The sequence below is a fragment of the Lactuca virosa genome, chromosome 3, assembly GCF_052849685.1.
Source record: "Lactuca virosa cultivar CGN04683 chromosome 3, Lactuca_virosa_CGN04683_v6, whole genome shotgun sequence".
NCBI lineage: Eukaryota > Viridiplantae > Streptophyta > Magnoliopsida > Asterales > Asteraceae > Lactuca > Lactuca virosa.
Genome location: NC_136428.1, coordinates 303,045,598 through 303,117,686, shown reverse-complemented (window position 1 = coordinate 303,117,686; position 72,089 = coordinate 303,045,598).

Genomic DNA, 72,089 nt, shown 5'->3' with positions numbered 1-72,089 from the left:
TTGCCAGGAGAGAGAAAAATCATCATGATAATGACGCGGTCACTAAAACGTCACCTGAAAAAGCGCGATGTGACAGGTTGGTTACTCCCAGGTATACGTCAGCACGCGTGGGTAGCTCGACCGTTCAAATTGACGCGCCCAAATTCTTATCCTCAATCATCGTTTGAAATTCAGTTTCGCTCCAAGATGTAGAATTGCCCCTGTTTCGCCAAAAAAATAAACACAACTCGAACCAACAGCAACCAGAATGTTGGAAAATTAAAATTTTCGTGCAATAGAGTGACAAAAGATAAAGAAATAAAGCAAATGTGTATTGGATGTGAGTGATGTCTATTAGAAGACATAAAGCAGGGGATTCCGGGCAAGAATCGCTTCCTTCAAAGTCAAGAGAGACTTGAAGTGCTTGTGTAGGTTCCCGTGAAATAACGATCAAATGTTTGTAGAGAAACATTGAAAGGCTTCTTTTTAAGTCATAGGCTTAAGGTGGCTTATCTTCAACCGAACGTCGACTCTTAACATAAGACCGAACATTGGAAGAAGTACTTGTGAGACCGGTGTGGTCTGTTGAACAAGTAGGTAGGATATATTTTATAGTGACTAAAGAAGATATAGAAACCTCAAAAACAAAAAGAAACTGGATCTTTATGGGAAGAAAAAGCCTTGGTGTTAGACAAATTCATAAAAGATCACTCAAAAATAAAAATGAGATTTCATTAGGTAACCAGTAAGATCTTGAATATTAAAATTCACCGTTAATTCGTTGTTGGTGTTGGATTATGGGTTTCACTCAGTACGTGGTATCCGTATCTAAGATCATGAACACATATTTTGTGCAACCATAAACCTCAGTGGTAAAGACTGAGAGTCTCAAGGGTTACAGTGATGAACCGAAAGTTGATGGAGAAAGTAAGGAGGGTGGCTAAAGAACCGAAAGTACCTTCTGCTATATAGATGTGACAAAGCAGAAAAACTCTTAACTCATATGAGAAGAGTAAGGTAGCTCTAGACTGAGTTGATTTTAAGAGCCTGATTGGGAAGAAACGATAAGTAGAGATCGAATCATTAAGGCCCTGCTTAAAGTTGTAGAGGCATTGGTCAACATGCAGCAGCATGCTTCTAGGTACCCTTAACTAGTTCTTATTTAAATGATTATACCTTCCTTAGCTCCAAACTCTGTTATACTGGTATACTTGGGACCTATGTAAAAGAACAAGCAAACAAACACACCACAAAACCAAAACAAACAAACAAAAACAAGAAAAATATTTTTAAGGATTGAGTTTTTCTGAAAAATAATAAAAACAGAAAAAGAAAATATTTTTGGATTTTTGAAGTTTTCTGAAAAATAATAAAAACAGAAAAAGAAAATATTTTTGGATTTTTGAAGATTTTCTGAAAAATAATAAAAACAGAAAAAGAAAATAAAGTTGCATAAAACACACTTTGAACAAAATTTACAACCGAAACCTTATCTTAAAGAAATGAAGCGAAATAGACCGAGCGGTCGGTTCACTTCGGTTCCTTAAAATTCCAGAGCCGAAATAGACCGAGCGGTCGGTTCATTTCACTTCTCGAAAATTATGAAGCCGAAATAGAACGAGCGGTCGGTTCATTTCGGTTCCTCAAAATTCCAGAGCCGAAATAGACCGATCGGTCGGTTCATTTCGGTTCCCGAAAATTATGGAGCCGAAATAGACCGAGCGTTCGCTCCATTTCACTTGTCTAATTTTTAGGTGTTGAATTAAGGATTCGGTACTGACTCTGCTTCCATCATCCCCAAGCCTTGCAGAATTTTATTGAAACTCGCTTCAGGTAAGGCTTTAGTGAATATGTCGGCCAATTGATCAGAGGATCGAACAAAATGCACTTCCACGTTCCAATCTTCTACGTGATCCTTGATGAAATGATATCTAAGTGCAATGTGCTTAGTTTTTGAGTGTTGTACTGGATTGTGACATATCCTTATTGCACTTTCTGAGTCACAATAGAGAGGAATCTTCTTCATACTTAGCCCGTAATCTCTTAGTTTGACTTTGAATCCAAATGACTTGAGAAGTACAAGATGCTGCAGCAATATACTCAGCTTCGGCTGTTGGAAGTGACACGCAGGTTTGCTTCTTGGACTGCCAGCTAACCAGTTTCCCGTCAAGAAATTGGCATCCACCTGTAGTGCTCTTTCGATCCAGACCACATCCTCCAAGATCAGCATCAGAAAAGGCTTGAATGAAGAAACCAGATCTAGCAGGATACCAGAGACCGAGAGATGAGGTTCGCTTCAGGTAACGGAAAATATTTTTCACCGCCACCATGTGAGGTTCTCTTGGATTAGCTTGAAACCTGGCACAATAACAAATAGAAAACATAATGTCCGGTCTACTAGCTGTTAGATACATAAGGGACCCTATCATTTGTCGATAAAGTGTTATATCAACAGCAGGTTTTTCCAGAGAAGGTGTTAACTTGGTGCCAAATGCCATAGGAACCTTCACTTTTGAGTCTCCTGTCATGCCAAATTTTGTTAACAGGGTCTTTGTGTACGCCTCCTGGTTGATAAAGATACCTTCTGGTCCCTGTCTAATATTCAAACCAAGGAAAAAATTAATCGGACCCATTGCGCTCATTTCAAATTTAGTCTCCATCAACTTCCTGAATTCAGCTATTAAGCTAGGATTCGTGGAGCCGAAGATGATGTCATCGACATAAATTTGAACTATCATTAGATGTTCGCCTTCTTTCTTTCGGAAGAAGGTTGGGTCGACCGAACCTTGCTTAAATTTTGACATTTTCAGAAAGCGAGTTAAAGTTTCACACCAGGCTCTCGGTGCTTGCTTCAAACCATATACCGCTTTATCCAGCACATAACAATGATCAGGGAATTTCTCATTCACAAACCCGGGAGGTTGCTCAACATACACTGTTTCTTCTAGTTCCCCATTCAAGAAAGCGCATTTGACATCCATTTGGAAAACTTTGAAGTTTTTATGAGCAGCATATGCCAGGAAGATTCTCACTGATTCCAACCTAGCTACTGGAGCAAAGGTTTCCTTATAATCTATCCCTTCCTCTTGGTAATAACCTTTCACCACCAACCGAGCCTTGTTGCGAATGACATTCCCTTCTTTATCTAATTTATTTCTGAAGACCCATTTTAAGCCCACCACTGAAGCATCCTTTGGGGTAGGAATCAGCCTCCAAACACGGTTGCGTTCAAACTCATAGAGCTCATCTTGCTTTGTTTGAACCCAGTCAGAATGATCAAGTGCAACATTAACTGTTTTCGGCTCGACCTTGGATATGAATGAATTAAACATACAGAATTCAACTTTAGAGAATAATGCAGTTTGTTTCGCTTTCAACTGTGAGCGAGTGAGTACTTTTTTAGATGATTCTCCAATAATTTGAGCTTTGGGATGGTCCTTGGTCCATTTGACTAACGGAGGATAATTTGGGTCATATGCTGGATCCAATTCAGCATTCACTTCCTCTTCAAGTTCTGATTGATCACCCTCGCCTTCGTCAGTTGCATTCTCTTTCTCCCCCTCGACTGGCGAAGTGTAACCTGTGGCATCATCAGAATTTGCATCCTCTGTGGGAGTAGGATTCTCCCCCTTGATTGGACAACTATTGAGTGGGTTTGGAGCAATATGTTCACCCTCGCTTGGACCTTTAGGAGTTGGGGATAGAATAGGACTCTCCCCCTCGAAAGACATTTCAGTTGTCTTTGGTACTGAAGAACTCTCCCCCTTGGATATTGAGCCGTTGATGGGAGAGTCAGTTGAGGATTGAACACCTATAGTTTTAGGAGGTTCACTTTCCATTTCTTTGGCAGCTTCATCTATGATCTTCTTGAGATTATCAATTTTGTTATCTGTTGCTTTTGCCTCAGAGTGTGCCGCTTTCTCTGGTTCATCAAATAACCGAATGTATTCTTCAAATAAGTTCGATATTGGAACCGAGACTTGTCCAGATTCAGGAAATATTTCACTTAAGTCATTTTCACTCCTTTGCACTTTCTTCATGTAATTATCGTCAAAGGTGACGTAATATGTTTCTTCAATTCGTTTGGAGCGTTTGTTCAACACTCTGTAAGCTTTAGAAGAGAGTGAATATCCTAGAAAAATTCCTTCATCTGCTTTGACGTCAAACTTGTTTCGGTTCTCCTTTGAATTAAAGATGAAGCACCTTGAACCGAACACATGGAAAAATTTGACGTTCGGCTTCCGATTGTTTATTATCTCGTATGGAGTGATCGAGAATCTCTTGTTGAGCAAAGATCGGTTCTGAGTGTAGCACGCGGCTGCAACTGCATCAGCCCAGAAGTATAACGGAAGAGAAGCGAAACTGAGCATGGTTCTGGCTGCTTCACACAAAGAACGGTTTCGTCTTTCAACAATCCCATTCTGTTGTGGTGTATAAGGAGCTAAAAAATTGTGAGTTATCCCCTTGTCAGCCAGAAAGTCCTCAAAATCGTTATTCTTGAATTCCAGACCGTTGTCACTTCTGATATTCCTCACCGTCTTTATCAGCTGCACTTCCACTTGTTTGATAAATGTCTTCAACTTGGGAGTTGCATCTGATTTCTGTTTAAGAAAGAAAACCCAGGTGAAGCGTGAAAAATCATCTACAATCACAAGTATGTACTTACTACCACCGATGCTCTCGATAGCCGAAGGTCCACATAAGTCAATGTGCAATAGTTCAAGAGCTTCAACAATCTTTGTATTAATTCGTGTAGGGTGGCTCTTTCTGCTTTGTTTGCCCATCTCACACGCTGCACACAGATGTTCCTTGTCAAACTTGAGAAGAGGGAGGCCTCGAACATGATCACCAAGCACCAACTTATTAATGTCTTTGAATTTCAGGTGCGATAGTCGTCGATGCCACAACCAGCTTTCATCAGTGTTCGCCTTTGACAGCAGACATATTGATGGTTTTCCTCGTATTGGGTTGAGATTTAAAGGATACATTTCTCCTTTGCGTTCAGACTTTAGCAGAACCTTTTTCGTTTGCTTTTCTATTATCTCAGACCCCTCATCATCAAATGATACTTTCAGACCTGTTCCCACAACTAATTGTGACACGCTGATGAGGTTATGCTACAATCCTTCCACATACGCCGCTTTTCGAATCGAGAAATCTCCATTGGTAATCATACCATATCCCTTGATTGTTCCATAGGAGTTATTTCCATACTTTACACACCCACCATCTTTTAGGGACCGAAACTCCCTCAGCTCTTCCTTCCTCCCTGCCATGTGACGCGAGCAGCCACTGTCTATATACCATTCATCATCGAACTGCACGTCACTGATTACCTGCAAATTTAAGCAGATTTAGGAACCCAAAGTTTCTTGGGTCCTGGTGAGTCTTTCACAGAAAAAGGAATTACAGTAGAAATATCAACCAAATATGTTCTTTTTACGAGAGTGGTTTGATCTTTTCTTTTAATGGTGTACACCTTGATTTTAGTTTTATCTTGTTTCGGTTTTGGTGTATAAGTTTGTGTGTTGTTAGATGGTTTAGGAATATTCTTTTGAATCCTAGGGTTAGCTGACTTTTTCTTATTATTGAACTCAGAATCAAGCTTTCCCTTGCCTTTGATATCCTTCATTGAAGTTAATTTTCTTTGGGAGTTAGAAGGACCGAAACTAGACTTAGGACTGAGACTCGACTTTCGGTTCTGAGTGCTATTGTTGGGACCGAAAGTAGGCTTTTGGTTGTTAGCCTTGGCGGTTGGACCGAAACTTGTCTTTCGGTTCTCTAAGTCCATGTGGGGACCGAAACTTGTCTTTCGGTTCGGTACGCTAGTTTGGGAGCCGAAAGTAGACTTTCGGTTCTGAGATTTGGAATAGTAGGAATTTGGGCTGAAGTTTTCTTTTCCTTTCAGTTTAACCTTTCCTCTATCCGTTGATTCTTTCTTAGGAGGTACGTAGTTGGGATTTTGGGATTCCCAGTGTCGTTTTCGCTCATTCAGATTTTTTGCGTATCTTTGATTTCTTAAGCGTTTCTGTTCAGCTAACTCCTTCTGTGATTTGTGGATATTGAAGCTGGCCTTTGGCTTCTCCTTTTGACTTTCGGTTGTATTTGCTGGAGCAGTTGCTTCTGTCATCGGTTCTTCAGGGATTTCCTTAGTTCCACTGGTGCTTGGTTTGTCAAAACTTGAGGATTTGTTGATGGGTTCAGCAACATATCTTCCTTTAACCCTCCATGAAGTTTGCTCAGATAAGCCTACGGTTTCGTCTGCGTTGTCGATAGGGGCAGACCAGAAGTAATCGTCACATCCTTCAGCATTGTCTTTGTCAACCAAGATCTTTAATTCTGCCGTTTGTTTAGCAGTGACCCCTGTAACTGCATATACCTGATTCGGTACAGTTTGAACCTTTTGATAGACCATAGCTTTTTCCTTGAGTTTCTGTGGCTTTTCTTTCGACAAGCGAGCGAATTCAACCGAATTTTCAGAAATAAGGGGTTTCTCATTCTCGGTTTCACTCTTCATGAACTCAGAGCAATCAACTTCGTCTTCGACTGAGATTTCGCTCATCTCACTTTCCTCATCAAATTCAGACGTATTTTCTAAGTTCATTTTATTTTCTGAAATCAATTTTGCGTTAGACGAGTCAAATGATTTAATAGTTTCAGACTTTATTTTTAACCTATCATTTTCATCTAAAAGATCTTTGAGCATACAATTATGTTCCTTAGAGTCAATGAAAGTTTCTATTTTGTCCAGTCCGATTTTGTAATGAATTGACGTTTCTTCTGAGGACACTACTGATTCACATTCTGCTATGACCTCATCCTCCTTAAATTCAAGGAAGGGTAACATCATCTTATGAATCTTCTTTCCTATCTCACAACTTAAATGTAGTTGAGCAATATTAAAGTATAAACGCTTAGCAATTAAACAAAAAACATTCATTTGTTTTAAAAACTTTAAATTGTCTCTTTGTAAATAAATACTTTCATCCCTAGCCCTAATTAACTCCGCCTCCTTCAGCTCAATCCACATCCTTCTCTCCTCACTTTTTGAAGACACCCTGCTGAGTTGGTCAGTTAGGTTAGAATTCGCTAAGCGAGTTTGCATGAGACTACCACTTAAGTTAGAAAATTTAAATTTTAATTCATTTAATTCTTCTTCGTAATTTGTTATTGGAACTTTAAGTGATTCAAGGATGGATTGTACCTTTTTGATCAACCGATCGCAGTCGTTGATCTTCTCACTCACAGGCTTGGCTGCAAAACACTTGTCCTTAGTCAGGTTCGTTTCCTCATTTGCACTTTCGGTTGATGAACCAGCTGTGACAATTAAACACTTTCCAGCCGAACCTACTTCCTTTGCCACATAAGCCTTTCCATGAGTGGGCTTTCTCATCTCTTCATCTTCAGAATCGGTTGACCAAACTTCGAGGCCACCGAACTCATCTTCACCTGCATTCTCCTGCACAATCAGGGCATTCATAGAGCTGTTAGTTGCCTTCTTTTTCTTGATCTCTTCCAACTTGCGCATGTAGTACGTCTCATCATCTTCACCATCTCTTTTCTCAGCCATTTTCCTTAGCATGCAGTCTTTGGCAAAGTGGTTCTTGCCGTGACAGTAGTTGCAGTCGAAACCAGAGTCTCCTGCAAGTTTGCTCTCCTTCTTGTCTTCATCCTTTTGAGAAGAGACTTTCGCTTCGTCCTTCACCTTCTCAGAACTGTAACTTCCCTGCCAGTTTCGGTTCTTGTTGACAGGAAATTTTCTTCTTGCAAACTTCTTTGGGTTGGTGACCATCATAGCATACTCCTCGCTTGTAAGGTCACACTCAGACATATCAGATTCTTCTTCTTCTTCTGCAATGCTTTTTGCTTTTGAGACAAGGGCCAGCGATCCCACACCCGAAACTACTTTCGCTTCTTTGGTTACTACACTTTCATGGGACTTAAGTATTCCCACAAGTTTCGCCAGTGAGTAAGATTTAAATTGTTCATGCGCTTTCACGGTTGAAACCACAGCCATCCATTCTGGTCTCAGACCGTTCATGAAGGTCACCTTCTGCTCGATCAACTTTCTTTCTATTCCATGCTTGATCATCTTACTTAGGAGATGATTGAACCAATCGAAGGTTTATATGAGTTTTTCTTCTGGTTTCTGTTCGAAAACTCCAAATTCTGACAGCAGCAAGGTTTGAATGGAGTGTTCCAGATCTTCATCAGTTGAATAAAGTTCTTTCAACCTATCCCAGATTTCTTTGGCCGTCGTGCATGATCCAACCAATCGAAAAGTGTCAGATTCCAAGGCGAATCTGATCATTCTCATGGCCTTCACGTTACACAGCAACTTGTCTTTCTCATCCTGTGGCATCTTCTCTACATCCGCCACCAGCTTGTTATATTCCTTTTGGGACTTAACTGCCGTGTTCGTTCCTGAATGAACAAACGGCCCAAGTGTGATAGCTTCCCAGATGAGATAGCCATTATCTTCAGATCCAACCACGTAGTCTTCAAAGTGATGCGCCCATACTTCATAGTCTTGAGTTTAGAGAATGGGTATCCTGGTTGTTGATCCAATGCTGTTTGAGATGTTGATGGGATTTGTTTGCGAATCTTCGTGAGACATGGTGAGCTGCTAGAATCAAACCTGTAAACTTGATATTAGGGTTTTATCTGAAACAGAGTTGACGTCGATACGAAGAAGACGACTTCTATTTATACGATAAAAGCGAAAACCCTAAAGAATTCTGAATACAGAAGGAATGTGTATTGATCACACAGTCTCCTGCTCTGATACCAATTGTTAGAACAAATCCGAGATGACGAATGCGGAATATCAAGAACAATCAGAATCAATCACCACAATATGCAAGTAATTTGATAAAGGTTTTTCTTGTATTGATTATGAGATGAACGTACAGAGAAAACCCTAATCTGGTCAAAAGCTTACACCAAAAGTAAACCTAATGATTATTTATAGGGAACAATAAATATCTACCATAAATATAAAATAAATGCCTAATATAAAACCAATGTCTTAGTAGAGCTCGATTAAGAACTTCTACTGTAAAGGCACCGTAGGGAATCATAAAATGATTAACCCTAAAAAGGCTTCCCTAAATAACCAAATATGCCATATCAGTTTCAATATCTCAAATACTCAACAATTGAAGTCGAAATTGGCTCGTAAAATCAAATCTCGATGGGGTATTGGGCATTTCATGGGTACCTGATTTCGATCTAATGTTATCGGAATTTGGACGCCTTCTAAATGGAAATCGCATTCGGAATCAGTACATCAAAACAAAATCGAAGTCGGAACTTAATTCTTCACTCGGAATGACCCATCAATCGGAACGAGATTGAATGTTCTTATGTATCTGTTCGCTTTTGCAGGTCAAACTATAAAAGTCAAAATTTAGGATCGAACAGATTAGGAGCGAAAGGTAAGAGAATCGGGTTCGCACTTATTTCCCATATGTAAAAGTGATTTTGGATTCGCCTCTCACAATCAATCTTATGCTCGGAACGAAAGTAAAAATGCGAGATGGTTGGATTTATGTTCTTCAAGATACGCAAACGAGTTTTATCAGACGTCTAATTGGAGAAGAAGACTAAAAGTTTCATCTTCGGTCCCTGCAACTTCAGCGTTTTGACCGTTCTAGTCCTCAAATGTTTACAATCTTTACCGTTTCTACCCCACTTTGGAAGATGCCATTTATTTCATCGTTAAAGTGAAGAAAATGGGTTATATTTTCAAATTTCGCCCCCTAACTTTCAGACCTTCACAGATTTTACCCCATATCCAAAATTCTTTTCAATCTTTTGGGATTTTACCACTTTTACCCCTTCTTTCCAAAATATTTTTGTTTATAATCTTTTCTTTGGTCTTATTCTTTTCAAACCCTTCTAAATAATTGCTTCTTTTCTATTCTTTTGTCTAAATTTAAAAATCGAAAAAATACAAAATTATTTTTTTTTGTTATTTTTCCGGTTTTAATTTTTGAAGATTGGGTTTATTCTAAAGGGATTTATTTCATCAAATCTGATGGGTTTTGAAGATTGTTAGTGATTCTTCTTAACTTTTTGGATTCTCTCCATGGTATTTGTTGAAGATTCAAGGGGGAGTGATGATTATTCAAGGGGGAGTTCGTATTTGGAAGATTTATTCTATTTCTCTTGCTTTGAAGGCTCCATGTACTGATGATTCTCACAATTTAGGGGGAGAAATGCCAAGATCGGAAATCGTGATCTTCATCAGTTTCAACATCTAGGGGGAGATTGTTGAGTATTTGAGATATTGAAACTGATATGGCATATTTGGTTATTTAGGGAATCCTTTTTAGGGTTAATCATTTTATGATTCCCTACGGTGCCTTTACAGTAGAAGTTCTTAATCGAGCTCTGCTAAGACATTGGTTTTATATTAGGAATTTATTTTATATTTATGGTAGATATTTATTGTTCCCTATAAATAATCATTAGGTTTACTTTTGGTGTAAGCTTTTGACCAGATTAGGGTTTTCTCTGTACGTTCATCTCATAATCAATACAAGAAAAACCTTTATCAGATTACTTGCATATTGTGGTGATTGATTCTGATTGTTCTTGATATTCCGCATTCGTCATCTCGGATTTATTCCTAACACCTGAGCCTGCTATAAACCAAAATTTCACACCCCCGAAGAGGATAAACATACCCCGAGGCCAAAGGAACATAAAACATACAGAACTTGATGGTAGCTGACACATTCCTTGAACTTTAACTGTCACCACTTGAATCTTTCGGAGAATCTCCGCTGAAAGATGAACTCATTGACCAATGGTCTAGGACACATTGACACTTAATCCAGAGAACCAAAAACCACCCGGAACTGAACATACCCGTCTCTGGAAATGATTTACCGATCAACATCTGCCCAACTAATCTGAAAACAGCAAACCAAACAACGAACTAAAAAATCCCTCAATGACTGACACTCAGCCTGAGAATCCCAGTTCTCCCCCAATTAGAGCTCAAACCACTGCCCACTGGTGTTGAAACCAAATCATAACTCAATCATCTCAACGAGGTACGACCATACCCGACCCTGAAATGAATAATACACACAAAATGATCCTCCAGATATGGCTCAAATGAATCCCAAGAGAATCCTAAATTTCAACTGAAGACCTTTGAAATACCCAATTATAACCACTCAACATTAAGGGATTAACACGAAAGCGTAAGATATTACCAACTTACGATCCAAAACGTACCCTCCTTGCCTGCAATCCCAACCAACGATCTAAAAACTGCCCCGCTATAACCTGAGAATACGGACCCTTGAACACATCACAAAGCATCCATAACACATCAATCCACCCGTACACACCTGCGCTGACATACTGCCGCCAAACTCCGCGACCAACAGACCCTGCTGGGTTTACATCCAATTTCTGAAATCACAAGTTTGCTCACTCCTTCTCCGAACTCGAAAAACTGAAAAGGGCATGATCCCAAATGGGCCCAAACCCAAAATGACACAACAAGGCCCAAATACCCCAAATGGGCCCAAACTCATCATGGGCCTAACCCGAGAAGGCGCAATATATTAGAAGGCTCAAAATAACCAATGGTCAACCCTGGTCAAACATCTGGTCAATGGTCCACGGACAACAAGTCAACAAAACAAGAAATGCCAAACAGGCTGAGTACGCTACGCGTACTCTGCTGGTTTGCCCAACCTACACCCTTTGGGGCTAGTACGCGCAGCGTACCAGATGGGTAGGCCCATCATAGTCCCCTAAATCCCATTCTTCTCCATTAAGCACTTAACCACTTAAGTAATTGCATCAAATTTCAGATTTGATTCCTATGGATGACTTATTACGTAAAGTTGAAAACTTACTTGCATACATGTCTTAATGGGGCTCTAGATCTCAAAAGAGCTTAATGAAATGTCTTAACACATGCATGGGTCCAAATAAACCATAAAGATCACTTTTTATGCCTTTGGGACACCTAAAACGTCCAGATCTAGTGTCCAACTCTTGGGGCAAGCTCAAACTCATAAATACAAACCAAATGGATCAAAATGTGTCATAAACCACCCCAAGCAAGATCTAACCAAAGAGATGACAAGACGAGAGCTTTTTACGTTCAATAGGTTGCAAAAGAAGAGAAACTTTTGGATCTATAAGCCCCACTCCAAAGGATGATTCTTCAACAAGCTCCAATCTCTTCAAGATGCACAAAACACTCCAAGATTCCTGACAAAGGCTTAAGAACTCCAAGATGGTGGCTAAGGGTCGAACATTAGGGTTTAGGAGGCTTGGAGGCTGATAAGGGTCAAGGCTCAAGAAGAAAAGTTGCTTAAATAGGGGTAAAACCCTAAAAATGAGGGTTTGAGGCTAAAGTGAGCACGCCCCGCATACGCCTTAGTATGCTCGACGTACTCGAGGATCACCCGGGACCCACTTAACTAGTACGCCCCGTGTACATGACGAGTACGCCCCGCGTACTCATTGAACCCTTTAAAACCCTAAAACCTCATTTGGCCCTAACTCCTTCGATGTAAGTCCATTTCCGACGAACTTTATATCCACGTAAAGGTGACGAGAAGCCCTACACTTCTAACAACTCACCTTATCCTTAAAACTTCTCGAACGAAAACCCAAAATTCATAAAGGACCTAACTAACAAATTACGATTATGCCTTTGGGCTCCGAAACACCATCGAACACTCAGACCACTTAGAATTTAACACCCTCATCCAAAAAAGGCCAAATCCTTTCTTCCCCAAGGCCCTAAGCCTTATGATAATTGATGATCGGGCCACAACCCCGAATAATGAAGCGATTTGAAACCGGGTATTACAAAATAACTTACTTTTCTCGAATTATTCACATAAAATACTTTTTACGGTCAATAAATTTTGAGAAAACTTTAGGAAAACCCAAACACTGATTAAATAAATTTTATGAAATTGCATGCATTTCTATGGCCGTTTTATGTTTATTTCAATTTTATTTTTTGCTGAAGAGAAATAAATAGTAAAATGAAGTTATGTGTGTCAAAAACCATATTTGATAATTTTCACACCTTCTGGACATCATAGAAACTCCATGCAAAAATTTAAAGATTTTTCCATGACAATTTCTTATATTTCCCAAATTTAATGAATTTTAAAGTGCTAAATTGATGAAAAATAGCCACGCTTATTCAAAAATTTTAAAACTTCATCCGAATATCTTATATTACATATTAATTTTAAATAAAAATTTTACTAAATTTTCTTTACTTTTTAGTAAATTTTCATGAATTAATGCTTATTTATGAGAATAAATCATGGAAAAATAGTAAACTTTTTCTACAAATCACAAGAAATTATCATAACATTGTGTATTACAGTTTAACTACAAATAAAAAGTTTGGGCAATTTCCTAAACTGTTTAATTTTTATTTCCATTTCTGCTAGAATAAATACACAAAAATCATAAAATCAGGTTAAACTATTTAAAAACCAATTTCGATATTTTTTCATTTTTTATATTTTAAATAACAATTGTACAAATATTTTGAAGAATTATCTAATCTTTTTACTGTTTATGCTCTTTTTCTTACATTTAATACATATAAATCATGAAAACCGGACTCTACTATCTGAAAACCACTTTTGATATTTTTCACAGCTTATACATATTGTACATCAGTGATATAAAAAGTTTGGAGAATTTTCTTAACTGTTTACTATTTTTCATGAATTTGTGGTAATTTGAGGAATTAAATAAAGGAAAAATAATTAAACTTATCAAAAATTCAAGAAAAATTTTCTAGAAGACCTTCCCTGTATTTGGAATAAAAATATAAAGTTTAAAGATTTTTGGAAACTATTTGATAATATTTGGGATTTTACTTAGTTAAAACACCATCGAAAGTATTAAAATGTTTTACAATTAATAATACAAAATCTGAAAATACCACCAAAAATTATCTTTAAACCACATGAGTTATAAAATTCCAACATTTCAGAAAAATTTGTTACCAAGTAATTAAAATCCAATTCTTAGAATAAAATTTGGCATTTCTCTATATGTAGAATTTAGTATATTAGTGTTAGATTTTTGACAAAGAAACTCACCGGAGTGTATTGTTATCATAGGATCCCGGTAGTAAGGCGTGTTGGTGTATCCCAAGACATCTGTAACATCCTAATTTTCAAGACCAAAAATTTCATTTTGATATAACAATTTAGAAAAACATTTATAGGAAACATCATCGAGTCATATCATTTCATAAAACCATAGTCACATGTCTCAAAACCATATCATAAAATAGTAATAGTGTCAGAGTACAATCCCAAGAATCTCATAATGCGGAAATCCTGTATGTGTTCGATGCGCTGCTACCGTGCCAGCTCCTTCCCCTTTGAAGAAGAGGTACCTAAAAACAAAATTGAAAACTGTAAGCATAAAGCTTAGTGAGTTCCCCCATCATACCACATACCATACAACATCATAGTGTCAGGCATATCTGGGTGCCCGATCTACCCCTTCGGTCTCTTTCAACCGGTAACTGCCTAGCATATCTGGGTGCTGGCCTACCCCTTCGGTATCTTTCAACCGGTTACGAGGACTATTTCACCCCTACTACTACGACATAATAACCTAGCATACATACATTTATCATAGATTGCCTAGCATATTCGGGGTGTTGGCCTCCCCTTCAGTATCTTTCAACCGGTAACTCGGGACTATTGCACCCCCTACCACTACTATACTATGACAAAACAAACTAGCACATAAAGCATTGTGTCACACCAGACAATTATCACGAAGACAATCATCTAACAAACATCTCCTACTAGTGGGCCGACATTGTGGCCTTAGACTCGCTTCTACTGGAAGGTAACTCACCTCGATGTCGTGCAATAAATGAACAGTCCTCGGTGCTGGGATCAACTCTCCTCAAACTCCTACACATAACAACCTTCCTTAATTACCATTTCCTACTCGTAACCCCTTTCAAGGGTCAACTCAAGTTAAAGTCAAAGTCGAAGTCAACGCCTTGGTCAAAGTCAACATCCTCGTTGACTCAACTCGCCAAGGTGATCCCTCAACTCGTCGAGTTCCATAATTCAGAGAAACTCGAATTCGCGATCGAACTCGTCGAGTTACCGTCTAACTCGCCGAGTTTCTCCATATGATACAATCGGGACTTTCCACTTGAAGTCGTCGAGTCCTTCCTTGGACTCGTCGAGTTCTCCTTCATACAATTCGGAACATTTTCACATTGACTCGTCGAGTTCATCCTTGAACTCGTCGAGTCCTGCTTCATATCAGTTGGGACATTGTCTTGAACTCTCCGAGTTCATCCTGGAACTCGTCGAGTTATTGATCTTCAAGTCCATATTCACGTCCATCTTGTTGAGTCCACTTCTAGACTCAGCCAGATTGCTCAGAAACAGAAAAGGGTTGGGAACCATGACCAGAATCGCCGATTCCTATGAACGACTCGCCGAGTCCCCCAAAGTCCAAGTCTATACGGTCGATTTTAATAGGGCTTATTGCATCCAAAGCATATATCTGGCCTCCTAAGGTCGATATAACACTTAATGTTTAAAACTTTACGTGCATGCATGGGAGTTATGAAGCCAAATATCAAAACTAAGCCATAAAGGAGTCCTAATGCATGGGATAGGGCCATAGCTCAATAAAGGTGGCAACTTTGAGCTTCCTGAGCTCAAATGTTCCCAGATATGAAGTCATCACTCTCATATTCATTCAAAATCCCGAAAGTGACTTAGAAATGTCCCAAAAATGACAAGATGCAAGCCCTAAAGAAGATCTAAGTGATGGAAAGCCAAGGTTGAAGCTTTTTACCTCAAACAAGCTGGAAATGCAACCAAGACTCTGGATCTACTGCCTCCTCCTTGGACCTCCAAGCCTTTCCTTCCTTCTCCAAGCTTCAAATCACTAAAATGGCACAAAATAGCTCAAGAACACTCACAAGCTGATTAGTGTTTCGAGAATAGGGTCTGAGGGTGATGGAGGCTGGAGTGGAGGCCATATAAGTTTTTTAAATAGGGTACAAACCCTAAAATTTAGGGTTTCATTTCGACAGATCTACTCGTCGAGTCGAGGCTTCTGACTCGTCGAGTAGACTCTTCCACCCGCATCCAAGATTAGCCCCTACTCGACGAGTTTGGGTCCTCCAAGTCACCGAGTCCCAGTATAAAAATGTAAAACTCATATTTAAAATTACGTACCGGGAACTGGGCGTTACAAATCTCCCCCACTTATTTTAGACTTCGTCCTCGAAGTCGGCTGCTACATCCAGAAAAAGCTTGGGGTAGTGCTCCCTCATATCGTCCTCCAGCTCCCAAGTCCATTCTGAGCCCTTGTGATGCTGCCGTTGCACCTTCACCAGCTCGACCCTCTTGTTCCTCAGATCCTTCGACTTCCGGTCGAGGATAGCTACTGGTCGCTTGATGTAGTTCAGACTGTCATCCACATGAATATCCTCTAGAGGCACCACTGCAGAGTCGTCTACCAGGCACTTCCACAACTGGAAGACGTGAAAGGTACTGTGAATCTGACTAAGCTGGGCTGGCAGATCCAGCCTATACGCCACCTTGCCCACCCGAGCTACAACCCTGAAAGGGCCAATGTACCTAGGGACCAACTTGCCTCGCCTCCTAAACAATGTGACACCTTCAGGAGAACCATATCCCCAACCTGGAACTCCAGGTCCGAAAGGGGCTTGCCGGCATAACTTTTCTGCCGACTTTGAGCAGTCTGAAGCCTGCTCCGAACCTGTTGGATCCTCTCCGTCGTCTTGAGTACCATTTCGGTACTCCCTATGACCCTCTGCCTGTCACACCCCCAAACCAAGGATGGCGGAAACGTCCGGGGGTGGAGGACTTCATGTATAGTATCATAACAGCAATTGTAATAGTAATTCAAGCAAACACAACCAACATATATATAATTAAAAAAATTTACATCATTGTATGAATTACATGTTTACGAATCAATTACAATATGTTGATAAAATATGAAATAGTAGACGCCTTAGCGTCCCATCCTCAAAAGCACTTGATTACCTGTTTAATGATTTCCTGAGAATACAAGTTGTTTGAAAAAGTGTCAACACAAAGGTTGGTGAGTTCATAAGCTTTTGTTTGGTATTATTAAAAGCCTTTCGTTTGTAAAAGTAGTATTTGTGTTAGAAAAATCCAATATTTTCCTTAATGTGTAAATGTAGTCTTAAAACCCAAAGACCGAAATGTACAAGTAATTTGTCATATTTATAGTAAAACAATGCAAGTTTAAATCGACATAAACTCGTTAAATTTTAATGAAGTTCCCGTAAATTCCAATGTTTGTTAATACTTTATGTGAGTTTATTATAACCATACTATGACCAAGGTTGCCTAAAACGACGTTCTTCAGGCTTCGGAAATGTTATGACATTTGTCACCCCAGACCTATCGGTCTAACTGTTGCATGCAGTTTAGGTGTGGGTTTGTCAAACCCAATATAGATCTATACACAAGTATCACGCTCTCCCTCAAGGAGACTCTGGTTACAATACAGGACTTAATGGTAATTTGAAGTAAATGTCTCACAAAGTCATTAACGGAATTACGTGTTATGAAAATTTGGTACCGTATGGCCGTACCTTGCTTAATGAAAATATCCTTTGTATAAATGTACCCTTTTTAAATGTATGTGTTATGTAATGTATCATAAACTATACCTATTATAGTTTATCAACCAAGGGTAGTACGTGGTAATGTACGCAAACTATATTCAAAATAGTTTATTTAATGTTTGAATGTATCTATTGTACTTTGATTATAATCACTTGTTATTCTTTGTATTTTATATGACCAAATCCATTTGTAAACTGATGTGTGTCTAAATATTAAGACAAAATGTCATATATTGCAGTAACATATAATCACATAAAGATATACACCTTGCTCAACATGTTACAAGGTGATATGAAATTAACAGCAACTTTTCGTTAAAAACAATTTCTGTTACCGTTCTTAGAAAATTTATAGAAAAATCATCAAAGCTCTAAATCCAAATCCGCAAATTTTGAGAGTTTGGAATATGAGTCTAGTTTGTTCGTAAATTTTATCATGATTTTTAGTGATCTCTAACAGAGGTGAAAATGTTCATAATCACAGACTGGTCCGGGTTTGCCTCTGAAATGACAGGCAGTTTTGTAAAAATCACCATAAATTGTAAAAAAATCATATGGAGATGTGCAAGTAGCCATTTTAAAGCTAAGAGTTTGAACTACTTGCACCTGAAACAGTTTTGAAAACTAAAATATTTAAGTTGACCAAAACAGTCCGTGATTAACGTCCATCTTTTCTGATGTAATCTGTTAGAAAAAGTTTAATTGTGTTCTTGATGATTTTACTTGTATTCCCCCCTTAAAACTTAAGAAAAACATGTAAGTGTACGGGTATGAACTCACCTTATGTGGTTTCAGTAGATGAAAGTGAGAGAGAGGAAGTGTTCAACTCAAGAACACTAAGAAGATGTCTTGATGATTCAAGAATCTAACACCGAATAAGATGGAACTTGTGTAAGATATCAATGATTTGAGTAGAATGGAGTTTAATAATTATGTGAATGATGAAGATACTTACTAATTGAAGAAAGAAATCCCTGGAGAAAGCCTTGAAGTTCTTGAAGTTAAGAGAAAAGATGAGAGAATTTTGGAGAGTGTTCTTGGTTGCTAAGTGTAGAATGAAAGAGTTTTATGGAGAATGAGGAGAGAGGATCAATCCTCCAGCTCTTAGAACGTGGGAAGAGCTGGAGATTGGCTGTAAAGGTCCACTAAGGAGACAAGGGGTAGTAGGAAAGAGTGGCTAATCATAGAGTGAGGTGGTAGTGGTTTGCTTTTGCCATAAATTAAGGAAAAGCAAATATTCCCTCAATAATTAGTTCAATCACCAATTCTTTTAATATATTTTATAAAAACCCTGGAGATTTATATATTTTGGGGCCTTAGTTTATAAAATAAAGTTTTGGGTGAAAATCCCACGTTAAAATAATGAAAAACGGAGTTAAAACGAAGTCGTAGTCGAAAAACCGGTAAATCGCTTCGGACTTCGGACCCTCGGACCTTCGCTTCGGACCTTCGGACCTTCGGACCCTCGCTTCGGACCTTCGGACCTTCGGACCCTCGCTTCGGATGCGAGGCTTCGGTCCAGAAGCTTCGGTTTCGGATCCTTAAAGCTATTTTACTCGTTTTTACCCCGTTTCAAGCGATTTTTGACCCGGTCAAGGGTCGAGATGACCCAAATGATTACAAAAAGTTAAAGTAACTTTTGAGAGAGATTTGGGAGAGATTTGGGAGAGATTTCAAATAGAAAGAGATAGAGTGAAAACGATTTAGAGAGGTTTCGTTTGTGATTAATTTGAGTGTCCGGCTTCACAACGCAAGGTTCGTAAACCCCATTAAACCGTGTTTTAGTGTCTTACACAATCCCGATGATTGTGTAATAGTGTTTTATCGCTTTGGTTCGTTGTTTAGCACTTGTTAAGGCTAAGGAAAATCAAACACATGAACTTTCCAAATGATGATTTCTCATTAAAATAGCGAATTGTATAGTGATTACATAACGTAAACCCTAGCATATAAGGGTTATTGGAGTTGAGCGGTTTGACTTGTTGATTTTGAATTGACCGAAATTTGACGGTTGTCACATCATCCCCCCGTTAGAAGGAATTTCGTCCCGAAATTTTCATTTTGACTGGGATTTGAAGAGTTTGGGAAGAGATGTGGATACTTTTGTTTCATCTGATCCTCGCGTTCCCAGGTGAATTCGGGTCCTCGTTTAGCGTTCCAACGTACCTTCACGATGGGAATACGACTTTGTTTCATTTGTTTGATTTCCCGATCCATGATTTCGACTGGTTCCTCCACGAAGTGGAGATTTTCGTTAACTTTGATTTCGTCGAGTGGTATTACGAGTGTCTCATCAGACAAACACTTCTTTAGGTTCGACACGTGAAATGTGGGATGTACTTTGTCGAGTTCCTGAGGTAATCGAAGTTTGTATGCTACTGGCCCAATCCTAGCAAGGATTTCGAATGGCCCGATGTACCTTGGATTTAGTTTCCCGCATTTGCCGAATCGTATCATTCCTTTCCAAGGGGAAACTTTTAGTAGTACTCTATCACCCACCTGGAATTCCAAGGGTTTGCGTCGTTTGTCTGCGTAACTCTTTTGCCGATCGCGAGACTCTTTCAGTCTCTCTCGAATTTGAACGATCTTTTCTGTAGTTTCCCTTATGATTTCAGGGCCAGTGAGGGTGCTATTAGAGACTTGCCCTCTAGCTAGCTGTGTATCCCCCACCTCAGCCCAACACAGGGGTGATCTGCATTTGCGACCGTAAAGAGCTTCGAATGGAGCGACTTTGATGCTAGTATGATAGCTGTTATTGTAGGAGAATTCGATAAGCGGTAGATGGGTATCCCATGCTTTACCGAAGTCTATCACACAAGCTCTTAACATGTCTTCCAATGTTTGAATGGTTCGTTCGCTCTGTCCGTCGGTTTGTGGGTGGTAGGCTGTACTCATGTCAAGCCTAGTTCCCAATGATTTTTGTAGGGACTGCCAAAACCGTGAGGTAAATCTACTATCTCTATCGGAGATAATGGATATCGGCACACCATGGAGTCGTACAATCTCTCTGATGTACGTTCTAGTCAGCTTCTCCATCTTGTCGGTTTCTTTCATTGGTAGGAAGTGTGCTGATTTGGTCAATCTGTCTACAATTACCCATATTGTGTCAAGCCCGCCCGATGTCTTAGGCAGCTTGGTTATGAAGTCCATGGTTATTCGTTCCCACTTCCACTCAGGTATATCCGGCTGTTGTAATAGCCCGGATGGTTTCTGGTATTCGATTTTGACCTTAGCGCAAGTCAGGCACTTGCTCACATAGGTAGCAATCTCAGCTTTCATGTTCGGCCACCAGTATAATCTCTTGAGGTCTAGATACATCTTATCCGACCCGGGATGGATGGAGTATCGAGTCTTGTGTGCTTCATTCATGACGACATCTCGGAGTCCACCGAACTTCGGTGTCCAAATCCGGTTCATGATATAACGTGCTCCATCATCCTTGACTTCTAAGTTTTTATCCATTCCCCTTAATGTCTCTCCTGCCACCTTTTCTGGTTTCAAAGCTTCCAGTTGAGCTTCCTTGATTTGTATGGTCAGGTGGGAATGGATTGTCATTGTTAAGGATTTTACTCGGCGGCCCGAGTACTCCTTCCTGCTTAGAGCATCGGCCACTACATTGGCCTTGCCCGGATGATAACGAATTTCGCACTCGTAGTCATTCAGCAACTCTACCCATCTCCTCTGTCGCATGTTGAGCTCTTTCTGATTGAGGATATGCTGAAGACTTTTGTGATCAGTGAAGATAGTGCATTTCGTGCCGTAGAGGTAGTGTCTCCAGATCTTCAAAGCGAATACCACTGCTCCTAATTCCAGGTCGTGCGTAGTATAATTAACCTCGTGCGTCTTAAGCTGTCTTGATGCATACGCGATAACCTTCCCTCTCTGCATGAGCACACATCCGAGGCCTTGATTCGAAGCATCACAGTACACTACGAAGTCCTCGGTTCCCTCTGGGAGAGACAAGATCGGTGCGCTGCATAGGGCTTGTTTTAACGTTTGGAAAGCAGTTTCTTGTTTATTTTCCCACTTGAATATCACACCTTTCTGCGTCAAGGTGGTGAGTGGTTTCGCAATCTTGGAGAAGTTTTGTATAAATCTTCGGTAGTAGCCAGCAAGCCCAAGGAATTGTCGAATTTCGGTTGGCGTCTTGGGTGCTGACCAATTCTCAATTGCCTTGATCTTGGAGGGATCCACATGTATGCCTTTCTCACTTACCACATGTCCAAGAAAATCCACTTCTCTAATCCAGAATTCACACTTAGAGAACTTAGCATAAAGCTTCTCCGCTCTTAGTGTCTCTAGCACTTGGCGTAGATGTAGGCGATGCTCTTCTTCGCTTCGCGAGTAGATCAAGATATCGTCGATGAATACGATTACAAACTTGTCTAGGTAGGGTCGACACACTCTATTCATTAGGTCCATGAATACCGCAGGTGCGTTTGTTAAACCGAAGGACATCACCACAAACTCGTAGTGCCCATAGCGAGTTCTGAATGCAGTTTTGGGAATATCTTCTTCTTGAACTCGTAGCTGATGGTAGCCTGACCTTAGGTCGATTTTTGAGAAGAAATTTGCTCCTTGGAGTTGGTCGAAAAGGTCGTCGATTCGGGGTAGAGGATATCGGTTTTTGATGGTGAGTTTGTTTAGTTCCCGATAGTCGATGCACATGCGAAAGGATCCGTCCTTCTTCTTTACAAAAAGGACTGGTGCTCCCCAAGGTGAGAAGCTTGGTCTGATGAACCCTTTGCTCAAAAGCTCGGTCAACTGACTGGACAACTCCTGCATTTCTGATGGTGCGAGGCGGTATGGAGCTCTGGCTACGGGGGTAGCTCCGGGTATTAAGTCAATTCTGAAATCGACTTGTCGTGCGAGTGGTACACCAGGAAGATCCTCTGGGAACACATCCGGGAAGTTACACACTTCGGGGATGTCTTTGATGTCTTTCACGTCTTGTTTCTTGTCTACTACATGGGCTAAGAAGGCGTGGTACTCCTTCCGGAGATACTTTTGGGCTTTGATGCATGAGATGATTTGTAAATTCGCACTAGGTTTGTCACCATAGATGAGAAGGGTTTCGTCATTTGGTAGATTGAGGCGAACGGCCCTTTCGTAACATAGAATGTCGGCACGGTGAGGAACTAACCAATCCATCCCGATGATTACGTCGAAGCTTTTTATGGTGACTGGCATCAGGTCAATTTTAAATGTATGGTTGTCTATAGTGAGAGTACATTCTGAGTATATATCGCTAGTGCGTTCTACTTTCCCATTTGCCATTTCTACTACATAAGTATCCTTTAGTGATTGGGGATTTTGTTCAAGTAAATGTTTATATTGGTGGCTCACGAAACTCCTCTCCGCTCCACTATCGAATAGTACGCATGCATAAGAGTTATTGAGGAGAAACGTACCGGTAACCACCGTGGGATCCTCGACTGCTTCCCCATGTCCTATTGCCAGGACTCTTCCTACTCCACCAGCATTAAGGGCTTGTGCTTTGGGGCAGTCTCTTTTGAAGTGACCTGCGTCTCCACAGTTGTAGCAGGTCCGGGTTGCCCCCGTACTGGCGACTTGGTTGATTGGTTGAGCCGGCGCTTTACAGAAACGAGCAGTGTGCCCCTTCCTGTCGCAGTTGTTACAGTGCATCTCCCTACAAGCACCATTGTGGTGAAAGTTGCACTTGTTGCACTTAGGTAGTTTTCCCGCATATGGCTTTGGTGGTGCTGGAGTGGTAGCAGTAGTGACAGTATTAGTGGCAGCATGGACAGCAACAATTTGTTGCTTCTTAGCGGGGTCCTGTGCTGGTTGGCTCTTCTTTTCGTTCCAGAACTTCCTTTTGTTGTTTCCTCCTTTTGATTTATCAGTGGTGGTGGTTGTAGTATTATGACCGGCTCGGTGGTCAACAAGTTGTTGTGCCAGCTCCCTGGCACTGTCAAAAGTAGTTGGCCTTGAAGCCAGGACACTACTTTGCACGTGGAGAGACAGTCCCCAAAGGTATCGCTCCACCTTTTTCTCCTCCGGAGTAACCATTGTTGGGCAGAGGAGAGCCAATTCATTGAATCGGGTGGTGTAGGTTTCAAGGTCAGAGCCCGTCATCCCGAGGTTCCAAAGTTCTTGTTCCAGCTTTTGAATTTCACCTCTCGGGCAGTACTCCTTCATCATCAACGCTTTTAGTTCTGCCCAGGTTATGGAGCTAGCCACTTCGAGAGTAAGTGACTTAATCCGGCAGTTCCACCAAGTAAGGGCCCGGCCGGTGAAGGTGAAGGCTGCGAACTTAACTTTGCTCGCTTCGGGGCAAGAGCACACCTGAAAGACTACTTCGGTCTTTTCAAACCATTGCATCAAAGCGATGACTCCTCCGCTTCCATTGAAGTTGTCGGGTTTGCCATTTGTGAAGTCTTTGTATGAACACTCTTTTGCACGCCACGTACTGTCTCCGTGGTTAGAGTGTGTAGCTCCCGATCCCGAACCACCAGCTCCGTTGGTCCCTATCTGCGACATTGCGGCCGCTACGGCTGCTGTTACTGCAGCCTGGAACATCGCGGGATCAAACTGTGGAGGCGGCGGCGGAGGAGGTGTTGCTGTGTTGCTGGAAGGTCTTGGTCTTCTCCTTGGCGGCATGATTCTGGCATAAGTCGTAAACCAATGTACTTTTAGTAAAAGTGTATTTATAGGGAGAGAAATCTTTTATACATAAAGTATATTATTACGTTGTTTTCCGGTATGTTTACGATACATACGATTTTATACTTTTTATTGACCCAATACATTGGGTTATGAGGTAAAATGAAAGTATAAAATATTTTTATTATAGTAACACAAAATACTCCTATAGTATTTGTAAATGTTTAGTTTTGAGTTCTTAAAGTATCCTTTGTAGTATGTTATTAGGTTTGTTAGATTTGTTGTCCATCCTGACCATCCCCCGGTATATGCAAGTCAATTCCCGGACAGATATAGTTGATCAGGCTATATCCTTCCCAGACTTGATTTACATATACCAAGGCATACCCATAATGTACAACTCCTCTTCTTTTATTTTATGTTTTTCTAGTTATGACACTATGTGAGCATGTATGCATGTATTTATACTTTTAATAAAAAAAAAATCATTTATTTTCTAAAAGTATATTTATTTGAAAAATGCACAAATCAGAGACTATTAGTCCCAATTGTGTTTATAGTTTGTATATCTTATGTGGTTTGATATACTTAATTCACTATAAACTGCGCTCTGATACCAATCTGTCACACCCCCAAACCAAGGATGGCGGAAACGTCCGGGGGTGGAGGACTTCATGTATAGTATCATAACAGCAATTGTAATAGTAATTCAAGCAAACACAACCAACATATATATAATTAAAAAAATTTACATCATTGTATGAATTACATGTTTACGAATCAATTACAATATGTTGATAAAATATGAAATAGTAGACGCCTTAGCGTCCCATTGTATGAATTACTTGATTACCTGTTTAATGATTTCCTGAGAATACAAGTTGTTTGAAAAAGTGTCAACACAAAGGTTGGTGAGTTCATAAGCTTTTGTTTGGTATTATTAAAAGCCTTTCGTTTGTAAAAGTAGTATTTGTGTTAGAAAAATCCAATATTTTCCTTAATGTGTAAATGTAGTCTTAAAACCCAAAGACCGAAATGTACAAGTAATTTGTCATATTTATAGTAAAACAATGTAAGTTTAAATCGACATAAACTCGTTAAATTTTAATGAAGTTCCCGTAAATTCCAATGTTTGTTAATACTTTATGTGAGTTTATTATAACCATACTATGACCAAGGTTGCCTAAAACGACGTTCTTCAGGCGTCGGAAATGTTATGACATTTGTCACCCCAGACCTATCGGTCTAACTGTTGCATGCAGTTTAGGTGTGGGTTTGTCAAACCCAATATAGATCTATACACAAGTATCACGCTCTCCCTCAAGGAGACTCTGGTTACAATACAGGACTTAATGGTAATTTGAAGTAAATGTCTCACAAAGTCATTAACGGAATTACGTGTTATGAAAATTTGGTACCGTATGGCCGTACCTTGCTTAATGAAAATATCCTTTGTATAAATGTACCCTTTTTAAATGTATGTGTTATGTAATGTATCATAAACTATACCTATTATAGTTTATCAACCAAGGGTAGTACGTGGTAATGTATGCAAACTATATTCAAAATAGTTTATTTAATGTTTGAATGTATCTATTGTACTTTGATTATAATCACTTGTTATTCTTTGTATTTTATATGACCAAATCCATTTGTAAACTGATGTGTGTCTAAATATTAAGACAAAATGTCATATATTGCAGTAACATATAATCACATAAAGATATACACCTTGCTCAACATGTTACAAGGTGATATGAAATTAACAGCAACTTTTCGTTAAAAACAATTTCTGTTACCGTTCTTAGAAAATTTATAGAAAAATCATCAAAGCTCTAAATCCAAATCCGCAAATTTTGAGAGTTTGGAATATGAGTCTAGTTTGTTCGTAAATTTTATCATGATTTTTAGTGATCTCTAACAGAGGTGAAAATGTTCATAATCACAGACTGGTCCGGGTTTGCCTCTGAAATGACAGGCAGTTTTGTAAAAATCACCATAAATTGTAAAAAAATCATATGGAGATGTGCAAGTAGCCATTTTAAAGCTAAGAGTTTAAACTACTTGCACCTGAAACAGTTTTGAAAACTAAAATATTTAAGTTGACCAAAACAGTCCGTGATTAACGTCCATCTTTTCTGATGTAATCTGTTAGAAAAAGTTTAATTGTGTTCTTGATGATTTTACTTGTATTCCCCCCTTAAAACTTAAGAAAAACATGTAAGTGTACGGGTATGAACTCACCTTATGTGGTTTCAGTAGATGAAAGTGAGAGAGAGGAAGTGTTCAACTCAAGAACACTAAGAAGATGTCTTGATGATTCGAGAATCTAACACCGAATAAGATGGAACTTGTGTAAGATATCAATGATTTGAGTAGAATGGAGTTTAATAATTATGTGAATGATGAAGATACTTACTAATTGAAGAAAGAAATCCCTGGAGAAAGCCTTGAAGTTCTTGAAGTTAAGAGAAAAGATGAGAGAATTTTGGAGAGTGTTCTTGGTTGCTAAGTGTAGAATGAAAGAGTTTTATGGAGAATGAGGAGAGAGGATCAATCCTCCAGCTCTTAGAACGTGGGAAGAGCTGGAGATTGGCTGTAAAGGTCCACTAAGGAGACAAGGGGTAGTGGGAAAGAGTGGCTAATCATAGAGTGAGGTGGTAGTGGTTTGCTTTTGCCATAAATTAAGGAAAAGCAAATATTCCCTCAATAATTAGTTCAATCACCAATTCTTTTAATATATTTTATAAAAACCCTGGAGATTTATATATTTTGGGGCCTTAGTTTATAAAATAAAGTTTTGGGTGAAAATCCCACGTTAAAATAATGAAAAACGGAGTTAAAACGAAGTCGTAGTCGAAAAACCGGTAAATCGCTTCGGACTTCGGACCCTCGGACCTTCGCTTCGGACCTTCGGACCCTCGCTTCGGACCTTCGGACCTTCGGACCCTCGCTTCGGACCTTCGGACCCTCGCTTCGGATGCGAGGCTTCGGTCCAGAAGCTTCGGTTTCGGATCCTTAAAGCTATTTTACTCGTTTTTACCCCGTTTCAAGCGATTTTTGACCCGGTCAAGGGTCGAGATGACCCAAATGATTACAAAAAGTTAAAGTAACTTTTGAGAGAGATTTGGGAGAGATTTGGGAGAGATTTCAAATAGAAAGAGATAGAGTGAAAACGATTTAGAGAGGTTTCGTTTGTGATTAATTTGAGTGTCCGGCTTCACAACGCAAGGTTCGTAAACCCCATTAAACCGTGTTTTAGTGTCTTACACAATCCCGATGATTGTGTAATACTGTTTTATCGCTTTGGTTCGTTGTTTAGCACTTGTTAAGGCTAAGGAAAATCAAACACATGAACTTTCCAAATGATGATTTCTCATTAAAATAGCGAATTGTATAGTGATTACATAACGTAAACCCTAGCATACAAGGGTTATTGGAGTTGAGCGGTTTGACTTGTTGACTTTGAATTGACCGAAATTTGACGGTTGTCACACTGCCCAACTTCACCCCAATAGATCGGGGTCCTGCACTTCCTCCCGTATAACATCTCGAAGGGAGGACGGTCAATACTCGCGTGGTAGCTATTATTGTAGGAAAACTCTACCAAGGGAAGGTAGGTATCCCAGCTACCACTGAAATCTAAAACGCATGCCCGCAACATATCCTCCAAAGTCTAGATGGTCCGCTCACTCTGACCATCCGTCTGCGGGTGAAAAGCGGTGCTAAAGTGCAGACGAGTACCCAACTCGTCATGGAATTTCTTCCAGAATCTGGAAGTGAATCGCACGTCTCGATCATAAATCATGGAAACTGGCACTCCGTGTCGAGCTACTACCTCTCGGATGTAGATATTGGGCAACTTCTCGGCCGAGATGCTCTCCTAGATCTGTACGAAATGAGCACTCTTGGTCAATCGATCCACGATGACCCAAATCGAATCCACCCCTCGTGCGGTCCTGGGAAGATTTGTGATGAAATCCATAGTAATATCTTCCCATTTCTACATAGGGATATCCAATGGCTGCGTCTTTTCGTGAGGCCTCTGGTGTTCGGCCTTGACCTTCCTGCAGGTCATGCATCTCTCGACGTACCAGGCTACATCCCGCTTCATGCAGGGCCACCAGTAATCAGGACGAAGATCTATGTACATCTTTGTCGCCCCTGGATGAATAGAAAATATGGATTTGTGCGCCTCCTCCATCAAGACCCGGCGCACACCTCCATGATATGGAACCCACACTCTACGATGTAGTGTCAACAACCTACGACTATCATAATCGAAGGAGGAAACCTGACCCACAATACACTCACTCTTCCGATGTTCCTCCCTCATAGCCTCCTGCTAGGCCTCTCGGATCTTCTCCAGAAGTGGAGTTACAATTGTCATCTGCAAGCAAATGTCTCTGATCGGGGCTGCCTTGTGGCTAAGAGAATCGGCCACAACATTGGCCTTCCCCGGGTGGTAGAGGATCTCACAGTTGTAATCCTTCACGATGTCTAGCCACCGACGATGCCTCATGTTCAGATTCGGCTGATCCATGAGGTACCTCAGACTCTTATGATCCATGTAAATGGTACATCGAATCCCATAGAGGTAATGTCACCAAATCTTGAGGGAGAAAACAACTTCCCCCAACTCCAGTTCGTGTTTCGGGTAGTTTGCCTCGTGAGGCTTCAGATAACTCGAGGCGCAGGCGATGACATGCCCTCTTTGCATCAATACTGCGCCCAACCCCGAAATAGATGCATGACAGTATACTACAAAATCTTCCACACCCTATGGTAGGGCTAAGATCAGTGCCTTACACAACCTCTGCCTCAAAGTCTCAAACGATGTCGGTTGTTCAGGCCCCCAGCGGAATACGACGGCCTTTTTCGTCAGCCGAGTCAAGGGTACTGCTATCTTGGAGAAGTCATGAATGAATCTCCGATAATAACCTGCTAACCCTAGGAAACTCTGAACCTCAGATAGAGACTTCAGAACCTCCCATCTCATCACAGCCTCTCCCTTGGCCGGGTCAACCAATATCCCGTTCTGGTTGACAAGTTGCCCAAGAAACTGCACCTCGCGCAACCAGAACTCTCACTTGGAGAAGTTGGCGTACAAGCTCTCCCTCCTCAAGGTATCCAACACATCTCGCAAGTGCTCCTCGTGCTGCTCCCGCGTCTTGGAATAAACCAAGATGTCATCAATGAAAACTATCACAGACCGATCCAGCATCGGTCTGCACACGCGGTTCATGAGGTCCATGAATACGGCAGGAGCATTGGTGAGCCCGAAGGGCATCACCACGAACTCGTAGTGGCCATAGCGAGTCCGAAAAGCAGTGCTCTGCACATCCTCCTACCTGACTCGCATCTGGTGGTAGCATGAATGCAAATCTATATTAGAAAACCAAGATGCAAACCAAGATGCCCCCTGTAGCTGGTTGAAGAGATCATTAATCCTCGGGAGTGGGTAACGGTTCTTCACTGGTACCTTGTTCAGCTCCCGGTAATCTATACACATCCGATGCGATCCGTCCTTCTTCTTCACAAATAGGATCGGGGCTCCCCAAGGCGAAATTCTCGGCCTAATAAATCCATCGTCTAACAGCTCCTGCAGCCGTGTAGAATAATCCTGCATTTCGGGAGGAGCCAACGGATATGGTGCTTTGGCTATCGGAGCCGCACCGGGGACTAGGTCGATCCGGAACTCCACCTGCCTCTCCTGAGGTATCACAGGCAGCTCCTTTGGAAATATGTCCGGGTACTCTCGCACCACTGGCACATCACTCACGGTCGCCTTACCCGCTTCCCGGGTATCCATAATGTAGGCGACGTACCCTGCGCAACCCTGTTGAAGGTAGCGCCTAGCCCTCGCTGCTGAGCACAAAGCGGGTCCTCGATGCGGCCTCTCGCCCTAAATCACCAGCTCTCCCCCACTTAGGGTCCAGATAGGCACCAGTTGCTGCACACAGTCGATCACCGCCCCATTAGGGCTTAACCAGTCCATGCCTATGATAACCTTGTTCCCGCGTAACGGAATGGGAACTAAGTCTACGAGGTAACACTCGTCATATAACCTCAACACACAGTCTCTGAAAACCTCTGATGCTCGGATAGATCGGTCGTCGGCAATCTCAGCCTCTAATTAAGGGAAAAAATTGTTTTGCTATAATTAAGGGAGAGGAAATTGTACTTCATTTCAAATCTAAAAGCCTAGATCGTGAGATTTTAATCAAATTTAGTCAAATATATATATATATATATATATATATATATATATATATATATATATATATATATATATATATATTTATATATGAATGTTATGTTGGAATGGTTCAACATAAGGAAATTCTATACATGGGAACATTATTTGCGTTCTAAAATTCGATTATGATTACGGCATCCCTTTTCATAATCTGAATTGTGAGAACATGGCAAATAAAATGGCAAATAAAAGGACTGGTAAAGTATCATGTTTTTATGTAAGTCGTGTCCCATGTGCTTCGGGTATAGGATCGATTACATGTGCTATAATATTCATCCATTCTAAATTTTTCAAATGCCTGGGGCATTAAGAGGGAAAAAGGATTAGAAGTGGATATGACTAAAATGATTAAGCAATTGTCGAGGACAATCTAAAGTTTACCAAAGATTGGTTACTTAGGGACAGTTGGAAGTATAGTGTTAAACTTTGGAAAGAACCATATTGACATACTCTGAAAAGAGGCAACTCTTGTTCACAAGTGATAGTCAAAATGGGCATATGGAAATGTTTCCATAGGTGGAAGTTATTCTTTAAATTTGTGTAAGATTAGAAAACTTAATGTAAGAAGAATGTACTTTGAATGTGAGACTTCGTTTCCATGGAATTGATCTCCATTGGAATACTTTGTAATGGTTGTTACCAAGTCTTTGTGACTTGGGCATAGTTATTACAAGGGGATCATTGCATATAAGTTTAGAATCTAACAGAATACAGTAAATGACAAGAATTTGGTATTCTTACATTTACAATAAAGATTAGGATTGTGAAATGAGCATCATTGAAATATTTTCAATCGATCTGTTTCACAAAGTAAGGATCATTAGACAAACATAGTGTGCATACTTGGAGTATGGCATAGCTATTGTTTGGACAAACATAGTGTGCATGCTTGGAGCATGGCATGACTTAGTAATCAATATGGTGCTTAGATAAAAGGTGTTTTATTTACTCTCAAAGTGTTGGGGCCATATAGGATTAGTATTATTCTTGTGTTTCACTTTGCATGTTTTGACTTGCAGAATAACTAGGTCGTTCTTCCTGAATGACTAAGTTGTTCAAACCATCCACAGTCGATAATACGTTGGAAGCAGGTATTAAGGCAAGACTGTCATGAAGCTGGTTTGTAGATGTCCAAGGTAGTGGACATAGCAAGAGTTGCTACAACATTCATGAGTGCTCATAAGTTCTGAGTATTGGATTAAACCCACGCTCATTTGACTCACTTCATGGATTTTATCACGAGTGATCATGAGACGATAATATCTTATATTCTTCAAACCTAGAGATATGAGTTGTTGCCTATGAGTTGGTTATACATTGATTGTACGAAAACGCATTGGTAACTCGATGCTATAAAACGTGCCTTTGTGTATGATTCAACAAGTAGTTAGTACAAGCATATGATTCAAAGTTTATCCATTCCTTTTACCCTTAAAGGGATAAAAGCGATATCTATGGGCTCCTCGATGATTTAATGATGACACCCTAAGTGCTTGGCCAAGCCTGGACTGATTTGATTTGTTCAATTAGTCGGTTGTCATAATTCAGAAATTGGGAAACAACAAATGGACAGAGAGAATGATTATAATCCATGTCTCAGTCCATATCATATCTAGAATGGAGGAATATATGATCACTTATCTAATGGACGCGTCATTGATTTGTTCAGAGTTTGACATCGGCTTTTAAGAGCTACGATTGCTAGTCGGGTTATGAAGACATACTTGCAATAATAGTTATTAGACTTATCCAAGTGGGAGAATGTTGGATTAGTGTCTAAGTCCATAACTATAATTGGTATATACTTGACCCGACCCGGCGTGGTCCATTTGGGTTGCATGACATCGAAACAATTTGGATAGACCTTTTGTGAGAAGAGGATATTTGTGACATATTAATATATTATAAGTTCTAATATATTACTATGAAATCATATTATTTAATTAGTATTGATCAAGAATTAATTTGGAATTAATTTAGTGATCAAAAGAGACTAATTAAATATATGGGGATTGATTGTGTAAATCATTCATTCTTATATATGTGGGCTTATGATCCATGATTCCTTATGTTGGGTTTAACCCATGTGGTGACCCATGGATACTCCATGGAGGTTAAAACCCATGGAGCATAAGGAATGGGTAAAGTCAAGGGTTACATGGTGTAACCCTAATGTGCACACTATATAAAGAACCCATAAGCTCAAGAAATCGCCCCTAAGGATTCTAAGTGAGGGCTAGCCGATTTGGAGCATAAGAACTCTTCTTCTCATGGTTATTCCAATTGTTGGTGATGTTGTGTGAACCATTTGAGGTGTCACACTTGGGGCACTAGGCTCTTAAGCTCCATGGAATCAAGCTACAAGGAAGAGGTATGTAATTCTACTAGTTTTTATATTACATGTTGTTCATATTATGCTAGTTAGGATAATACCTTGGAAAATTGATATTTGCATGTATAATAGAGAAAACATAGATCCAAGGTATTTAGGGTTGCATGTACACCATAGGAGTGTTAGAATGCTCAAAACCCTACATTAGTGATATTTATATGTGTTGGGCTTATGATCCATTTGGGACCAAGTTTATGTATGGATACATATAGAGTTGGGCCACATGAACCATGGATCATAAAACACATGGGTATGGATTTGGGTTATACCCATGACTCTTGAAATACCACACATATAAATACAAGCATCTTGACCTAAAACTTCCACCCTTATGTGTGTGTGCATGCTCTTGGAGTTCATGAAGGTTTTAGAGTGCATGGAGTTTCTCTCTTGTCACAACTAGCCTTTTTAGCTAGGAAATTCTACTCCCATGTAAGCATCAATTATTGTAAGGCTTGTATCAACGCATTAAAGTTTACATTATGATTCCTAATGAGCCATGAATTGTTGTAATGCAAATATCTCTAAGTATCTCAAATATCTCCCAAATCTCTCTAAGTATATCAAATCTCTCCTAAATCTCTTTAAGTATCTCAAATCTCTCCCAAATCTCTCTAAGTATCTTAAATCTCTCCCAAATCTCTCTAAGTATCTCAAATCTCTCCCAAATCTCTCTAAGTATCTCAAATCTCTCCCAAATCTCTCTATGTATTCCCCCCTTAGTCGAAAACAACTCAAAACGAAAGGAGAAAACTCAAAAGAACAAGCCTATACCGGAATACATTATTCATTCTCGGAGCCTCTCTTCTTGGTCCGGAACCCTCTTGGTCCGGAACCCTCTTAGTCCGGAATACCTACTAAGGAGCCGGGAAGAATCACATCTCGGAACTCCCCTACTTCGGATCTCCTCGCAACTCCGGAAGGCTTGGCTCCGGAAGGTTTGACTCCGGAAGGTTTGAATCCGGAAGGTATAGCGTGACCGCTTCGGAATTCCTAGCCGACTTCGCACCTCCGGTCCGGACCTGCTTGCTTCGCATTTGACTTCCTAACCAAGGAATGCCCTGGATTTTTTCCAAATGACTCCGAAACTCACTGCTACTCTTCGGACCCTTGCAGATTCTGGACTACACTCTGGATTTTTGTACATTTCAGAACTTTTCTCCATTTTAGGAGATTTTGGCGTCGGAAATTCCTCCAAACGCGTATTTCTCATAGCTTAGACCCCTTAAACCCCAATTTTATGCCAAATTTGATTATTTTAAACATAGTTACATAAAATAAAATCCAAAATTTATAAATGAATCCTAAGGTAGAGAAGAGGGTTTGACTTTATGATGTGATGTTAATCCCCCATTTCCCATACAAATCCCAGTAATTTATGCATTAACCCTTGGTGATAGACATTACCCTCCAGTACTCCAAGCAAGTGTCAAGTCACCCCTTATCCTCCATTATAGAAAACGTGAACTACTCTTTTCTCCATATCCCACTTCCCATATCTTCAATCTGTGAACTCCAAAGTGTGCTCTCAAACTTGTTGAAGCTTCAAGTTCCATTCCTTCAAAGAAATTCCCAGATTTTTTTTTTGTTAAGTATCTCCTCTTCTTTGACTAAGTGATTCTCTACATTATTCCTAAAACTCCATTATAATTACATATTCTTAGGATATTCTAAAGTTCAAAGAGTTATCAAACCTTTCAAGTGTTAGAACTTAGAAACTCCTTAACACCTCTTCAAATCACACAGCAAGCTAAACCAAGGTGAGCTTCATACCCCTACTTTTTTTTAGATTTTTATTGTTTTTGGGGGAGAATGCAAGTCAAAAAGCTTGTTTTAAACCTTGATTTAATTTCTTATTATGCTTGTATGCTAAGTTATATGTACTAAAATTATGAAGACTCCTAGAACTCGAAAACTTGAGCAATCCTCAAGAGTTTGAAGCTTATTTCACAACTTATGTATAAGAAATAAGAAATAGAAGGTTACAAATATACAAGTTACAAATTTTTATGATAAAAATCCTAAGTAATTACGTCAAAAATTGCTTAAACAAGTATTTTGGAGAAAATGCACCACATTCAAAAAATCACATAGCTTTGAGCCACGTTTTGACAAATATGAGTCTTAGTTGATAAATTATAAATTGAAGGACCATTTTGCCAACATCAAGAATATTGGGTCATTTTTCCAAGCCAGATTTACAAAGGAATATTTTCTATAAATGAAAACGAAATATCTAGTCAACAAGTATACCATTGTTAATTATGTAATAAATAATGGATTATAGCAACTTGCTCAAAAATCTATTAGTATTCTAGTCAGACGAATCTTCACAGTATATATATATATATATATATATATATATATATATATATATATATATATATATATATATATATATAATAGTGTACGCTTAAAGTCCTGTAAGAGTTATAACCAGAGTCTCCTGGAGGGGGAGCGGGAATTTGTGTATAGATCTATACGGGGTTGACACACTGCACCTTCGTTGTTCGCTACAGCTAGACCGACCAGTCTAGGGTGACAAATGTCTTAAACAAAACTGACGCCTGAAGAACGTCAGAATGGGCACTCCGTCATATTAGTATGGTTATAACGACTCACTAAGAATATAAAAGTATGTTTTTAGAAAATTACTCAAGTTACACCTTTCGATTTTAGACAACAGTTGTTTTGAGTACTATAAATGAACCTTTTATCACACCAGTCTAAGGGTTTTAAGACCACCATCTTATACAATGGAAGATATAGGATTTTATGGGAAAACAATTTTATACAATTTCGAAAAACGATAAACTAAAACACACATGAAACTATACCTGATTAGTAGCAAAACTTACGACCATTTGATAATAAAATATGGGATTTTCTGGTTTTCCAACTACCATAGATTTTTATACAAAATTCTTATGAACTCACCAACATATTTTATGTTGACGCTTTTCAAACGACTTGTATTCTCAGGAAATCAATAAGCAGGTCAGTGACGTGGGGATTCAAGATTATTTTGTCGTAATTTGGAATTTACTCAATGTTGTCTCTTTTGTGTATTTCAAGAACATGAACAATATGTAAAAACAATGTAAGTTTGTTATATTGATGTATGCCGTTTGGATTTGCTATGTTTCAATTATATTCAATTGTTATGATACTGCACAATGAAGTCACCCGCCTCCGGACGTTTCCGCTATTCTGGTCCGGGGGTGTGACAGATTGGTATCAGAGCATTGTTTATAGTGAACTAGTATATCTAGCCATACGAGATATACAACTATAAATACAATGGGACTAAAACACTCTAACTAAAAGTATACATACTTGTCACACCCCCAAACCAGACGGCGGAAACGTCCGGGGGTGGAGGACTTCATTTATAGTATCACAACACATGCATTATAGTAATCAGAGTACAAACAACCACTGTATTTAAAAAGTATAAATATTTACATGTGTTTCAACATTTTATTATGAAGCTAAATAGTTGTACAAAAGAAGAAGACCAGACATAAATAACTCCATCTTCTCAAAAGCTCGGGGTGTACCTGTCTACTGGTTCCCTGAGAATACAAGTAATTTGAAAAGAGAGTATCAACATATAGTTGAGTGAGTGCATAAGTATTTATGTTTTGAAAGAATGTCTTCTGTTTATTGAATATATAAACTGTTTCCAAAAAATCCTATATTTTCTGCTATATATGAAAAGTAGTTTTAATTGCATAAAACAGTTCTATTTATAAACCATTGTTCTGTATTTGTAATCCTTTTGTAAACCAATGTTCTGTATTTGTAATCCTTTTGTAAACCAATGTTCTGTATTTGTAATCCTTTTGTAAACCAATGTTCTGTATTTGTAATGTTGTAAACTGTATCTTGTAAACTAGTACATTGAAAATGTACATAAGTTCAGTAAATTATACATTAACGTATTGTTAATATCTTTTAATGAGTTATTATAACCATACTAACTAGATGGCCTGACCCAACGCTATGAGTGCGCTGAAAACATGTTGATAACAATTTTTCACTCACAAGCGTGTATGCCTGACTGTAGCTAGCAGTCCGAGTGTGGGGTTGTCAATCCCAATATAGATCTATACACACATTGTTTCGATCCCCGGCTGGAGATTCTGGTTATAATGTCAGGACTTTAACTATATTGTTTAAAATGAATTAAACAACCTGAACTACTTGTCTCATAACAGCATATAAACGTTACATGTATAATGGTTATGAAAAGCCCAATCATTCTGAAATAAATGATTGATAGTATGTTCTTGAATTTGTATTCTTAACATGTATCTGAAAGAATGTATATCCTTGAATAGTTTTGAATCAAATCTTTGTTCTTGTAAAAACAATGTACTCTAGTATACTTGAATCGTGAATTAATATTCTGTGAATCATACATTATACCTATTATAACTTGTATGTACTTTCTGATTTGATAATGAGTATTCATGAATGTAACCCCTTGCTCAACATGTTACAAAGGGTAATTAAACTTGATGAACTAACTTTTATACTTGTATACATATACGTTATATATAAGTAAAATTTAAATGACACCCAGACAAATAACTGATACTTGTAATCCCACATCCAAACAAGGAAAAGGAACCAAAGTGGGTTATCAGTCCTAAGCCTTTTAAATCTTATTTATATATATATATATATATATATATATATATATATATATATATATATATATATATATATATTAGTATGATTTTTGGGAGAAATATAAGTTTATAAAAACATTTAAAAGAAGTTTGATATTTTGAAATCCATTTTGGTGACTTGATGTCGTTTTGAAACAATCATTGAAAACCATTTGATTTGATGATAACTGAAATTCATTTTTGATAAGATATTTGAAATTACTTGTTTATAACACAAAAATTTTGTGTTAGACTTGTATTCCCCCCCCCCCTTAAAACAGTAAAAACTATGAAAATACGGAGGTATGAACTCACATGTTATAGGTTATTCAAATGTAAGATCGATGTAGGATGCTAAAGATTGATAGTTTAAGGATTTTAGCAAATAAAGGTTATTATTATAATCTAAATAGAAACCCAAACAATAAAAAGGACTTTAGTTGACCTTTGTTTGACTTTGGTTGACTAGAATTGACTTTCACTAATAGAAAATAATGGGATGTTACATTATCCCCCCCCCCCCCCGTTAGAGAGAATTTCGTCCCGAAATTGGAGTTTAAGCAACTAAGCAAATACAAATAAATAAGCAAAAGGATTAGGATATTTCAGTTTCATTTGATCCTCGCGCTCCCAAGTGAATTCAGGTACCCGCTTGGCATTCCAGCGAACCTTCACTATAGGAATACAACTTTGCTTTGTTTGCTTGACCTCTCGGTCTATGATTTCTAATGGTTCTTACACGAAGTCGAGGCTCTCGTCAATCTCGATTTCGTCGAGTGGGATAACAAGAGTCTCGTCGGACAGACACTTTTTCAAGTTCGAGACGTGGAAAACAGGGTGTATGTCACTTAGTTCTTGAGGTAGTCGGAGTTTGTAAGCTACTGGACCGATTCTAGCAAGAATCTCGAATGGTCCTATGTACCTTGGATTTAACTTGTCACGCTTTCCAAAGCGTATCATGCCCTTCCAGGGTGAGACCTTCAACATGACGCGGTCACCAACCTGGAACTCCAAAGGTTTTCTTCTTTTGTCGGCGTAGCTTTTCTGTCTATCTCTGGAAGCTTTAAGTTGCTCCCGGATTTGTACGATTTTCTCTGTGGTTTCGCGTATGATTTCCGGACCAGTGAGAGTACTGTCAGGAATTTGACTTCTAGCTAGCTGTGTGTCACCCACTTCAGCCCAACACAGATGTGATATGCACTTGCGGCCGTAGAGAGCTTCGAAAGGAGCAGCCTTTATGCTAGTGTGATAACTATTGTTGTAAGAGAATTTGACAAGGGGTAAATAAGTATTCCATGCCTTACCAAAGTCTATCACGTAAGCTCGCAACATATCTTCTAAAGTAAGAATCATCCTCTCACTTTGTCTGTCAGTTTGTGGATGGTAGACTGTACTCATGTCCAGTCTAGTTCCCAAAGATTTTTGTAAGGACTGCCAGAAACGAGAAGTGAATCTACTATCTCGGTCAGAAATAATAGATATTGGTACACCATGCAGTCTAACGATTTCTTTGAGGTAAGTTCTTGTTAGCTTCTCCATCTTGTCTGTCTCTTTGATTGGTAAGAAATGGGCTACAGTGGCCCTACACCTCCTTGGGCTGACGATATTGAGAGATGGGGCCGACGCCAGGGTTAGCAACCACCATTTGGGATGAACCAAGGTTTCTACAACCTCTAGTATGAAGGACCAGCGGATCGTGCACTCCCTGTCGTGGTCAGGCGTATTAGGGACATCGGTGACCAGGCTCAAGTGACCGCCGAACAGGTAATACAAATGTTGGCGGCTATGCAGGTTACTGATGCTCGCACGCGAGACCTGGAGCGAGACTTCTATCCTGATTAATTAGTTGTTAAACGACTAATTAGATACATATATGTGTCATTACATGTTAAATAGGATCCGTGTGTGTGTTCAACTACTCACTTGACACTCAGCATCCTATCCGACACTTCCATCCAAATCACTCACTGCAGGTGAGTTCATACCCCCTTAATCCACCTTTGAAATGATTTTAAATGCTTTTATGGGGGGGGGGGGAATACAAGTTGAAACATTCTAGTTATTGCTTTTATCATATGTGATTAATAACTAGAACAAACAGAAAAGATTTTCTATTACTTTCAAGTTACTATCAAATTTACAGATTTTAAGCACTTCAAAACCTTTTATTAGACTCTTTTAAATGCTAAAATTGTTTTCAAAACTCTTTTAAACTTACATTGTTTCAAACTCATATCTACACTAATATATTTATATAAGTAAGACTTGAAGGACTTAGGACAGATAGCTCACCTTATTTCCTATTCCTTGTTTGGTTGTGGACTTAGGGTATCCTGTTATTTGTCCGAACGTCGTTGAACTCTTAGTTATATATATATATATATATATATATATATATATATATATATATATATATATATATATATATATATATATATATATATATATATATATATATATATATATATATATATATATATATATATATATGTGTGTGTGTGTGTGTGTGTGTGTGTGTGTGTGTGTGTGTGTTGGATATAAAAGCTTTCACTTCAGTTCAATGCCTTGTGTAGCGAAGGCATACCAACAACATTACTATTTACGAGTCACTACATAAGTACTACATTGAGAAACAATACATACTATACACTATATAAGGGAGCATACTATACACAATACAAGGGAACATACTATATACTAGTAAAGAGAAAACATCACTACACTATGACATACTATACAAACATTTGAATACTATAAACCGAATGTGACATACTACTTCTCGATACGACACTTCATTGTGGTATCACTTTGTAACCAGAGTCTCCTGGAGGGAGAGCGGGCATTGTGTGTATAGATCTATACGGGACAGACACTCCCACACCCCGACTGCTAGCTATAGTCCCAGTCTATAAGGCCAAGGGGTGACAGAATGTTACCTCACTACATATGACACCGGAGGGTCATCAGTTATTCAGTCGTCGATCAGAATGGTTACATACGAGTTCACATTCAAACCTTTAATTAACTAACTAAGAATTAAAGGCAAACCGAGGTGTATTGTACATTTAATACTACCAGGAGTCTGCATTTTCATCACATTTAGCCGGCAGTGATACTGCTGGGGAAGAACATTATTTTCCCTTATTACATTTACTTTGTATTCATCTCGCATCGGTGAGGTCCTAAACTATAGTTTTCGTAATGATTGTTTTATTGGGGAAAACCCTTACATTTACAAAAGAACAAACACACAAACAGTCGGGTCTTGGTAGAAGACTACATTTCAGTAGAAAATATAGGATTTTCTAGAGAGTTCAACTATTTACAAACATTTACGAACAGCTATGAACATTTACACTACGTTGTTACAAACATTTTTTTACAGGCAATGACACTAAATACTTATGAACTCACCAGCGTTATGCTGATAAACTCTTTCAAAATAACTTGTATTCTCAGGTCATCAGTAGACATGTACCGATGAAGCTTTTGAGAAGATGGAGCACATACAAGACTCATCTTTTATTTTGATCATTCATTTTGGTGTCTTACATACTATACAGAACACGCTTGTACTAAAATTATTCTAATAATGCAATGGATGTTGTTGCTTGTTTACTATTATGCTTTGTTGTGATACTGTACATGACGTCCTCCACCCCAGAACGTTTCCGCCGTTCCGGTTTTGGGGTGTGACAGATTGGTATCAGAGCACTATTTATAGTGAATCAAGTATATCAACCCATAAAAGATATACAAACTATAAACGCAACGGGATTAAAACACTCTGACCAAGAATATATACTTTTAAATAATAAAATATTTAACTAAGTATATATACATCTATTCATACCAGTGTCAGTATCATACTAGAACAGAACAAAAGTATTACGATTGTTGAACATCACAATTAGGCTTAGAGACATATAGTCAAATCTAGGGGAATATAGCCTGATCAACTATATTTTCCGAGGAGTGAGTAGCATGTGCCTAAAAATGATTGTGGTGTTGCAACAAGTCTAAAAACTTACCAACACTACTACAACGGGAACATTTGAACAGAATACTATAGGAGTATTTGGTGTTACTATAATTACTTATGTACAAACTAAAAAGGATCCTCATTAGTACGTCTATTAACTATTCTTTTCCCCATTCTCGCGTAGATAACATGGCTGGCTTCCATCTCCCTGGTGATCCGTACTATCCCAACCAAGGCATTGGTGGATGGCTTGATGATGAGCCAGAAGATGATCACCCAATCCCTTTGGATGATCACCTCGCAGAAGGATTTTCGGATGGCTCCGACTCCGAACAAGAGGTCAACAACAACCTACCCCAAGAAAGTCAAGTCCCAAACCTCAACCCCCGTCCGGTATTTCAAGGTCCCACTCCCTTGTGGGCAACAACCTTGAATCGTTGGAGTGAGGAACATGGTCAGCCCTTACCTTACAATGGGGATCAGAGTTTTTATAATCTAAGCGAGGGAGGCTCAGCTGACCGTGTCCTACCCATCATGGTCCATAGGATTGCTCGGAACGTTGAGCAAGGTCATGCAGCCATCGACCGAGTAATGGAAGTTGACGCCAACTCTGGCCTTAACACAGTCCGCATTCGCCAACTCGAAGAGGCTATGGAAAGGACCAGGAGAACCAATGAGGCTCTGCAGCAACAGTTAGCTGGATCCCGAGCCGAAGTCATGGAACTCCGAGTGCGTCAGAAGACGCAGGAGTGACATCTTCAGGAGGTTGTACGCCAACCGGCAGACCTGAGGGTACGCCCAAGGGATACCCGTCGCCGGTAGAAGATGTCGAGTCATCTTTCTCTTTTGGTTAAGGAATAGCCTTTCTTTTCTGTGCTCTATGGGGCACTTGTCTGTAAACATTCCTAGCTTTGAAAGTACTCTAACTAGACTTCTAAGCTGCCAACATTTTCCCTTATGGTTTGATGTAAGACCTACTGTTAGGTCATTTTCCCCGAACTCATTTTACATCATTAATACCAGTAATATTGGCAGTTGTCTAATCTATGGGAAAGTCTATACTCTTGTGTTTCCCTACTCTATTGTTATGCCTCTATCTGATAGTTGGACTATGGCGATTTAGTCCATGAAACACTCTCATCATACTTACAATTGATTCTTACTATCATCATCATCTTTATAAACTTTCAGTAAAAGATGTCGCCTTGAAAGCGTCCGACCAGAAACACGCCCGTGAATCAAACTCCACCACCACCACCCCCTCCGCAGTTCGATGCGGTGATGTTTCAGGCAGCTGTGACCGCCGCCATGGCCCAAGTAAACTCTGGTGGTGTTAGTGGAACGGGGACTGGCACAAACTCTAGCCATGGTGAAATCCATCCACGTACACGGGAGTGTACCTATAAAGATTTCATCAGCTGCAAACCAACATACTTCAACGGAACCGGAGGGATCATTGCGCTGTCCCAATGGATCAAAAGAACAGAAGCAATCTTCGAGATGTGCTCATGCCCTGAAGGAAGCAAGATAAATTTCGCTGCTTGCACCTTCACCGAAAGGGCCCTGACGTGGTGGAATGGCCATGTCAAATCACTCTCACTGGTAGCAGCTAACGCCATGGGTTGGGATACACTGAAGGACCTAATGACAAGGGAGTACTGCCCGAGGGGAGAAATTCAAAAGCTCGAGGAGGAACTGTGGAACCTCAAAATGAAGGGTTCTGACATAGTGGCTTATACAGCCAGGTTCTGCGACCTGGTGACTCTATGTCCTCACATGATCCCCACCGAAAGTAAGAAAATCGAAAGATACATCTAGGGTCTGGTACCCCCATATCGAGGGAACGTTCTAGCATCACACCCTGCGACCTTTGATAGTGCCAAGGAATTGGCCCAAAGGCTCATCGATCACGAGGTTCCTTCTACTCCAACAACAACTACAATGACTTCCCCCACACCAACCAAAACAGCTGACAACAAGAGGAAGCGTTGGGACCGAAAGAAGGGCAAATCAGCTCAACCCTCTTCCAAGAACCAACAGACGGTGGCTGTCCATGCTGCCACTACTCCTGATGCCCCTGTACCAGCCAAACCATATGTAGGGACCCTACCCAAGTGCACCAAGTGCTCCTTCCATCATAACGGCCCCTGCCGGGAAATGCTCTGCATTAATTGCGACCGGAAGGGCCATACCGCCCGGTTTTGCAGAACACCACCCAAACCCATCACCCAGGTTCCCGGTGCAGGAGTGAGTCAGGCCTGCTACGGGTGCGGCGAGACAGGGCACTTCAAAAGAAACTGTCTGAAAGCTGTGAATGTGGGAGGAGCAGGAAGACTACTTGCTATGGGCCACAATGAAGCCGTGGCAGACCCCACAGTAGTCACAGGTACGTTCCTTCTCGACCACTCTTATGCTTGTATCCTATTTGATAGTGGGGCAGAGAGGAGCTTCGTAAACCACAAATTTAAACCCTTACTTAATCAGGCACCGCAAGCACTAAAAGAAACATTCGTCGTAGAAATGGCTAACGGAAAGACAGAGAATTCTAACGAGATTTACATAGGTTGTACCCTCACACTAGACCATCATTCATTTCCAATCGACCTCATACCAGTAGCAATCAAGAGTTTCGATGTTATTATAGGCATGGACTGGTTGAGTCTTTATCGCGCCGATATCCTATGTTTCGAGAAAGCAGTCCGTCTAAACCTACCAAATAACGAAATCTTGTTGATTTACGGAGACAAACCCAGTTCGAGCCTTCGTATCATCTCGAGTCTTCAAGCCCAGAAGTACTTGCGCAAGGAATATCATACATTCTTGGCACACATTGTCAATACGAACCAGAAAACAAAAGACCCGAAAGACATCCCCGTAGTACGCGACTTCCCCGACGTCTTTCCGGAAGAACTCCCAGGTTTACCTCCCCAACGTCAAGTCAAATTCAGGATCGACTTAGTTCCAGGGGCTACCTCCGTAGCCAAATCGCCCTATCGTCTAGCACGGCAGAGATGCAAGAACTGTCAAGTCAACTTAACGAACTGCTCAGCAAGGGCTTTATAAGACCAAGCTTCTCACCCTGGGGAGCTCCGGTCTTGTTCGTCAAGAAGAAAGACGGGTCGTTCCGTATGTGCATCGACTATAGGGAACTCAACAAGCTTACAGTCATAGACGATTTGTTCGACCAACTGCAAGGGGCGAGCTACTTTTCGAAGATTGATCTAAGATCCGGGTATCACCAGTTACGAGTGCTTGAGGAGGACATTCCGAAGACAGCCTTCCGAACTCGTTACGGACACTACGAGTTCGTGGTGATGCCATTCGGATTAACCAATGCCCCCGCAGTGTTCATGGACTTGATGAATAGGGTATGCCGTCCTTACTTAGATCAGTTCGTCATTGTCTTCATCGATGATATACTTATCTACTCTCGAAGTAAGGAGGAGCATAGTAATCATCTGCGACAAGTCCTAGGAACCTTACGACCAGAGAAACTCTATGCAAAGTTCTCTAAATGCGAATTTTGGATCCGAAGAGTCGAATTCTTAGGACACGTGGTTAGCAAAGAAGGAATCCACGTGGACCCATCCAAAATTAAAGCTATTGAGAACTGGTCAGCACCGAAGACGCCTATGGAAATCCGTCCATTTCTAGGCCTCGCTGGCTACTATCGCAGATTCATACAGAACTTCTCTCGAATTGCGAAACCCCTTACGACATTGACCCAGAAAGGCGTGGCCTTTGACTGGGAAGAGAAACAAGAGAAGGCGTTCCAAACGCTAAAACGAGCCTTATGCACCGCACCAATACTGTCCCTCCCCGAAGGTCATCGCCTACGCCTCAAGACAGCTAAAGACACACGAGGTCAACTACACCACCTACGATCTTGAATTAGGAGCAGTTGTGTTTGCCCTGAAGATCTGGAGACACTACCTGTATGGTACAAAGAGCACTATCTTTACAGACCACAAAAGCTTACAACACATATTCAACCAGAAGGAGCTCAATATGAGACAACGACGGTGAGTCGAGCTACTCAATGACTACGAATGCGAAATTCGTTATCATCCGGGTAACGCCAACGTGGTAGCAGACGCCCCAAGTCGGAAAGAATATTCTGGTCGAAGAGTCAAGTCATTAACTATGACTATCCGTTCGCATCTATCCGCACAAATTAAGGAGGCTCAGTTCGAAGCCTTAAAACCTGAAAATGTGGCGGGAGAATCCCTGCGTGGAATGGATAAGAACTTGGAAGTCAAGGGTGACGGAGCCTTATATCTCATGGACCGGATCTGGACACCGGGACACAGTGGCTTCAGAGACTTGGTCATGAAGGAAGCGCACAACACTCGATATTCCGTCCACCCGGGTTCAGATAAGATGTATCTGGATCTTAAAAAGTTATACTGGTGGCCTAACATGAAAGCAGAGATTGCTACCTTCGTAAGTAAATGCCTTACTTGTGCCAAGGTCAAGGTCGAATACCAGAAACCATCAGGTTTACTTCAGCAACCGGAGATACCTGAGTCGAAGTGGGAGCGGATCGCTATGGACTTCATAACCAAGTTACCCAAGATAACGGGTGGACTTGATACCATTTGGGTCATCGTCGACAGATTGACCAAATCCGCACACTTCCTGCCCATCAAGTAAACGGACAAAATGGAGAAACTCACAAGAACATACATTAGGGAGATCGTACGACTGCATGGTGTTCCTATATATATATATATATATATATATATATATATATATATATATATATATATATATATATATATATATATATATATATATATATATATATATATATATATATATATATATATATATATATATATATGTGTGTGTGTGTGTGTGTGTGTGTGTGTGTGTGTGTGTGTGCGTTGGATATAAAAGCTTTCACTTCAGTTCAATGCCTTGTGTAGCGAAGGCATACCAACAACATTACTATTTAAGTATAATAGGTATAGTTAAGGGATTACTACTCACTATTACAACGATTCATACAAGAGTCAGTACATTTACGAGTCACAACATAAGTACTACATTGAGAAACAATACATACTATACACTATACAAGGGAGCATACTATACACAATACAACGGAACATACTATATACTAGTAAAGAGAAAACATCACTACACTATGACATACTATACAAACATTTGAATACTATAAACCGAATGTGACATACTACTTCTCGATACGACACTTCATTGTGGTATCACTTTGTAACCAGAGTCTCCTGGAGGGAGAGTGGGCATTGTGTGTATAGATCTATACGGGACAGACACTCCCACACCCCGACTGCTAGCTATAGTCCCAGTCTATAAGGCCAAGGGGTGACAGAATGTTACCTCACTACATATGACACCGGAGGGTCATCAGTTATTCAGTCGTCGATCAGAATGGTTACATACGAGTTCACATTCAAACCTTTAATTAACTAACTAAGAATTAAAGGCAAACCGAGGTGTATTGTACATTTAATACTACCAGGAGTCTGCATTTTCATCACATTTAGCCGGCAGTGATACTGCTGGGGAAGAACATTATTTTCCCTTATTACATTTACTTTGTATTCATCTCGCATCGGTGAGGTCCTAAACTATAGTTTTCGTAATGATTGTTTTATTGGGGAAAACCCTTACATTTACAAAAGAACAAACACACAAACAGTCGGGTCTTGGTAGAAGACTACATTTCAGTAGAAAATATAGGATTTTCTAGAGAGTTCAACTATTTACAAACATTTACGAACAGCTATGAACATTTACACTACGTTGTTACAAACATTTTTTTACAGGCAATGACACTAAATACTTATGAACTCACCAGTGTTATGCTGATAAACTCTTTCAAAATAACTTGTATTCTCAGGTCATCAGTAGACAGGTACCGATGAAGCTTTTGAGAAGATGGAGCACATACAAGACTCATCTTTTATTTTGATCATTCATTTTGGTGTCTTACATACTATACAGAACACACTTGTACTAAAATTATTCTAATAATGCAATGGATGTTGTTGCTTGTTTACTATTATGCTTTGTTGTGATACTGTACATGACGTCCTCCACCCCAGAACGTTTCCGCCGTTCCGGTTTTAGGGTGTGACACAATGCAAAACCCCGCACTTTCAACGGGACTGGAGGAGTCATAGCTTTGAAACGATGGATCGAGAGGGTTGAGTCTGTGTTTGAGATATGCGAATGTCCGGAAGGGAGTAAAGTTAAATTCGCGGCCTGCACTTTCATTGACCAGGCATTGCCGTGGTGGAACGGACACATTGAGGCCATGACACTTCCCGTTGCAAATGCCATGTCCTAGGAAGAACTCAAGGAAATGTTAATCGCCGAGTACTGTCCCCGAGGAGAGGTACAAAAACTCGAGCAAGAACTGTGGAACCTTACGGTGCAGAACTCGAACATTGACGCGTACATCTAAGGTTTAATGAACTTGCGCTTTTGTGTCCTGGTATGATTACTTCCGAAGGAAAGAAAGTCGAACGATTCATCTGGGGATTGACACCTCCCATTCAAGGTAACGTGATTGCCTCAAAACCCGAGACCTATGACAGTGCAAAGCGCCTAGCCAAGAAGCTTTATGATCACAGCGACAAGAAAAGTACCAAGGCACCTGAGGGAGAAAGCAAACAAGAAGGTGGGAACAAGAAGAACTGGGAGAACAAGCGTAAGGGACGACAGAATTCAGGGCCATCCAAGAAACCATAGACAGTAGCAGTCCATTCTACTACCGCTCCAGCAGCACCATCCCCAACCGCCCCAGCCTCAACCACGACAGCGCCAACAAAGTCATACGCGGGTTCCAATACCAAATGTGACAAGTGTAACTATCACCACTATGGGGCATGCAAGGACTTCCAATGCACCAATTACAATTGAAAAGGGCACACTATCCGGTATTGCAAGATGCCCCCGCAACAAAACAAGTAGCCCAATGACAACAACGCCGGAGCCAATCGCGCATGTTACGAATGCGGGGATATCGGTCATTTTAAACGCAACTGCCCCAAGAACAACAATCAGAACGCTGGAAGGGTCCTAACCATGGGGCAAGGAGAGGCGGTGCAAGATCCAACAGTGGTGACTGGGACGTTTCCCCTCAACAACTCTTATGTGTGTGTTTTATTCGATAGTGGTGTTGAGCGAAGCTTCGTAAGTCACGGATTCAAACACCTACTCAATTAAAATCCCCACAAATTGAACAAAACTTTTACGGTCGAAATGGCCAATGGTAAAACAGAATCATCCAACGATATCTACGTAGGGTGCACATTAACATTAAATAATCACTCCTTCCCAATCAGTTTGATGCCCGTTAATATTAGGAGCTTTGATGTGATTGTTGGCATTTATTGGTTAAGCCCCCACCATGCTGAAATTATGTGTCACAAAAAGGTCGTTCGCCTTCACCTACCCAATGATGAAACCCTAATAGTTTCTGGCGATAAACCCGACTCAAACCTCCGACTCATTTCTTGCATCCAAGCACAAAAGTGCTTGCATAAAAAGAATCACGCCTTTCTGGCTCATGTCATGGATAAAACAAAGGAGGAGAAAAACATTAACGATATTCCAGAAGTACGTGACTTTCCTGACGTATTTCCCGAAGATTTTCTAGGAGTCCCTCCCGAGCGCCAGGTTGAGTTCCAAATCGATCTTGTACCTGGAGCCACCCCAATTGCCAAATCACCCTACAGGTTAGCTCCTGCGGAGATGCAAGAGTTATCTAGTCAACTAAGCGAGGTCCCCGACAAGGGATTCATCAGGCCACACTTTTCACCTTGGGGAGCTCCGATTCTGTTTGTCAAGAAGAAAGACGGATCTTTCAGAATGTGCATCGATTATCGAGAATTAAAAAAGCTCACCGTCAAGAATCGATACCCAGTCCCCCGAATCGATGATCTATTCGATCAGCTCCAAGGAGCCAGTTACTTTTCCAAGATAGATCTGAGATCTGGATACCACCAACTAAGAGTCTGAGAGGAGGATATCCCAAAGACTGCTTTCAGAACCCGTTATGGGCATTTCGAATTCGTAGTCATGCCTTTTGGTCTCACAAATGCACCAACAACCTTTATGGACCTGATGAGCCGAGTCTGTCGGCAGTTTCGCGACAACTTCGTAATTGTTTTCATCGATAGTATACTCGTTTACTCTAAGAGTAAGGAGGAGCACAGCCGACACATACGACAAATTTTGGGAACACTGAGGGCAGAGAAGCTTTACGTAAAGTTCTCCAAATGCGAATTCTGGATTCGCAGAGTGGAATTTTTGGGTCATGTAGTTAGTAAAGAGGGAATATACGTGGACCCTACCAAGATCAAAGCTATCGAGGATTGGGCAACCCCAAGAACCCCAACATAAATCCGTCAATTTTTAGGCCTCGTTGGTTATTACCGAAGGTTCATTCAAAACTTTTCCAAAATCGCCAAGCCTCTCACCACTCTCACCCAGAAAGGTGTACCTTTCCATTGGAATGACAAACAAGAAGCTGCCTTCCAAACCCTGAAACAAGCCCTCTGTAGTGCTCCATTGTTGTCATTTCCAGAAGGAACGGACGACTTTGTAGTATACTGCGATGCTTCTAATCAAGGGTTAGGTTGTGTTCTTATGCAACGAGGAAAGGTGATAGCTTACGCATCAAGGCAATTAAAGACCCATGAAGTAAACTACACCACCCACGACCTCGAGCTGGGAGTTGTGGTGTTCGCTTTAAAGATTTGGAGGCACTACTTATATGGTACAAAGTGCACCATTTTCACATACCTCAAGAGCCTCCAGCACATTCTGAATCAAAAGGAATTGAACATGAGACAACGAAGATGGGTCGAACTCCTAAACGACTATGAGTGCGAAATCAAGTACCATCTAGGCAAAGCAAATGTGGTAGCCGATGCCTTAAGTCGAAAGGAATACTCAGGTCGCCGAGTAAAGATGTTAACAATAACCGTCGATTCCCATCTATCCTCACAAATCATGGAGGCTCAGCAGGAAGCTTGGAAGCCAGAAAACGTCGTCAATGAGGCATTGCGCGGAATGGCGAAGAATCTGACAGTCAAAGAAGACGGGGCCTATTATCTTATGGACCGAATCTAGACACCGAGGTTCGGTGGATTTCGGGACGTGATAATGAATGAGGCTCACAAAACAAGGTACTCTATCTATCCGGGTTCCGATAAGATGTACCTGGATATCAAACAACATTATTGGTGGTCGAATATGAAAGCGGAGATTGCCACTTACGTTGGCAAGTGTCTCACTTGTGCCAAAGTTAAAGTGGAGTATCAGAAGCCCTCAGGTCTACTTCAGCAACCCGAAATACCCGAGTGGAAATGGGAGAGGATAACAATGGATTTTATAACCAAATTACCCAAGACGGCAGACGGTCTGGATGCTATCTGGGTGATCGTTAACCGATTAACAAAATCCGCCCATTTCCTGCCAATAAAGGAGATGTACAAAATGGAAAGGCTAACGCGGGTGGTGAGACTTCATGGAGTCCCTATATCTATTATCTCGGATCGGGATAGTAGATTCACCTCTCGTTTTTGGCAGTCGCTCCAGAAAGCGTTGGGAACCCGATTGGATATGAGCACTGCCTACCACCCCCAGACTGACGGCCAAAGAGAACGAACTATTCAGACCCTAGACATGCTCCGAGCATGTGTAATAGATTTTGGCAAAGCCTGGGATACCCACCTGCCCCTAGTTGAATTTTCATATAACAACAGTTACCACACGAGCGTAGGAGTCGCTCCCTTCGAGTTCTTGTATGGCCGGAAGTGCAGATCCCCCCTCTGTTGGGCTGAAGTGGGTGACACACAGCTGGTAAAAGGGTAATCGCCAAACAGCACTCTCACAGGACCCGAAATCATACGAGAAACTACAGAGAAGATAATCAAAATCAAAGCCCGACTCCAAGCATCACGTAACCGACAAAAGAGTTACACTGACAAACAACGAAAACCCCTGGAATTCCAAGTTAGAGATCGTGTGTTATTGAAGGTCTCTCCCTAGAAAGGGATGATCCGTTTTGGGAAACAAGGAAAATTAAACCCGCGATACATCAGACCGTTCGAGATTCTTGCCCGAATTGGTCCGGTGGCCTATAAGCTGCAGCTACCTTCGGAGCTCAACAACGTACACCCCGTATTCCACGTATCAAATTTGAAAAAGTGCTTATCAGACGAAACCCTTGCCATTCCTTTAGAAGAGATTGAGATAAACGAGAACCTCCTGTTCGTCGAAGAACTGGTCGAGATAATGCATAGGGAAGTGAAGCGCACGAAACAAAGTCGCATTCCTATTGTGAAGGTTCGATGGAACGCAAAACGCAGACCGGAATTCACTTTGGAACGCGAAGACCAAATGAAGCAGAAGTACCCTCACCTATTATCGCGCTCATGACCCTACTTTTTAAAAGAATTTCGGGATGAAATTCCTTCTAACGGGGGGATGATGTCACAACTAGCCTTTTTAGCTAGGAAATTCTGCTCTCATGTAAGCATTAATTATTGTAAGGCTTGTATCAACGCATTAAAGTTTACATTATGATTCTTAATGAGCCATGAATTGTTATAATGCATATCTCTCTAAGTATCTCAAATCTCTATAAGTATCTCAAATCTCTCCCAAATCTCTTTTTGTATCTCAAATCTCTCGTAAATCTCTCTAAGTATCTCAAATCTCTCCCAAATCTCTCTAAGTATCTCAAATCTCTCCCAAATCTCTCTATGTATTCCCCCCTTAGTCGAAAACAACTCAAAACGAAAGGAGAAAACTCAAAAGAACAAGCCTATTCCGGAATACACTATTCATTCTCGGAGCCTCTCTTCTTGGTCCGGAACCCTCTTAGTCCGGAATACCTCCTAAGGAACCGGGAAGAATCGCATCTCGTAACTCCCCTGCTTCGGATCTCCTCGCAACTCCGGAAGGCTTGGCTCCGGAAGGTTTGACTCCGGAAGATTTGAATCTGGAAGGTATCGTGTGACCGCTTCAGAATTCCTAGCCGACTTCGCACCTCCGGTCCGGACCTGCTGGCTTCGCATCTGACTTCGGAACCAAGGAATGCCCCGGATATTTGCCAAATGACTCCGGAACTCATTGCTACTCTTCGTACCCTCGCAGATTCCTGACTACACTCCAGATTTTTGTCCAATTCGGAACTTTTTTTCATTTTAGGAGATTTTGGTGTCAGAAATTCCTCCAAACTCATATTTCTCATAACTTAGACCCCTTAAACCCCTATTTTATGTAAAATTTGATCATTTTAAACATATTTACATAAAATAAAATCCAAAATTTATAAAGGAATCCTAAGGTAGAGAAGAGGGTTTGACTTTATGATGTGATGTAAATCCCCCATTTCCCATACAAATCCCAGTAATTTATGCATTAAACCTTAGTGATAGACATTACCCTCCAGTACTCCAAGCAAGTGTCAAATCACCCCTTATCCTTCATTATAGAAAACGTGAACTACTCTTTTCTCCATATCCCACTTGTCATATCTTCAATTTGTGAACTCCAAAGTGTGCTCTCAAACTTGTTCAAGCTTCAAGTTCCATTCTCTACATTATTCCAACAACTCCATTATAATTACATATTCTTAGGATATTCTAAAGTTCAAAGAGTTATCAAACCTTTCAAGTGTTAGAACTTGGAAACTCCTTAACACCTCTTCAAATCACACAACAAGCTAAACCAAGGTGAGCTTCATACCCCTACTTTTTTTTAAATTTTTATTGTTTTTGGGGGAGAATGCAAGTCAAAAACCCTGTTTTAAACCTTGATTTAATTGCTTATTATGCTTGTATGCTAAGTTATATGTACTAAAATTATGAAGACTCATAGAACTCGAAAACTTGAGCAATCCTCAAGAGTTTGAAGCTTATTTCACAACTTATGTATAAGAAATAAGAAATAGAAGGTTACAAAAATACAAGTTACAAATTTTTATGATAAAAATCCTAAGTAATTACGTCAAAAATTGCTTAAACAAGTATTTTGGAGAAAATGGACCACATTCAACAAATCGCATAGCTTTGAGCCACCTTTTGACAAATATGAGTCTTAGTTGATAAATTACAAATTGAAGGATCATTTTACCAACATCAAGAATATTGGGTCATTTTGCCAAGCCAGATTACAAAGGAATATTTTCTATAAATGAAAACGAAATATCTAGTCAACAAGTATACCATTGTTAATTATGTAATAAATAATGGATTACAGAAACTTGCTCAAAAATCTGTTAGTATTCTAGTCAGATGAATCTTCACAGTACCTATATATATATATATATATATATATATATATATATATATATATATATATATATATATATATATATAAATAATAGTGTACACTTAAAGTCCTGTAAGAGTTATAACCAGAGTCTCCTGGAGGAGGAGCGGAAATTTGTGTATAGATCTATACGGGGTTGACACCCCGCACCTTCGTTGTTCGCTACAGCTAGACCGGACAATCTAGGGTGACAAATGTCTTAAACAAAACTGACGCCTGAAGAACGTAAGAACGGGCACTCCGTCATATTAGTATGGTTATAACGACTCACTAAGAATATAACAATATGTTTTTAGAAACTTACTCAAGTTACACCTTTCGATTTTAGAAAACGGTTGTTTTGAGTACTATAAATGAACCTTTTATCACACCAGTCTTAGGGTTTTAAGACCACCATCTTATACAACGGAAGATATAGGATTTTCTGGGAAAACAATTTTATACAATTTCGAAAAACGATAAACTAAAACACACATGCAACTATACCTGATTAGAAGCAAAACTTACGATCATTTGATAAGAAAATATGGGATTTTCTGGTTTTCCAACTACCACAAATTTTTATACAAAATTCTTATGAACGCACCAACATATTTTATGTTGACTCTTTTGAAACGACTTGTATTCTCAGGAAAACAATAAGCAGGTCAGTGACATGGGGATTTAAGATTATTTTGTCGTAATCACATTCCTCACTTCCCTCTCTAAATCAAGGAAAACTCTCTCATCTTTCTCCCTAAATTTTCATGGGTATGTGAGCATTCAAGAAGCTTTTCTCAAACCTTCATACACTAGGTAAGCTAAGATCACCCTAAAGATGTTTTGTTTCTGTCTTACACTAACATTATTCATCATACAACTTCATATTTCTTGTCTTGCTTCCTAGAACCATATCAACATCGAAAAATCTCTTCAAGATGTTAGCTAAGGCCGAAACTCACCCATTCTTCCTCTTCATAATCGAGAAAACTCAAGGTGAGCTTAATACCCTTTGTTTTTCATGATTTACTATCTTTTGGGGGAGAATACAAGCTAGTTTTGTGTAAAATCTTGTTATGTATGCTTGCATCTGTATGTTTGGTATAATATATATATGTGTGTGTGTGTGTTATTATGTTGTGTATTATGCTAAAAGCTCAAAAATTTCGAGATTTACCCAAACCTTGAAGTTGTTGGAATAACTTACATTATGTATCTTCTTATGTTTGGTTAAATATGCTAAGTAAGCTTGAATATTCACAACAAAACTAAAGAAATCATAAAAGGGGCCATATTTGTCATTTTTCATAAAAGTGTGTTTTATTGGACATTCACGGAATTTATGGGCCAAAAGTGTCATTTTTCATAAATATGAGCTTTTAATGACATTCACGGTATTATTGGGCCTAAAATGTCATTTTTAATAAAAATGATCTTTATTTGACATTCACGGTTTTATTGGGCCAAAAATATCATTTTGATAAAAATGGGCTTTATTTGACATTTACGGTTTTATTGGGCCAAAAATGTTATTTTTGATAAAAATGGGCTTTATTTGACATTCACGGTATTTATGGGTCAAAAGTGTCATTTTTGATAAAAAAAGGGCTTTATTTGACATTCACGGTTTTATTGAGCCAAAAATGTCATTTTTCATAAAAATGGGCTTTTAATGTCATTCACGGTTTTATTGGGATTAAAGTGTCATTTTTGAATACTTAAGTCAAAATGGGCCTTGTATTGTCCTTTTATCCTAATTGGGCCTTATATGACATCTTTTATGTTTATTGGGCCTTATTGTCAATTTTTTGTAAATTGGGCCTCTCGTGAACTTACCGTTAACAATCGACAATTTTGATAACAACGATGAAACAACAAACTATTCTGACACTCTCGATAAAAATGATTACATTTTTACTAGTTATGAGTTATATTCAAAAATATACACTTGTAACATTATTTTAACGCTAAAATAATGAAAAACACTATTCACGTAGAAATTTCGTTAAGGCTCTTATGAGACGCACCTTCACCGTACCTATATTAGTATACACCGTAAGTCCTGTACTTATAACTAGAATCTCCTGGAGGGAGAACGGGAATTTATGTATAGATCTATATGGGGTTGACACCCCACACCTGAGCTGCTCGCTACAGCTAGATAGGCCAGTCAAGGGTGACAAATGTCTTCTCAGAAACCGATGCCTGAAGAACAACAAGACAGGCACTCCATCATATTAGTATGGTTATAACGATTCATATAGAGAATAACAAAACTATTATAATGTAATATCCCATTTTTCAAGTCCAAAAATTTCAATTTTTATATAATGACATAGAAAAACATTCATAAGAACATATCATGAAGTCATATCATTTCGTAAAAACCATAATCTCATGTCTGAAAATCATATCATAAAAGTAGTGACAATGTCAGAGTACAATCCTAAGAAATCTCATAATGCGGAATCCAATGTGTGTATGATGTGCAGCTACCGCGCCGGCTCCATCCCCTTCGCTAAAGAGGTACTTGAAACAAAACTGAAAACTGTAAGCACGAAGCTTAGTGAGTTCCCCCATCGTACCACAAACAATACAATCACATAACATACATACTGCCGGCAATTCTGGGGTGCCGACCTACCGGCACGGCCTTTCTGGGGTGCCGACCTAACCGTGTCAACCCATTCTGGGGTGCCGACCTACCCGTGTCAAGCCATTCTGGGGTGCTGACCTACCCGTGTCAAGCCGTTCTAGGGTGCTGACCTACCCATCGGTCCTAACAACCGAACCTCGGGGACTATTCCACCCCCTACTGCTACTATCACATATATCATAACATAAACATACTATCAGACATATCTGGGGTGTCTGAACTACCCTTCGGTCCTAACAACCGAACATGGGGACTATTCCCCTCCTACTACCACTATCACATATAACATATCATGCCAGCATATAAGCATATCATAACGTACTGTCAGACATAGCTGGGGTGCCCAACCTACCCTTCAGTCCTAACAATTGAACTTAGGGACTATTCCCCTCCTACTACCACTATCACATATAACATATCATGCCAGCATATAACATATCAGGTAGTAGCAAACCTAGATGAATATCACAAAGACAATCATCTAACATACAACTCCTACTGGTGGGCCGACATTGTGGCCGTAGACCTACCGCTACTAGAAGGTAACTCACCTCGCAAGGCTGACTGCTGAAAAGCTGATCGGCAGATGTCTGACTGCTGCTCCGGTGATCCTCCGGCTATAAATCCATAAAACACATAGTCAGACACTGATAACTACTCTTAGGGTAAAATGAATATTTTACCCCTGACCAAGTAAAAGTCAAAGTCAACTTCCAGTTGACCTGACTCGTCGTGTTGGGCCGCCAACTCGTCGAGTCCCTATCCTTCCATCTGACCTTCATCACGCCCCTACTCGTCGAGTTTAGCAAAGACTCGACGAGTTCTCCTTCTAAAACATCCTCGAATGAATCTTCATCCGACTCGCCGAGTTGTATGAACAACTCGTCGAGTTCATCCTCATCCTATGAACAAATCTGCCCTTGACTCGCCGAGTTGTATGAACAACTCGTCGAGTTCATCTTCGAACGTTGGGAGATTGCCTTGGACTCGCCGAGTCTGTTCATACACTCGCCGAGTCATATGATTCCCAGGTATATGGCTAAGTCCAACGCGTTGGGTCATTCCCCCGGAACCCTCTAAGACTATTCTAACACTCACTGGGTTCCTTCGAACCATAACAGAAAAGGGAAGTCAAGCCATGGACTCGCCGAGTCCCAAGAACGACTCGCCGAGTCGAGAATGACCAAGTCTTATTTCTCGATTTCTAACGTACAACACTTGACCAAAAGATAGATCTAGGCTTCTAGGATCGATCTAGCACGTAAAGTTACAAACTTTACGTGCATGCATGGGACTATGAGCTCAAATGGCCCTAAATGAGACTCTTATGATGCATGGGGCTCTCCAAGGCTCCAAAATTAGTCCCTTTCTGCCTTGTAACCCCTCAAAGACCTTGGATCTGAAGTCTTAGCCCCCAACCATGCTTGCACTCATGGTTGGTCACCAAGAATGGCTCCTAAAAGCCCTAAATCACCCCAAAAAGGGATCTAAAACATGAAAGAGCAAGGTATCAGCTTTATACCTCTAAAGAACTACAGAAGGTGCACAAACTCGAACTCCTCTAGCCTCCTATTGATTTCAAAAGCCTTTCTCTTCCTTCTTATGTTCCAAGATCACCAAAAACCACCACAAAGGCCTTAGATCTTTACACAAACGATTAGGGTTTGATATGGAGAGTTCTGAGAGCAATAGGGACGAAGGGAGGCTGAATGAGATGTTTAAATAGGGTGCAAACCCTCAAATTTAGGGTTTCACCCAAACAGCACCTACTCGTCGAGTCGGTTCGCCGACTCGTCGAGTAAGTCACTAAACTCCCGCGTCCAAAGTCGATTCTACTCGACGAGTTGGGCCTTCAACTCGCCGAGTCCCGGGCTAAAATGTTAAAAATACTTGAATGAAAATACGTACCAAGAAGCGGGTGCTACAATTCTCCCCCACTTATCTTAGACTTCGTCCTCGAAGTCTGCTGCTTGATCCTGAAAAAGCTCCGGATAATGCTCCATCATCTCGTCCACCGGCTCCCACGTCCACTCCGAGCCCTTCCGGTGCTGCCATTGCACCTTCACCAGCTCAACCTTCTTGCTCCTCAGATCCTTCAACTTCCGGTCGAGGGTAGCCACAGGCCGCTCAATGTAGTTCAGGCTACCATCAACCTGTATATCCTCCAGGGGCACCACTGCCGAGTCGTCCACCAGACATTTCCGCAGCTGGGAGACGTGGAAAGTGTCATGGATCTGACTGAGTTCTGCTGGCAGATCCAACGGATATGCCACCTTGCCCACCTGGGCCAAAACCCTGAAAGGCCCGATATACCTGGGGCCCAGCTTGCTCCGCTTCCTGAATCGGATGACGCCCTTCCATGGCGACACCTTCAGGAGGACCATATCTCCGACCTGAAACTCCAGATCTGAATGGCGCTTGTCGGCATAGCTTTTCTGCCGACTCTGTGCAGTCTGAAGCCTGCTCCTGACCTGCTGAATTCTTTCTGTCGTCTTGAGCACCACTTCGGTGCTCCCCATGACCCTCTGGCCAACCTCACCCCAACATATCGGGGTCCTGCACTTCCTCCCGTATAACATCTCAAGGGAGGACGATCGATACTCGCGTGGTAGCTGTTGTTGTAGGAAAATTCAGCCAATAGGAGGTAAGTATCCCAGCTACCACCGAAATCTAGCACATACACCCGCAACATATCTTCCAAAGTCTGGATGGTTCGTTCGCTCTGACCATCCGTCTGCAGGTGAAATGCGGTGCTAAAGTGCAGACGAGTACCCAGCTCGTCGTGAAACCTCTTCCAGAACCTGGAAGTAAACCGCAAATCTCGGTCCGAAATCACCGAAACTGGCACTCCGTGCCGAGCCACTCTCTCTCGGATATAGATGTCGGCCAGTTTCTGGGCCGATATACTCTCCTGGATCGGTATAAAATGGGCGCTGTTGGTCAACCGATCCACGATAACCCATACGGAATCCACTCCCCGCGCGGTCCTGGGAAGTTTGGTGATGAAGTCCATGGTAATATCTTCCCATTTCCACATGGGAATATCCAGCGGCTGCATCTTGCCGTGTGGCCTCTGGTGCTCGGCCTTGACCTTCCTACAGGTCAGGAACCGCTCCACATACCATGCTACGTCTCGCTTCATGCAGGGCCACCAATAGTCAAGACGAAGATCCCTGTACATCTTCGTTGCTCCGGGATGAATAGAAAACCTGGATTTGTGCGCCTCCTCCATCAGTATCTGACGCACGCCTCCATGATAGGGGACCCACACCCTACGGTGAAGGGTCAACTACCCTCGGCTATCATAATCGAAGGAGGAAACCTGTCCCACAATACGCTCGCTCTTCCGGTGTTCCTCCTTCATCGCCTCCTGCTGGGCCTCTCGGATCCGCTCCAACAGCGGGGCCACCACGGTCATCCACATACAGATACCCCTGATCGGAGCTGTCTTGCGGCTAAGTGCGTCGGCCACTACATTGGCCTTCCCCGGGTGGTAAAGGATTTCACAATCATAATCCTTCACCACATCTAACCACCGACGCTGCCTCATGTTCAGATTCGGCTGATCCATGAGGTTTCTCAGACTCTTATGGTCCGTGTAAATGGTACATCGAACTCCATAGAGATAGTATCGCCAAATCTTAAGGGCGAAGACGACCGCCCCCAACTCCAAATCGTGCGTCGGGTAGTTCGCCTCGTGGGGCTTCAACTGCCTCGAGGCGTAGGCGATGACATGCCCTCTCTGCATCAGTACTGTGCCCAAGCCAGAAGTAGACGCGTCGCAGTATACTACAAAATCCTCCACGCCCTCTGGCAGGGCTAAGATCGACGCCTCGCAGAATCTCTGTCTTAGTGTCTCGAACGCCGCCTGCTGCTCAGGCCCCCAACGAAAGGCTACGACCTTCTTCGTTAGCCGAGTCAAAGGTACGGCTATCTTGGAGAAATCCTGGATGAATCTCCGATAATAGCCGGCTAATCCCAGGAAACTCTAAATCTCAAATGGAGACTTCAGAACCTCCCATCTCATCACGGCCTCCACCTTGGCTGGGTCGACCAGAATACCGTTCTGGTTGACAAGGTGCCCAAGAAACTGCACCTCGCGCAACCAGAACTCACACTTGGAGAACTTAGCGTACAAGCTCTCCCTCCTTAGAGTATTCAAAGCCTCTCGCAGATGCTCCTCATGCTGCTCCTGCGTCTTGGAGTAGACCAAGATATCATCAATAAAAACTATCACATACCGATCCAGCATCGGTCTGCACACGCGATTCATGAGGTCCATGAACGCGGAAGGAGCATTGTTCAGCTCCCGGTAATCTATACACATGCGATGCGACCCGTCCTTCTTCTTGACAAATAGAATTGGGGCTCCCTAAGGCGAGCTACTTGGCCTAATGAATCCCTTGTCTAACAGCTCCTGCAGCTGTGTAGACAACTCCTGCATCTCAGGAGGAGCCAACCGGTACGGTGCCTTGGCTATCGAAACTCCACCTGCCTCTCCGGAGGTATCCAGGGCAACTCCTCGAGGAATACATCCGCAAAATCTTGCACTACTGGCACATCACCCACCGTCGCCCTTCCCGTCTCCTGGGTGTCCATAACATAGGCGACGTATCATGCGCAACCCTGCTGAAGGTAGCGCCTAGCCCTCGCTGCCGAACATAAAGCTGGTCCTCGCTGTGGCTTCTCGCCCTGAATCCCCAGCTCTCCCCCACTTGGGGTCCCGATCTGAACCAACTGTTGCGCGCTGTCGATCACTGCCCCATTGGGGCTTAGCCAATCCATACCAATAATGACCTTGTTCCCCCTCAACGGTATGGGAACCAAATCCACTAGATAACACTCTTCAAACAACCTCAAAACACAATCCCGGAAGACCTCTGATGCTCGCACAGACCGGTCGTCCGCAATCTCGACCTCTAGTGGGCAATCCAACATACCCGAGGACTCAGGAAACTTCTTGCTAAGCGCAAGAGAAACAAACGATCGGGTAGCGCCCGAATCAAACAACACCTGAACTGGGATACCGTTCACATGGAACGATCCTAAACGTATGTATACAGAGCATATATCAATAACATAAGCATCAAATGAATAAATCAGGGAGAAAGAATCATACCCGTCACCACATCGGGTGCGGCGCGTGCCTCCTCGGTAGTCAACTGGAAAGCCCGGCTCCTCACCACTGGAGCCTCTGACTTGCCCTGCCGGCCATCCGTAATCTGCAGGGTCGCTGGAGCTGGCTCCTTCAATGGCGATGTTGCTGTCAACTGGGGGCAATTGGCCCTCTTATGGCCCCTCTGGTTGCAGTGAAAACAAAACAACTCGGATGTCTGAATAGTGGGTGCAGGGGCGGTACAATCCCTGCTGAAGTGCCCCGTCTTGCCGTACTTGTAGCAGCCCGACGATCCCAACCTACAAGCCCCCTCATGTGGCCTACCGCATTTCCTGCAGCGGCCCTGTCCCGACTGGCCCTTCGGCCTAGTGTCTGATCCCTTGGGCTTCTTCCCCGAAGCCCCAGTCACATGTCCCTCCTCGGCCTTCCTCTTCCGGATGTGCTCTAGGTCAATCTCTCTCTCCCTTGCCCTGGCAATCATGGAATCCAGGGTAGGGAAAGCTGAAAAACTGACATGCTCCCGAATGTCGGCTCGCAGCATGTCATGGTAGCGGGTCCTCCTCATATCCTCGTCTCCCGCATACTGGGGGTACTAGTAACGCCCTCTCCCGGAACTTGGCGGTGATCTCCGCCACTGTCTTCGTCGTCTGCCTCATATCCAGGAACTCCTAGGCCAACTGCTGGAGCTCCACCGCAGGTGCGAACTCAGCTCTGAACCGGGTCACAAAATCCGGCCATGTCATAGCCTCAACAGTCGAGGCTCCCAGGGAGTCACCAACTGACTCCCACCAATCCCTGGCCCGGTCCCTCAAGCATCATGCTGCATATCGCACCTTCGACCCCTCGGGGCAGAAGCTAGTCAACTGTGCAGACTCAATGTCTGCAATCCATCGTCTGGCAGCAATGGGCTCCTTCGCCCCATGGAAATCCGGCGCACCACTGCCCCTAAAGTCCTTAAAGGACAGTGTGCGTGATCCTGACTGGCTGAGCGCAATGTCACTCATGAACACCCTGAGGCGATCCTCCATTAGCTCGATGATCCCCTCCTTGATCGACCCAAAGATGGTCGGGGTCGCATCAAGGATGCCTCTAGTGATCTCGGACGCGATGAACTCGCGTAGCCTCTCATCCACTGGTTCGGAACCTGAACCCGAACCCGATCCCTCTCCTGAACTGCCAACTGCTGGCTTCGGACGTAGTACCACCATTCTGGAAACACAAAATGACAATTGTCAGAATTACTGGTATATCTAGAGGGATCACATTTACCACAAGTTTCCTGGTCTTGTCTCAGCCTTCCTCGATTCGAGTACGTATCCTCTGCTTCCGGTAGTACGGGCCCATACTACCTTCCACATCTATCCGTACTTTCCTCAAGAACTGCCTTGACTCCACCAAGTCCCTTCTCCTGGCACTAATCTCTGCTACTCTCTTCCTAGGCTTGCCTTAGGGTAATCACCTATCCAAACTCAGTCCTCAGCTACTGAAGCTATCCTCATGATGCCAATTAGCCACTACCTGAACACCATCACATGTGACGAGGCTCAGATAATCCTTCGGGTAAAGGACCCGTCCCTACAACGGTTAGACTCAAACGAGAGCTGCGTAATAGGGCCAATTCCAGCACTCTGAGATTATTCAACCCTGATCACATGTGACTTAACGTATTCACCTAATGGCTAACTCCCATCACTCAGAGTCCCGCAAAGCACAAAGCAAGTAGCATTTAGACGAAGGGAAACCTAACCACATAACCTAATCATACTGCTCTATCCTCTACTCAGGAATCTATACTAGCATGCAATTCATAAGGCTCATACACATATAACAGGCACATAAGGCAACCTCCTAGATCCTTAGTCCTAATCTAACATGCTGTTCTACTGAACAGATAATCATAACATAAACTTGTATGGGTACTTTGGAGAAAAACTTACTTGAGCTCGGCCGGTCGCGCACATCACACACTTTGTTCTTTCTTAACACTTTTAACTTAGCTTTTAGAAAACCATTTTCTTTGTAAAAACCTTTTAATTCCTCGGTTTGAGTCCAGACACCCCCGAGGGTGTGTCCAAATCCCTCAAACCAAGGCTCTGATACCAACTTGTAACATCCTATTTTTCAAGTCCAAAAATTTCGATTTTTATATAATGACATAGAAAAACATTCATAAGAACATATCATGAAGTCATATCATTTCGTAAAAACCATAATCTCATGTCTGAAAATCATATCATAAAAGTAGTGACAATGTCAGAGTACAATCCCAAGAAATCTCATAATGCGGAATCCAATGTGTGTATGATGTGCAGCTACCGCGCCGGCTCCTTCCCCTTCGCTGAAGAGGTACCTGAAACAAAACTGAAAACTATAAGCACGAAGCTTAGTGAGTTCCCCCATCGTACCACATACCATACAATAACACAACATACATACTGCCGGCAGCTCTAGGGTGCCGACCTACCCGGTATGGCCTTTCTGGGGTGCCGACCTACCCATGTAAAGCCATTCTGGGGTGCCGACGTACCCGTGTCAAGCCATTCTGGGGTGATGACCTACCCGTGTCAAGCCGTTCTGGGGTGCTGACCTACCCATCGGTCCTAACAACCGAACCTCAGGGACTATTCCACCCCCTACTGCTACTATCACATATATCATAACATAAACATACTATCAGACATATCTGGGGTGTCCGAACTACCCTTCGGTCCTAACATCCGAACTTGGGGACTATTCCCCTCCTACTACCACTATCACATATAACATATCATGCCAGCATATAAGCATATCATAACGTACTGTCAGACATGGCTGGGGTGCCCAACCTACCGTTCGGTCCTAACAACCGAACTTGGGGACTATTCCCCTCCTACTACCACTATCACATATAACATATCATGCCAGCATATAACATATCAGGTATTAGCAAACCTAGATGAATATCACAAAGACAATCATCTAACATACAACTCCTACTGGTGGGCCGACATTGTGGCCGTAGACCCACCGCTACTAGAAGGTAACTCACCTCGCAAGGCTGACTGCTGAAATGCTGATCGGCAGATGTCTAACAGCTGCTCCGATGATCCTCCGGCTATAAATCCATAAAACACATAGTCAGACACTGATAACTACTCTTAGGGTAAAATGACTATTTTACCCCTGACCAAGTCAAAGTCAAAGTCAACTTCCAATTGACCTGACTCGTCGAGTTGGGCCGCCAACTCGTTGAGTCCCTATCCTTCCATCTGCCCTTCTTCACGCCCCTATTCGTCGAGTTTAGCAAAGACTCGACGAGTTCTCCTTCTAAAACATCCTCGAATGAACCTTCATCCGACTCGCCGAGTTGTATGAACAACTCGTCGAGTTCATCCTCAGCCTATGAACAAATCTGCCCTTGACTCGCCGAGTTGTATGAACAACTCGTCGAGTTCATCTTCTAACGTTGGGAGATTTCCTTGGACTCGCCGAGTCTATTCCTACACTTGCTGAGTCCTATGATTCCCAGGTATATGGCTAAGTCCAACGCGTTCGGTCATTCCCCCGGACCCCTCTAAGACCATTCTAACACTCACTGGGTTCCTTCGAACCATAACAGAAAAGGGAAGTCAAGCCATGGACACGCCGAGTCCCAAGAACGACTCGCCGAGTCGAGAATGACCAAGTCTTATTTCTCGATTTATGACGTACAACACTTGACCAAAAGATAGATCTAGGCTTCTAGTTACAAACTTTACGTGCATGCATGGGACTATGAGCTCAAATGGCCCTAAATGAGACTCTTATGATGCATGGGGCTCTCCAAGGCTCCAAAATCAGTCCCTTTCTGCCTTGTAACCCCTCAAAGACCTTGGATCTAAAGTCTTAGCCCCCAACCATGCTTGCACTCATGGTTGGTCACCAAGAATGGCTCCTAAAATCCCTAAATCACCCCAAAAAGGGATCTAAAACATGAAAGAGCAAGGTATCAGCTTTATACCTCTAAAGAACTATAGAAGGTGCACAAACTCGAACTCCTCTGGCCTCCTCTTGATTCCTCAAGCCTTTCTGTTCCTTCTTATGTTCCAAGATCACCAAAAACCACCACAAAGGCCTTAGATCTTTACACAAACGATTAGGGTTTGATATGGAGAGTTCTGCGAGCAATAGGGACGAAGGGAGGCTGAATGAGATGTTTAAATAGGGTGCAAACCCTCAAATTTAGGGTTTCTCCCAAACAGCACCTACTCGTCGAGTCGGTTCGCCGACTCGTCGAGTAAGTCACTAAACTCCCGCGTCCAAAGTCGATTCTACTCGACGAGTTGGTTCTTCAACTCGCCGAGTCCCAGGCCAAAATGTTAAAAATACTTGAATGAAAATACTTACCAGGAACCGGGTACTACATATAAGTTTTACGCTGAATATACATACCACTCAGTTTTGCAAAGTATAAACACTGTGTTGATTATTTGTACTATCCACCTCACTCCGGTCTTTGGGTTTAAGACCACAATTTCTCTTGACACAGAAAATACATGATTTTCTGGGAATCACTCTCTATACATTTTTCAAATAAGATAAAACAAGAATACACAAGCAAAAACTCACAAACCATTTTTCCAGAAAATATTGGATTTTCTGGAGTTTTCAAACCAATGTAAAGTTTTCATACAAACATGCTTATGAACTCACCAACATTTTATATGTTGACTCTTTTCAAAATAACTTGTATTCTCAGGAACTCATTAAGCAGGTTGGCAGCTTTGGACTTTTGGGAATTTACTGTATTTTTATTTTCACCATACACTTATTATTTTTGGGATGGAATTTATGGATGGATACAATGATGCAAACCATGTATGTTGTAATATTTTATGTATGGTGATGATGATTGTCTATGTTTCATTTATATACACTTGTTATGATATTCCAAGATGAAGTCATTCGCCCCCGGACGTTTCCACTGTTCCGGTTCTGGGGATCTGACAGGGAAGATCCCCTATATGGATATCCTGATCATTATGATTTATGACATTTCAGTTCAACATGGTGGTGACGCGATTGGGAGCAGGGGGATCAGGATCAGGATCTGGATCCGGATCGGGCAGCGGTACTGATCCCGTTGTTGAGAGGCTGCGCGAGCTCATTGCAGCCGAGGTGACGAGGGGCATCGTTGACGCTAGCCCAATTATCTTTGGGACGGTCAAGGAGGGTATGATGGAGATTATGGAGGAGAGGCTCAGGTCATTCATAGCCAAGATTGCTACGGGCCAGGTCGGGGCCCGAACTCCCTCATTCTGGGAGTTCAAGGCGTGAAGGGCGTCAGAGTTTTTCAGGGTCAGGGACCCCATTGTTAGCCGACACTGGGTGACGGATATTGAGAACGCCCAGCACACGAGTTCTTTCCCTGATGCGGCAAAGGTGGGTTTTGCTTCATGTATGCTGAGAGACAGAGCCCGGGACTAGTGGGGAGAGGTGACTAGCCAGGTGGGAGCAGCCGGTGTGGCTGAGATGACATGGGTCGAGTTTGTTCGGCAACTCGATGTCGAGTTTGCACCACATATTGAGCTGCAATGACTTGTGAGGGAGTTTCATGAGCTTCAACAGACTACCGAGACTGTGGCGGAGATCAACGCCAAGTTTCAGGAACGAGCTTTGTTGATCTCACAGTACGCTACGGATGAGGACATGAGGAGGACGAGGTATCATTCCATGCTGAGGGATGATATTTGGGAGTTTGTGAGCTTCACAGGGTGTAAAACCCTGAATGAGATGGTGGAGAAGGCCCGTGAGCGGGAGATGGAGTTGGACTTCGGCACCAAGAGGAAGCCGGAGCAGGCACAAATAGCAGTAGGTCAGGCTAAAAAGCCTAAGACCTCAGATTCTTCCAGTAGGGGCCAGCAGGGCCGTGACCGGTGTGCCAAGTGCGGTAAACCGCACAGTGGGTCTTGTCGGATAGCAGTTTCAGGGTGTTACGCATGTGGCCAACCGGGTCACTTGAGCAGGGATTGCCCCAAGAAGAGCCTGATTTGTTTCCATTTCAACCAGACTGACCATAAAAAGGCCGATTGTTCGAGGTTGCAGGGAGGAGGAGGAGCAGTGGCGGCTCCTACGCCCGTCACGATGAGGATTACTAATGGCCGCCCTGTTAAGGTGCATGCTCCAACGGTGAAGAGCCGCACATTCGAATTGACTACTGAGGAGGCTCGGGCAGCGCCAGACGTTGTGGCTGGTACGTGTTTATTCTTTCATGCTTTAGATTTATTGTGGATGCTCCAGTGGTGAAGAGTCGCGCATTCCAATTAACTATCGAGGATCCTAAACAACTACTGTTTAACTTTGCATGTTTAATCTCATCTACATCTCGGGTCTCTCATTCTTAAGTGACCTTTATCAGACAAGATTCCAGATCAAATCTTTCTACTTGAAAAACTTGTAGTATTGCAACTAACCAGTGACTAGGTGACCCATCTCACACTAGAAAGTACAAAACCACCTCAAACATCATAAGACAAAATCCTAATGACCAGGTGACCCTGCGCCACAAAGGCCATACAAACGATGCATGCGTGTTCTTCAAAATGATGACATTGATTTTCATTTTTAAGAAACGTTTTTATATATGTTTTACAAATATAGTTATAAAAACATGGTCTCATGAATATTGCATGCAATCAACAATTCATGTACCTTTTGTAAAAATCATATCTCTTGTATAAGGTTTTTTAGGTCCAAAATAAAACTTCATTTTATTAACCGTTTCTGTGATCACTTATAAACACATATCTTATATTTAAGGTTTAGTTGTAGAGCACTTTAAGAACTGATTATAATATTTAATAAAATTTCATCTTATAGTTAAAACTTAGAGTTTTGGATGATTTCTAAAATCATAAATTAAAATCTCCTTTTATTAATAAAAATCTTATGACCTTATGAATTCGTAGAATAAAAACTCATTTATACATCTTATGATAAAAACCATATTTCGATAAACGAAAATGAAGGTGGTGATAATAATATTTTAAATCTCATTTAGCATGCATAACACATAATATCAATATGTTGCGTTAAGTTTTGAAAAACTAATATCTTATGTCTAGTTTTAGAAAACCAATTTTTAGTATTTTTAGTAAAAACCTTATTTATTATAAAAGTCATGGAGTTTGGATATAGTTTAAAATCATTTCAAACCATTTTATATATTTTATATTTGGTTATTAAACAAACTGTTTTTAATAAAAACTTAATTTTAAACGTTTTTAAATGCTTTAATAAAAACTCATTTATAAACATACTATGTTATCTTTGAAATATTTATTTCTCAAACTGCAAGTAATGTTATTTTATGATAAAATGTTATTTTATGATAAAATGTTATTTGACATGTAAAAAACATTTTCATAAATAAAACATGACATATAACAACATAAATTAAACAAGACAAAATGTATAAACCAAGCCATAAACTAGTAATATTTTTTGTAGGCCAACACACAAATTATTAAGTCATTCCTAAAGGACTTAAGGGACACCTCAAAAGGTGTTCAAGCTCCCATTGGTCAAGACAATTCTTTCTTGCAAAAGTACTTCAAGGCATTATGTGTTGTAGAGGATCTGACTTAAACCATTAAGACTATAATTAATCCCAAAACCAAAAGTAGATACTTAAGGTTGAGATTATAGTCTCAAGTGGTTAATTCATCTTCAGAGTGGTCATTTCTTCAACTTGTTACATTTGGAAAAAAGAATACAAGTCTAGCTGATTTATTATATACAAATAAACAAATGAAACAAAATACTTATTTATCTATTGCATCTTATGAATAAATAAATATCAACAAAACACAACCCAAAGGTCGTAATGGCTTGTTTATACATAAAAACATCATATGAAATATAACAAATACACTTTTCTTTTATAATGTAACTTTATACAAACAAATGCATGAAAATTGGTTGCATAAAATAACAATTATAAAAAACAACAGCTTTCCATAGAAAATATATTTAGGTGATTTCTTTTCCAAAAGAAATATCAAACATCTTTTTCAAAGCCAAAGGATATCAAACACTTAAATTAATATTTTTGAACATGTATAAGAGGCTCTAATACTCCTGATGGGTTTTTAGAAGCTAAAAATGATATTTTTTATAAAACACTTTTAAGAACGACAATGGAAGACTAAAAATAACTAATTTTAATGATCATTTTAGAAAAACCACCAAGAGGATCCAAATCATGATCGAGAAGATAATAACAACACATATGATGTTAAGAAGAAAACCTTTGGAGCCTTTGACCCCACTTGGAATTAGAGAGTTGACGATGATATCAAAAAGTCAAGAGGAGAGTTTCTATACAATGTATCCACCATAAAGAGTAAGACACTTGAAATGCAAGTTCACATCTTGTATGAAGTACTCCTTAAGACTTAAGTGCTTAACAAAAGTAAACACTAAAGGAGAATCACTTCTAATCACCTGATACATGCGTGAAAGGCAATTCTTCAAATTACAAACAGGATACGATTTGTTGTGAACATCAGAATGCGACTGGGTGGGAATATTGGAAGCCGTCAGATTCACTAGTGATCAATACTTCAAATCCCAAACCGATTGCGATTGGTTGCGAACATCAGAATGTGACTGGCTGCGAACGTCGGAAGCCGTCGAAGTCACTAGTGACCTTTTACGAATCTCGGAAGCCATCAAATTCACTTATGATCAGTTGCGAAAGTCGGAAGCCATCAAATTTACTTGTGAACGGTTACGAACTGCGGAAGAAATCAGATTCACTTGTGAATGATTGCGAAGCTCGAAAGCCATCGGGCTCTCATGCACTCGATTCTGAACGAATCAGTTCTGATACATGCATGGATCAAGAGGGCCCAAAGGTTGATGGGTTGGTGCTTACTGTTGGATTCGAAGGCTACCTGGGATCAATGACACATGGGGTTTGCATGGTGACCTTGGTGGATTAGGATTGCATATTTTGTACTTCTTTTAGAAATGTTTTTAGGCATTTACTTGGTGCATTTAATAAGCATTAAGTAGTTCTTTATGATTTTCAATAAGCCTTTAGTAGAAATTTGCTTTTAGTAACTGTTGTTTATGTTAGGCTTTAAATAACCATTTGATCCATCATTTGTAATCATCCAAGAATCAAATTTTAATTAAAGAGCTTTATGTTCATCGAGTTGTTGCTGCACTCAAAATCGTCATTTGAAGGACGCTTTCCTGATTTTGATAGAACTCAAGTTAATAAGTCTTAACTTGTTTTCACCGAAAGTCAATCTGTAGGTCTAGGTTGTCTATCAAATCTGTCCCTTTTATTATTTTTGTCTCAAACACTATCCAATCCCATACAAAAACAACCCATACTCATATCATAAGTGGTACCAGAGCTAAAATTCTTCCCATGTTTTGTTGATTTTGTGCTAAGGTTCTCTGCCGAGATTTGCTGTTGTAATTCGGCAAATTTTTTATGAACATCACTAACCTCCTGTCCAGAAGTTCCTACCCAAACACGTTACGTAAGTTACTTCTTGAAGAAGACGAAGAAGTAGATGAGAAAAGATACATCTACAATGTCGAATTCTGTTATGAAACAAAATATGACATTGACAAGATTACACTCTCCAATTTTGATCTGGAAGAAGAGGATGAAGACTGTGGTCCCATCTACGACTCCGAATTGAAAGAGAAATTTATTGAAGAAATTGAAGAAGAAATTAATTTCGTGGTCGGAGACGAAATTGTTGAAGAAATTGTGGAAGAAATCAATTTTGCTATTATGGACAAAATTGTTGAAGATTCTGGTCCTATCTACGACACCGATGGGAAACAAGAATTTATCAAAGAAACTGAAGAAGAAATTAATTTCGTGGTCAGAGACGAAATTGTTGAAGCAATTGTGGAAGAAATCAACTTTTTTGATATGGACAAAATTGTTTAAGAAATGGTGATTTTTTAAACAACAAATTCATTCCAAAAGCTCACAACCTCGAGAACCAATGACTATAATTCCTTTTCTAAAGATCTTAAAGAAATCCAAATTGGAAGCTTCATTGATCAAGAAGGTTTCTTTGTTTTTCATCTTCATGTTCGTTTCAAAGTGTGGGGAAGTTTTAGACTTTAGAGACCATGTAATTCTTAGATTTGGCATTTTGAAGGACTTGACGAGAGGAGGAAGTGTGTTGAGAGGTTGAATTTGGTTGATTATGATCTTACCAATGATGTTTCAGATTTGTTTTCATTCATTGATCAAAAATAGAAAAAAGACTTGCATATTACATTTGATAAAAAGAGATGATAAATTGGTATGACTTAATTTCATATGGTAACGACTGCAACCCATGGAAAGTTGGCGATTACAAACATTTCTTGTTAATCAAAAGCAGATTAAATGTGCAGTTTTGT